Raw genomic sequence first — 72,089 nt, 5'->3', positions numbered from 1 at the left:
AACAGGAGAAAAAATTGAAAAATACATCCAACTGGCTGAGGAAGTCAAAGACATGTGGCATCAGGATAAAGTTGACATCATACCAATTATACTATCAACTACACGAGTCATACCACACAATATCCACCACTACATCAATGCAATACAGCTACATCCAAACATATATATACAACTACAGAAATCCGTAATTATTGATACATGTTCAATTACCCGAAAGTTCCTAAATGCAATATAACACATACCGTACAGTTAAAAGGAAGTGACGCTTGATCAAGGTCCGCGTCACTCCATTTTTAACCGGACTTAACGTCTGAGAAAGTGAAGGAAATAATAATAATAATAATAATAATAATCGTTTCAGAAACAGCACTATTAACAGTGCAGAGATGACCACTGTGGGAACTTCCAAGTAAAATGGTATATCATCCTGATTTCTAATCACCAAAAGTTACTTCCTTGCCAATATAGCGGAAAAATAACTTCCTCACTTGCCACGTGGTTTTGTCAGCATTGTGGGCGACACACAGTTACTTCTGTGAAATTTAAGGGAACCAGGATAGTGGAATATCTTCACAGGTTCACTTCCAGCTTTTATGGAAAATCGCATTCAACTCTGCCAAGCTCTGACGTCGTCCAAGACACCAGGCAAGCAGGCATTTGACTGACATGAACATATTGATATCCTGGTTCAAAGTGTCTCTCCTAACTGCCTCTCAGGCCATATTTATATATGGCCACAGTGGACCACCAAAGGGAACATCTGCTATCAGTCGTCCTAGGGACAGGGTCAGAATCTAAAAGGCCCATTTCTCGGTCACGTATTAATTAATAATAATTGTTTAACAATTTGTAATCTTCTCAATTTGTATATAAATAGAATTAAGTTTGGTTTAGTTATTAAAATGTTTTAGCTGGCTACAATTTTTTAAAGCGGAATCGACAGTAGAACATGACCTCTGAACTGCCTTTTTAAGATTCCTTGTTCTCATAGTTATTTATGAACTGTCCCGAAACTTGCTATAGCTGTATTACTGCACTATTGCAATCGCGTACTGTAAGTACAACTTTCTATTACAAATACAAATGATAATCAATTATGAGTAAGGACTTCATTTCAAATTTGGTTTTTAGTAAATAATTTGAAAACCAAAAGAGGTAACATATTGGTGCTACATATAGAAGAAGTTTACATCTTACTGAGGATGTTTCCAAGTCTAGTATTTAGAGCCTTTAATTTTTCATAAAAACCCAAAGAACTTTTGATTGTGATGTACATGATGTGCATTTGTATATTATGACCAGTTTTTAGCTCTCTAGTTCTATTATTTAGTGCCACTATTTTTTCTTAAGGTCGTATATTTTGCCTGACATATGAAGGGCTTATTTCAATAGTATAATTGAATGTTTCTGGTATCTCAACTGCAGATTTTTCAGCGCTCATTTAATTTTAGGACTCTGCATCTCAGAATGAACAAAAATGTACTTGTACGACTATTGAAATAAGCCCTTCATATTCATTTGATCATTCTGAGACCTTAAAATGTTAAAAATAATATACTTAAGCCTACACTGATCAAGTTTGGAGCATTTATTTTAGATTTAATGTCACAATTATATTATGGTGTAATCCTTTGTATGTTAAGCACAGATGTTATGATGATGTGACATTGGTAGTAGTGAATTGGAGTAAACCCCTGCACACTAGCTTTCCCCTATGCCTCTTATAACGATACAGCACTTGTTTAGCCTCAAGTTAGCAGCAGTAGAATATTAGGTGCAAACTCGTTATGGTTTTACCATATGCCAATATGAGATGGAAGAGCTATTCAAGATTTTTGCAGAATTAAAATCTTACTTTAATAATAAATTGGATACTACTTATGCAAATATTGAAACTGGAGGTATTAAGTTAAACCCAGAGGCAGATGTACATTCTACATGTTTTTAAAGATATTTTATAAGTCCCTGCTTAAGTGTTGTGATGAATCCAAAAAACTGATTTTTCCCTGAGTTATTTGGAAGAGGATGATGCTAAATGAGGAACTGGTCATTCGAAGAATTCCCTTCTTGGAATGATTTTCAGGAAATGTTTAAGAAGTACTGGTTGTCCAGCACACAGGAAAAGTTAATGCTAGAGTTATTTGGCCCAAAATATTATAGTAATAGTTGGCATCCTGGTAGTTATAAGAAATACAGAATGTCCCAAAATAATGTATACATTCTTTGAAACTGAACATCTCTTTAATGAAAGGGGTTAGAAATACAATTTTAGTGGTACTAGGTGCCTCATGGCCCGACTTAAGATGGTAAATGTTCAAAGTGGTGTCTGTCCATCGCAATACACTATCGACAAAGACTTACAACTGAGCGACATGCCAATGTTATTGTTTCCAACGGAATAGCAGCACAGACTTGTTTAATTTGCTCTCTAAGGTCATCCAGTGTGTGTGGTCTCACAGTGTAAACTGTATTCTTGAGAGTACCCCAAAGAAAGAAGTCTAGAGGAGTTAAATCTGGAGATTGAGTGGGATACTCCACACTCCATCTTCGTCCTATCCATCTGGTACGGAATGTATGATTGAGAAATGTCTTCACATCCAGGTGAAAGTGAGGTGGCGCCCCATCCTGTTGAAAGTAATAATCTTCCATTCCAGACACAACGCTAAGACCAGGAGTTATCATTTACAACATTTCCAAGTACGAGTCACCCGTGACAGTGTTGTTGAAGAAGTACAGCCTGATTAACACTCTAGAAGACAGACCACACCAGACTGTTACTCCTAGTAGATTAACATGCCTTTGCTCAGTTACGTATGGATTCTCCCTGGCCCAGTACACGCAATTATGGTTGTTAATTGCTCCATCAATTGCTCCATCTGACCAAATAATTCGATCTTGGAAACATTGCTCTTCTTCACATCTGTTAATGTGCCACTCACAAAATTCGCTTCGCCTATCAGGATCATCCTCGTTAAGAGCATGGAGAAGTCTTGGAATGTAAGGCTTAAAGTTCTGAGATGGCAAAATTGTATGACCCCTGCTTCTGCAGATCCCAGTCCCATGAGAGCATTGCCTCACATATTTCTTCGGGGATCGTGTGTATGCCTGGATTACTGCATCAAAACCCTCGTTGTCTGTTGAACTTCTCTTTCGTCCGCTATTTCTCTTCTTCTCATTCTGCACTGTTTCTTCGATTTCAAACTTATCTCTAATTATTAGAATTGTTACTCTTGTTGGTGGTGGTATTCCAAATTCAGCTCTCCAATGTCTCCAATTTTTCCCGAGGACATGCAGCTTTACTGTATGATTAAATGATGATGGCGTCCTCTTGGGTAAAATATACCGGAGGTAAAATAGTCCCCCATTCAGATCTCCAGGTGGGGACTACTCAAGAGGATGTCGTTATCAGGAGAAAGAAAACTGGCGTTCTACGGATCGGAGCGTGGAATGTCAGATCCCTTAATCGGGCAGGTAGGTTAGAAAATTTAAAAAGGGAAATGGATAGGTTAAAGTTAGATATAGTGGGAATTAGTGAAGTTCGGTGGCAGGAGGAACAAGACTTTTGGTCAGGTGATTACAGGGTTATAAATGCAAAATCAAATAGGGGTAATGCAGGAGTAGGTTTAATAATGAATAAAAAAATAGGAATGCGGATTAGCTACTACAAACAGCATAGTGAACGCATTATTGTCGCCAAGATAGACACAAAGCCCATGCCTACTACAGTAGTACAAGTTTATACGCCAACTAGCTCTGCAGATGATGAAGAAATAGATGAAACGTATGACGAGATAAAAGAAATTATTCAGGTAGTGAAGGGATACGAAAATTTAATAGTCATGGGTGACTGGAACTCGTCAGTAGGAAAAGGGAGAGAAGGAAACATAGTAGGTGAATATGGATTGGGGGGAAGAAATGAAAGAGGAAGCCGCCTTGTAGAATTTTGCACAGAGCATGACTTAATCATAGCCAACACTTGGTTCAAGAACCATATAAGAAGGTTGCATACCTGGAAGAATCGCGGAGATACTAAAAGGTATCAGATAGATTATATAATGGTAAGACAGAGATTTAGGAACCTGGTTTTAAATTGTAAGACATTTCCAGGGGCAGATGTGGATTCTGAGCACAATCTATTGGTTATGAACTGCAGATTGAAACTGAAGAAACTGCAAAAAGGTGGGAATTTAAGGAGATGGGACCTGGATAAACTGAAAGAACCAGAGGTTGTACAGAGTTTCAGAGCATAAGGGAACAATTGACAGGAATGGGGGAAAGAAATACAGTAGAAGAAGAATGGGTAGCTCTGAGGGATGAAGTAGTGAAGGCAGCAGACGATCAAGTAGGTAAAAAGACGAGGGCTAATAGAAATCCTTGGGTAACAGAAGAAATATTGAATTTAATTGATGAAAGGAGAAAATATAAAAATGCAGTAAATCAAGCAGGCAAAAAGGAATACAAACGTCTCAAAAATGAGATCGACAGGAAGTGCAAAATGGCTAAGCAGGGATGGCTAGAGGACAAATGTAAGGATGTAGAGGCTTGTCTCACTAGGGGTAAGATAGATACTGCCTACAGGAAAATTCAAGAGACCTTTGGAGAGAAGAGAACCACTTGTATGAATATCAAGAGCTCAGATGTCAACCCAGTTCTAAGTAAAGAAGGGAAGGCAGAAAAGTGGAAGGAGTATATAGAGGGTTTATACAAGGGCGATGTACTTGAGGACAATACTATGGAAATGGAAGAGGATGTACATGATGATGAAATGGGAGATATGATTTTGCGTGAAGAGTTTGACAGAGCACTGAAAGACCTGAGTCGAAACAAGGACCCCGGTGTAGACAACATTCCATTAGAACTACTGACAACCTTGGGAGAGCCAGTCCTGACAAAACTCTACCATCTGGTGAGCAAGATGTATGAGACAGGCAAAATACCCTCAGACTTCAAGAAGAATATAATAATTCCAATCCCAAAGAAAGCAGGTGTTGACAGATGTGAAAATTACCGAACTATCAGTTTAATAAGTCACAGCTGCAAAATACTAATGCGAATTCTTTACAGACGAATGGAAAAACTGGTAGAAGCAGACCTCGGGGAAGATCAGTTTGGATTCCGTAGAAACGTTGGAACACACGAGGCAATACTAACCTTACGACTTATCTTAGAAGAAAGATTAAGAAAAGGAAAACCTACATTTCTAGCATTTGTAGACTTAGAGAAGGCTTTTGACAATGTTAACGGGAATACTCTCTTTCAAATTCTGAAGGTGGCAGGGGTCAAATACAGGGAGCGAAGGGCTATTTACAATTTGTACAGAAACCAGATGGCAGTTATAAGAGTCGAGGGGCATGAAAGGGAAGCAGTGGTTGGGAAAGGAGTGAGACAGGGTTGTAGCCTCTCCCCAATGTTATTCAATCTGTATATTGAGCAAGCAGTAAAGGAAACAAAAGAAAAATTCGGGGAAGGTATTAAAATTCATGGAGAAGAAGTAAAAACTTTGAGGTTCGCCGATGACATTGTAATTCTGTCAGAGACAGCAAAGGACTTGGAAGAGCAGTTGAACGGAATGGACAGTGTCTTGAAAGGAGGATATAAGATGAACATCAACAAAAGCAAAACGAGGATAATGGAATGTAGTCAAATTAAATCGGGTGATGCTGAGGGAATTAGATTAGGAAATAAGACACTTAAAGTAGTAAAGGAGTTTTGCTATTTGGGGAGTAAAATAACTGATGATGGTCAAAGTAGAGAGGATATAAAATGTAGACTGGCAATGGCAAGGAAATCGTTTCTGAAGAAGAGAAATTTGTTAACGTCGAGTATAGATTTAAGTGTCAGGAAGTCATTTCTGAAAGTATTTGTATGGAGTATAGCCATGTATGGAAGTGAGACATGGACAATATCTAGTTTGGACAAGAAGAGAATAGAAGCTTTCGAAATGTGGTGCTACAGAAGAATGCTAAAGATAAGGTGGGTAGATCACGTAACTAATGAGGAGGTATTGAATAAGATTGGGGAGAAGAGAAGTTTGTGGCACAACTTGACTAGAAGAAGGGATCGGTTGGTAGGACATGTTTTGAGGCATGAAGGGATCACAAATTTAGCATTGGATGGCAGTGTGGAGGGTAAAAATCGTAGAGGGAGACCAAGAGATGAATACGTTAAGCAGATTCAGAAGGATGTAGGTTGCAGTAGGTACTGGGAGATGAAGAAGCTTGCACAGGATAGAGTAGCATGGAGAGCTGCATCAAACCAGTCTCAGGACTGAAGACCACAACAACAACAACAACATGTCAGCATACGACACTCACATTCTCTGTTTTCCAGTAACACTATAGCATCCATTTCCTTTGTTCAAACGATAACGCCATGTTCGCTGACAATCCTGAAACAGAAGAAATCATTGTTATGTTTTTCACCGCCTTCTTAATTATTACCCATAAAAATTGTACTTCTGTCTCCTGTAATTAACGATATTCTCTGTTTCAAAGAGCGTATACATTATTTTGGGACACCCTGTATATTGAGTGGTAGCTAAAAAGCTCAAAATACGTGGACAATCCTATAGAGGACAGCCTGTAACTAAAGTGTTGGTGCAGAGGATACCTTACTATGTCAAGAAAGATATATAATATTTTAGCAGATGACGGCAAACTGTTTATTGACATTTATCAAAGGTATTGATATACTGAACAAAGAATGAGGAGACTACGCACAAGGTGACAACTGCCAACCAGACAATAATGAAGAGAAAGGTATCCACACACATTTTAATGAAAAAGTAATACGAAGTATTGTGAAGTAAGGATGTGGAATAATAATAGGAGAAATAATCAAGGAAGTAACGAGGCATAGACAATTCATTCTAGTAATGTAAACAACATCATCAGGAACTAGGTTGACACTTAGTGTGGTGGCTGATGTGAAGGTATCTCCAGCAGCTGTCGCTCCCATCAGCCACCGTGCCGAGTGTCAAATTGTTGTGTGAACAGTAATGTAAGTACTAATATGCTGATTGACTGGAGAACACCTTGCAGTTTGTTGTTCACTTTATTGATCAGATGAACACGAGCTCAATGCAACTCACTTTGCTTGTGTTGCACAATAGACAGGGCATCACACAGTTGAGTACCATCAGCTTACAGTCATGTGATGCCTTTTGATACCACTGGAAAGTTGGCGTTGTTTTGCAAACTCACATCACCAGTTTTGTAAAGGGCTCGTCGATACTGTTGTGGAGGCCGAGTTGCCACCGTGTTACGGCAGGCCGAGTTTGAGAGTTTGTGGAATGGCTTCTGGTGCAGTACACCGCTAAGACAATTTGTCCCTGCCACTATTACACAACTGTGCCCCAGGGTCAGGTGACAGGATAGGTGAATGAAGGTTCAACAACACTCCAACAAATTAGCAACAAAGTCACACAAATGAGTTAAAAAGGTTTACTTGTCTTTGTGACTTGTTGAATGATTAAGTCTGCAATACTGCATGTAATATAAGACAAAAGAGGCCCTCAATGGCTAAGTGCAAATGATTGAAGGTAAACTTCACAGTACATAGCAAATGAAATTTTTACAAGAACTGTCTGTTCACTTTTAAGAGTACACTAAATGACGTTCCCTGTCCACGTCAGCCCTGGACGATGATCTATAAACAAGTGGGCGAGAGCTGCTCTTCTATCGTCCGAGCGGGCTTCTTTCCGTTGTCGTCTGGTCATTGGCGGACGGTAATCGGTCAGCAATTGGCTGAGGCGAGGTCGATATCTTTACCCTCAGCGCCATGGAGGTAAGAATAAGGGGAGATGGCGCTACGTATCCCAGCCGTACTACGTTTTGAAGCCATGGGGGCGTGGCTCACTGCCATGACACTCTGACCAAAACATTGTCAGTGTGCTATAGCGCTGCGTGTATTACAGTCGCTAATTGCACCATATACGCATGTAACGTCATCAGATTGGTTGTTTCAAAGTTTTTGTTTAAAATAAAATCTCGTAAAGGCGAAATTCCGCATTTCTTCTGATTAAAAATAGTTTTTAATGTAATATTACGAACAGCTAGCCTTCAATGTAAACGATACAATGTTGTTAATTCAGTAATAAACGTGTATCACAAACTAAATAATAGAAACTGAAAACTAAGTTAGCTATACCCTCCCTCCAAAGACCCATAAATACATCTTGTTTGTAATACATGCTGGGACATTTCAGTTACGTTACACTACTGGGAAACACTCTTCATTACCACCAATATTTACTGAAATGAGGTACATAGAATGGCAAATCTACACAGTGTCCTGTTTAGGACAGTTAATGTAGTGTTAGCTTTTAATTTGGTACATCATGAAGACAAAGTGAGTTACTCAACACTTTGATTATCGACGATACGTACGTATTATACTGAAATGTGAACTTGAAAACTAAGAATTTAATTCTTTGAATTAACATACCTTTTGCAAATGTTTTGGGTGTGTAGGGAAAACTGATGGTACAGCATTTTCTCGGAGCCTTACTGTTGAAACGGAAGTTCGGTCTATGTCCTCTTCTCGGAAATGCTGAGAACATATAGTGCTCCATTTCGACGCACACCAATTCTTCCTCCTCACGGCATTCTCCCACAGAGCTTTCCGACTTTCATTTTTAGGAAATCTACAGGAGAAAAACACGCTATAGTACAAGTACCGATGTAGCACACGTTCATTCACAATGAAGTTGTAAAATCACACTTAACGAGACAACTTACACATGAAATGTTATTCCCTTCGATTTCGCATCACAATCAGAAAGATTCGTACATCCGAACACCACACAAGTCACCATAATAGCGCAAAATCCTTCCAAAAGTGAGCGACAAGCCTATGCACACAAGTTTACAGCAGCAATGTTTTGGTCGGATTGAGATGACTACCCTCGGCTTCACATAACTTCACAGCTGTGACATCACGGCGTCTCCCTCTATTCTTACCTCCATGCTCAGCGCCGACAGTGGCGCAGGTGGAACTTGCGCAAGTGGAGAGTCTCTATGGCACTGGCACCAGCTCGCATCTTTGCACCTGTGTCTTGTTCGGATGACACAGTGCGTTGATGTATGTCAAGTTTAGAGACAACGTATCTGTAAAGAACTCTTTGGCAGTTCTGATAGCACTTTATTAATCACTATCAGGCTCAGAAAAGATCGTCTTGTTTTGGTGTAATAGGTACAGTAATACTCAACAACATTAACCCAAGAACCTCATTGTGTAAGTACAAGCTGAGGGGGAAATGGAGGGAAGCTCCCTGTTCTTTAATTTTTGTACTCTTAGTGGAGCTTTCACATAGATTTTCTTGCTAGAGGAGATCGGTTGGCTCACATCAGTGCAATTTAATTTCACCTCTTCTACAGCTCTGTACAATGCGTGTGCAAGGCAAGTGATGTGTGCCACACTGGGATAGAGACTCTGAAGTCTGTAGGCTGCTACAGCCATGTATGAAGCACCATTTATTGGTCTCTATTCACACCAACAGTGACAGTAGCTTCATTGAGTTGTCAAACGCAAAGGCAGTTGTCGAGCTGTTTATTCTGCTGAGAGCTTCACACCCTTAGGAGAAACATTTCTCCAGGTCCGTCAACTTTAAGGACACCAACAAAAGTATTTACAATTTAACCCCTATCCAAATTGGTGATTTCCGATAGACGCCCTAATCTCTTGGTCAACAACTTTAGTTCGTATTTTGTCGAGCACTTCCTCGTAGCACACAGATAAATAGTCGTTTCTCAGCGTAGCTTCATCTGGAACTGGATTTATTTTGTACTTCAAGAACTGTCTGAAGCGGGGATTCTTCAGCTTCTCCAATAGGACATTGCAAGACACCACCATCTTAAACAAGTTCTTGCACCTCTGAAGATGGACATGTCTACTCAAATAACAGCGTTCGTCTGCTGTCCTTCTCAGCACTTATCTTCGTGCAGCTACTGTGTTTGGAGGTGTTGCAGTGTTTTTACACGTTAAAGCCATTTCCCCCATTAACCTTAACTTCATATAGTTTATAAAATAATATTTCCTTGTCATTGCTGAAGAATTTCTCCCCTGGTTTCGTCGAATAGGACTAAGTTTGTATTCAAACTGAATGGGGCGACTACTTGTGCTATGTTTATTGCACCAGAAGCCACCCTTGTTGGCTTCGAGAATGTTTTGTAGACTCTGTGCAACAATCTTTATATCAGTGAACGGACTACATAATGTGTTACACTGCTTGTCTACTATAAACCCGATAAATAAATCTTTGTAGTAATTGTGTTTAATTGTGACAACATTACCTCAAACATTGTCATGTGAGTAAAATTTTCGTGTTTATATTCTTGTGTACTTCAAAAAAAAACGACAAACATTTGGATTTCTGGAAAAAAATTTGGTCGAAATATGATTCATTATGGAAAAAGTTGTCCGAAATTTGACCTATTACTAAGAAAGATATAAACATAATTTTTGCTACATTAAAGCTTTGTGGATGAATTGCTGTAAAATTCACCCTAAAGTTCCGGAAAAAGATTTGACACTAAGATCCATGCCAAACTAATAATAGAATAGTAGGCCCTCATTCAGAGAAGACAGTAATCCTCACATGGTTGAGACCTATTCTTGAGTAGTTGTTTAAAGAAGGAAAAGTAACAGCTAAGGGAGAACATTGTAAACCAATAGTAGTGAGTGACATTTTTGGAAATAAAGTTGATGTTCACCTATATTCTGTGCATAAAATATCATTAATCTTACACCATGGCTAGCGCTAATGAGGAAGAAATATTGTTGCCTCCTAGTACCAGTAATGGGAGTGTGTGTTACCGGAACCCCCTGTAATAAAGGGAAGCAAATTAAAAAAGAAACATGACTACCAGTTACGATTAAAAAGTGGAACTTCCATCAAACATTGTTGCTAGTGCCATAGATCCTGTTAGGATAAGATTGGTTACTTGATAATTATTATCGATTGGATTTCAACCAGAAAATATTTGTGTGGAAAATAGGTAAAAAGGTAGCTAGCATAGCTTTCCAAAGTAATCCATTGAAATCTAAGCAAGGCCCATCATCAGAGGAGCATATTCATTTAGTTGTGTTTACTGATATTATTGCAACAGATGAAAATAAACAAGAAAAAGAAGGGAAGTATTAAATCAAGAGGAGTTGGCATTAAATTGATAGCAAGAGAATCACCTGTAGTGCCAGAAGAACAGAAATCTTAATTAGAAGGTATTCTGTTAACACATAAAGATGTGGTCACAGATAACTTGGGACTAATGAAGGAATACTTCTGTAAGTTTAAAGTAAAAGATGACACAGTTTTTTTCCTTTTGCAAGTCGTATCCACTACCAATAAACCTTCGAATTGCAGTGAGAGATGAAATATGAAAGGAGATAGACAGCAACATAACTCAATGTATTTTTAGGGTCTGTTGTGGGTACTTAAGAGACTTGTGGTAGGTGTTCATTTAGTTTTAGATTCATGATCACTCCATAAACACAAAGAGACAGAAAGGGTTAGAACCCTGAGTACAGAAGTGATGTTATCTAACTTTGATGAAGCAGAATTTCATATTTCCATAGATTTCATGGAAGGATACTGGCAGGTAGCATTACATGACCACTCAAGGCCATACACAGCCTTCTTATTTGAAAGAAAATCTTTTCAGTTTAAAGTAAATGCCATGGAAGTATTACAATTCGCCTTGGGTTGTGAGCTGTACCAAGGAGAATGGAATCCAGGAGAAGGTGATCACAGAACAACAGCTTTCATTAGTTGAAGTCTTGGCAAGCATGATTGAATTACTCCATTACCGAATTGGACATTCCTGTGTCAGCTTTCATTCCTGCTCAATATTTATTAGGGAGGGAATTAGTGCAAGAATTAATAATGTATGTCAATGATTTATTAATAGTCTACAAGACTTGGGAAGACTGTTGACAATTATTGATATATATTTTGAGGTGACTGGAAGAAAAAGGGTTACTAATAAAAGTTTCTAAAACATACTTTTGGTGACAAGAGTTGACTTTTTGGGACACAGTGTGAGAATAATGGGAATACAACTATGTCCAGAAAGAATGCAAGTTATAAGAGACTGTCCAGAGACTAGAAATATTAAGCATCTATGATCACTTAGATTTGGCTGGATTCTATAGGAGCTTTGTAAGAGGCTAGGCTATGAAAGATGCTCATTTATCGAACTTATTGAAATAGAAAACTATCTGGAACTGTGATGAAAGTACAAAAGAAGACTTTAGCAATATTAAGCAAGCTAAAGCAAAAGCATGGAAATAAGACAAGTCACTATTTCGCACTGACTATGAACTTCACTACATAATAGATGAGAATAAATATTTTATGAGTAATATCTAGATAAGTATGCATGAGAAGATAGCATTTACTATTAAGGAATTACTCATTACTCACAGAAGTCACCATAATTTACCACAGCCCACATTTAAAAAGAACAAGAGATCAGAAGAGACATCAGAACTGAATAGATTCTCTCTTACATGCATAGCCATCACCACATAGAGAGATGGTAATAAATGGCAAGAATATCCAGATTACATTCTAAGTCCAAAAAGGCTACTCTGTAAAAGGAACAACATATATTTTGTCAAGGACAACCTTGTTCTGTAAGTTCTAAGCTTTTCGATCTCTGATAGTGGCAGGAGCTGAAGTGGTGTAATAAATGAAGAAAATTTTAATATCGGTCTAGACGACTTTACTCAAAATAATGTTTCTTGCTCATGCTGAGTTGAACAAAGAGTAGTATATTTAAGAGACAGTAGTATATTTAAGAGGAAGCTCAGTAATAAGGTATGGGTTCAAAATACAATAGAATTAAGGTAACTAAAGTTATAAGAGGGAAGACGAGAAAGTAGCAGTTTAGTGGGAGTGATGTAATAATGAACAGGCTATGATACGCGTATATACATGAATTATATTATGAATAGTGCAGGTGGGATAAAGGGAGTATTACTTAAGTTTAAATGGAGGAAAAATGGAGGCATATATATAGGGCCAATATAGCTATAAAATTTGAATGGTCTTTATGAAGGATTTTTCTGTAGGAGGAGGAGTATTTATGGGTTTCTGCAGAAGTAGGATACTATTAGCTTTGAGGATTACTATAAAGTTGCAAAATACAGGAACGAACCTGAGTTTTGTGGTCTAATTCTTATACTCATTTCAGAAATGGATAACTAGGACAGAATTGTCTTAACTTTGTGTGCTGCTCTTAACACAGAAAGTAGGAAGTTAACAAGTTCACTACACTAGTTGTTCTCAACATTTATTACATTTGATTGTTTGAAATTGACAGATTAATATATAAACTCCGAAAAGCTCGAAGTGTCTATGGAAAACTATAATTTGCTGTCAGAACTGAATGGATACATCCAACGACTTGGGATGTTTGCATGTTTCACAACTATTCCTTAGAATTTTTTGTACTTTTCTCATGGTTAGCAGTACCTTTGTTTGCTAGGAGCTTTTTACGAGGGGAATTTTTACTTATTTTCGATGGTTAAATCACATGATTTAGTTTATACACATTTTTAGGGAATGTTAGCTTAACTTAGAATAAGTAGGTTAACTGCCTGCTTACCTTATCCTACTTGAAGGATGTGTAGAGGAAATAAGAAATGAGGCTCCTAAGCCTATGTTTCCTCACAAGTTTAGTTGGTAATCCAGATGAAGATACAACTATGATCAATTCATAATAGGAATTAATAATTACTCCATGTCCAGTCAGCATGATTAGGCTACGAATACTCCCTGTGTCTGAATAGACCATTGATAATTAAAACAGAGGTACAGCTGGTTTACCAGCCACCATTGTGGCTGGTCCACATACATAGAGAAATAGAGACAATGAAAAAATAATATATGGTCATAACATTTTAAGACTATAACTTACTTCAAGAATTCAAATTCCTATTGAAGAATGGTTACTTTGCACCAGTGTTTATCCGACCTCAAGCAAAGTATTTGAGATCAGATACATTGAAATGATAAATTTTTACTGAGTCTTTGTAAGTAATCCACAAGTAATCATTAAGTAACGTTAGGGCTATGTCATGAGTAAAGATGTTTTGAAATGGAATTATATGAAATATTACTTAGTTCAAATACCATAAGTAAAGGGTTTTTATTTTACAAAGTTTTAACAATTTTCGTTTCTGAAGACAAATGTACAATCTGAACTAGCAGTATTATTTATTTCTCTACGTCCTGTGGTTGTGATGACATCATTTACATACACAAAAAGGTGACATACAGTATAACATACCACTTGAGTAAGGCAATGTGTTGCACAATGTCTACCAGGCCGACAAATGATGAGTATCATAGTGAGCATACCGGTTTTTTATAAGTTTGTTGTTCTAGAATAGCATGTTGTTTGGAAGTTTATGACTGTCTGTGCATGTACATGGGTAAGGATGGGCGCCACATGTCTGGAAGGTGGAATGACGGCAGCTGCTTTACTATACTTTTGTGGTACTTGCTGGTTCGGCTGTTTATTCCATCGGAGATGTGACTTGCCATGAAACTGCATACTCTGTGACAATATGAATTATTGCATGCAGAGAAAAAAACAAAACAAACATTTTTTATACGTCAAAATGGATTAAGATAACTTTCATTAAGGTTAAGCAGAATGCATGTAACATTACAGCTCATATTTGAAAACAAACCTTTATGAAGTGTTTTTGCATCATATATGAATGGTCAGTACAATTGTACTTCCAAAGAAATGCTATTTCCTAATTAGCAGAAAGTTACTAATTTGAGAAAAATATACAGCTTACAGCACCAGAAAAGTTACAGTGAAGAGAAATCCATATTAACAAATAATTACACAGACCAACAATGGAAAACTTTTTGGTGAAAATACCTTATTCTTTTTATTGTTAGGGTGGGAAATCTAAATATGATACTTCAAAAACTGTATCACCCACCATTTCTTCACACTTTACAGTTAAATTTATTAAAGTAAGTGATTTTTTAAAGAATTTAACAGTTTTTGTATAGTTAAAATAATTTAAAATGAGGTGTAATAAATGTAGATGAGAAACATTTGCTGGCACAAAAGGTCAATTCTATTTTTGTGTTAACAGATGGTGGTTTGTATACTGTCAATCTAACTTCACTTTCTCGTTTCCTGTACATGTGCTCAATACAGTGTTTAATCATGGTTGTAAAAACTCTGCTGACAGTTTTTGTTATATTTGTGTTGAATTTGTGATTAAAAACACCAAAGAAACATTGTTGACTTTTTGAAAAAGGTTTATTTATCATACTTTCGATCTAAACTTGATCATCAAGATAAATTTTAGGCGCCACACAAGGTATATTGTGTGTGTGTTGGAGACCTGAGAAAATGGTTGAAAAAGGAGAGAAAAGCCTTTAGATTTGCTGTTCCCATGATATGGAGGAAGCCAAGAAATCATTCCGATGATTGCTACTTTTGCAGTGTTGATATTACTGGTCATTATGCGGAAAACAAAAAAGGTAATAAGCTACTCTAACCTTTCATCTGCCATCCGACCAGTAAGGCATGGTGTAGATTTGCTGTTTCCTGACCCACCAGATGATTTAAATTCTGTTCTAACAGAAGTATTTTCTGATGCACAATGTGATTTAGATGAACCAGACGATGATGAATTCCAATGTAATACAGAAAGTCTAGAGCCCAAATTGTTTACTGAGACCGAGATTAACGATTTGGTTAGGGATCTGGGCTTAATGAAAGAAAAAGTTGAATTGCTTGGCTTTAGATTAAAAGAAAAGAACTTATTGGCAGTTGAAACCAGCATATACGTGCATAGAAAGAGTGAGCAGCAATTTTCCAACTTTTTTCAACAAGAAGGTTATTTAGTGCACTGCTCAGACATTCCAGGTCTGATGAATGAGTTTGGTACTGAATACAACAAGGAAGACTGGAGGATGTTTATTGATTCATCCAAAACTAGTTTTAAGGCTGTTTTATTAGACAATTGTAACATGTATGCATCTATACCTGTTGGACATTCTGTACACATGAAAAAAAGCTATGAAAATCTAGAAATAATGTTAAATGAAATAGGCTATTCTGCTCATGGTTGGATGAAATGTGGCGATCTAAAAGTAACATGGATGCTCCTTGGTCAGCAAGGTGGCTTTACCAAATTTCCATGTTTCTTGTGTGAATGGGACAGTAGGGCTAGGGATGAACACTGGTACAGAAAGAACTCGTCTGTGAGGAAGTCTTTAAAACCTGGTGAGAAGAACATTCTACACAAAACCTAGTAGATCCAAATAACGTCCTCCTGCCACCTCTACATATAAAGTTAGGCATAATGAAATAGTTTGTAAAGGCTTTGCCTAAAGATGGACTACTTCTTTTTCTCGATCAGCCGATAAAAGCTGACGTCGAGAGATTGTGAGTAAGATATTGGCCACGCCTTCTTTGCCAGCCTCCTCCACTTTCGTCTCGCACGCCACTGCTACGTAAGACCACCATGCAGCAGCGAATACTCGATCGCTGCTGTCCTTCGTTTTACAACTTATTGTTAAACCTAAATCGCACTACACTGACTTGTGTCCGCTTTGAGTTTCCCGTCGTTTCGCCTCAGACGAAACTCACACACAGGAGTGGGTATGATGACAGTTTTTCATACCGGAAATTATCAGATTTCTAAATTACCACGATTAGTCGTAATTTTTTCTTCATACTTTGTGTTTCTTCACTCATGCCGTAACCACGGCTATAATGGTTCTGCAAACAAATATGCTGCATGAGTGTGGAAAACCACAGGATGGTTGTTATTTGTCATGATTAACATTTTTTTAAAAAACTTTCGAGAAATCGTGTTTTCACTAATAGAAGCAATAGATTTCTTTTATGTTGCCTCATTTGGTAAGAGGGTTTGAGTTGATTTGGGGTGAGGGGACCAAATAGCGAGATCATCGGTGGTCGCATCGGATTAGGGAAGGACGGGGAAGGTAGTCGGCCGTGCCCTTTCAAAGCTGTCACCCCGGCATTTGCCTGAAGCGATTTAGGGAGATCACAGAAACTTCAATCAGGAAGGCCGAACGTGGGTTTAAACCGTCGTCCTCCCAAATGCGAGTACAGTGAGCTAACCAATGTGTCAGCTTGCCCAGTTGTATGGCAAGAGTATTGCGCAAAAGAAACAGGAAGGACAAAGTCCCGTAGGCTGCCGTCATTCCGTCGGTCACGTGGCGACGTGCTGACACGGGATTGGCTGCCTTGAAGTGGCGTGATACTCTCATAGCAGTACAGAGCAGGGTGTGGTCGCATCCACATCATCTCAGCACACAGATTGTTGGAAAGAGTGATATTGTATTTCTCTAAACACAATTTTAATAACATTCTCCGATTAACACATCAATTCAAAAATGCAAAATTAGCCTCTCAGACAGTGCAATCTTTATGGTTAAAGCCTAACACAACTGTGAAGCTAGTAGCAGTATCCATTCCCTTTGTTTCCAGCGTCTCAAGCATAGTAATAAGGAAAATATAATAATAATAATGCTACCAATAAAACGTGATGTAGTTGTTGATGTGGTCTTGAATGAAAGACTGGTTTGTGCAGCTCTCCACTTTACTGTATCCTGTGCAAGCCTCCTCATGTTCGCTAAATACAGCAACCTCTATTTGAATCTGCTTAACTGTATTCATCGCTTGGCCTCCCTCTACAATTTTTACTCCACACACTTCCCTCTACTATCAAACTACCGCTACCTTCATGCCTTAGGACATGTAGTACCAAATGGTCCCTTCTTCTAGTCAAATTCTTCTATAAATTTCTTTTCTCCCCAATTAGATTCAGTACCACCTCATTAGATACTCGATCTACCTATCTAATGTTCAGCATTATTCTGTAGTACCACATTTGGAAAACTTCTATTCTCTTCTTATTTGAACTGCTTGTAATCCACATTTCATTTCTGTAGAAGGCTACACTCCACACAAATAGCTTCAGAGAACACATCCTGACACTGAAATTTGTATTAGATGTTAACAAATTCTGCTTCTTGAGAAATGTGTTTCTAGCTACAACCAGTCTGCATTTTATATCCTCTCTGCTCCCGCCATCCTCAGTTACTTTGCTGTCAAAACAGCAAAAATCAACTAAAACTTTTAAGTGCCTCATCAGTAAACCCATCACCCAATTCTTTAAAGATTCAAACTCATATGTATGAAACACCTTCAAACGTCTGATAAATACGAGAATGAGGTAAGGTGTTAAATATTTGACACTAACCATGTAAGGGAGAAAAAATATAACGAAGATTTAAAATTACGTTTAAATTTATGTTTCATGCTCTTCGATTTGGGAGCTTAGAATGCTGACTGTGGGTTGCACATTATCCAAACAAACCAAAAAAGAAGCTTCATTTTACTTTAATTATGCAGGTCAGCCCTAAACACTGGATGGTGTGAAAATAATCTAATAAATCCATTCACATGATCAGACTTTACATTTTGTAAGCCAGATGACTTCAAAGTTACTATTTTAATCAGTCACTTTTTATTGTTAGTTTTGTGATATTCAACAAGGTTTATGTAGCCTGTCTGACTTTTTCGTTCTATTGCAGTATTCAGTGACAATCTAAACATTATAACTATATGAATGAAAATATCTTTAGTGAATATTGTCTGCCATAATTTCCCGATTTGTTGAATCATATGCAGATGTCATTTTTGATCGTTTAATTGAAAAGAATGTATCCATATTCATTATTACTAGTACAAAAAGATTTACTTTGCATTTATTTATGAAATATGCTTGCCTTTTGGGTTATGAAAGTAGTGTGTTCTTCAAAATATACTGAGTCAACTACCAATGCTTTGAGATACAATAAAACTGATAATACCATGTTACAATTTATTCTTAGGGTATAATTGTCTGCTGAGGACCATATCAAATACAAAAATTTTAAAACCTTGACCACTCCTGAATAAATTTCTGCAAACATCCACGTTTGCTGCATTTAAATATGGCTGCCATCAATGTTTGCACCATATCATAGCTCAGAAAAGAAAATACACACTGTCATCTGAAGCTGTCAATCCAAACAAATGTGTCCCTTATTAGTTGGTTAGTAGATAACTGCCTATAACAGCTAATTTTACAATGGTGATGTGTAATGTCGTTCTTATGGCGTCAGGTTAGAATTACACAATGACTTTTCAATCGAATTATCGTTTAAACAATTTCAAAGACAACCAAAATGATGTTCAGGTATCCTTACACTCTGTCTCTGTTGTTTCGAGGCAAATCGTGTTTGTAATATATTGACTAAACTGGTTTGGTGTGGGGACAGAAGGGCTAAAAGTTACAAAAACAATAATTACTACAAAATCAAAATTGTACATAATTTAATTGGTATATTAAAAGACTGTATCTGATTAGCACATTACGTATTAGGCGTCGGATTTTGTAAGGTTGAGTTATCTCGAAATTTGCTGCTACATCCTTATTTCTGCTTTAGTTAATTAATAATGACTAAAACATCTTCTTTTAGATTAATCAGATCACTTCCATCACGGCATTTTGACCTCACAGTTTGATCAATCTATCTCATATGCTTAAAAACTATATTTAACGAAAGTACCAAAAAGCAAAGTGAAACACACTTTCGTATCAGAGTTAGTGGGATTAGTCCATAGAAGCCATCCTCCACACACATAATGTTACTGTGGGTGGTTCTGATATCCACTAAGTGTTAGTAATGCTGATGATAGTTTCTAAATAAGAAAACTTAAATTACAAAGTGAAAGCTGATAAAGTAGATATAAGTGAAAAGATTTATATGAAAAGACACAATAACTGATAGCATTTTTATGTTGTATTAGGGACTGTTTCTTATGCTATGAGTGACTGAAATCAGGAAGTACCACAGTGTGTGACTGGCATTTGCATGAAATCAGACTGTGACATGATGTCTTTCTCCCAGTGTAATGTGCTCTTTGTCTTGACTACCACATTTATGAAAGCGCTGCTAAAGATTCGATCATAACTAAATATTTATGACAAAACATTCAAATATATGTGAAATCTTATGGGACTTAACTGCTAAGGTCATCAGTCCCTAAGCTTACACACTACTTAACTTAAATTATCCTAAGGACAAACACACACACACCCATGCCCGAGGGAGGACTCGAACCTCCGCCAGGATCAGCCGCACAGTCCTTGACTGCAGTGCCTTAGACCGCTCGGCTAATCCCACGCAGCATTTATGACAAGCAAAACTACAAATATGATTGCTGCTCATTTCATTTGCACCAATTTAAGCTGTGCTCTTAGGTTTGTGTATAACCACACTCTCAAAAATCGTGGCTTATTTCAAAGAAATCACAAAGCATTGGTAACAAGCAAGACTATACATATGATTGCTGCTCGTTTCACTCGCAGTAACTTAAGCTTTACTTGTAGGTTCCCACCTAACCACACCCTCAGGAATCATGACATATTAAAAAAAAGTCAATTATTTGTGATAAGAAAAAATGTAAATTTCATATGATGTAAATGTCTTTACTGCTTGTTTCACTAGCAGCAGTTTCATCGTTCATTTTTTAAGCTTGAAGCCATGAAAGAGAAGAAACTCATTTCATGTAAATAACATCGAATATTGTGGGACATGCTTCTATTACATAAATAAGAAGACCCAGAATGTGTTACAAAAGCAAAGCTGGAGAGAAAAGGTATTAGTGTGTTCTAGGATATTATCCTACTTCTTTCAGTTCTGTAACACTACGTCTCTAACCACAGTGAATGCATTTCATCTTGAAATCTCTTAAGGACTGATGTGTCTAAGAGATATTTAATTATAACAAATTGTATATAGAGTGATGTGTTTGTGATAAATCTTCTATTTGACATTGCCTTCAAATTGCATACTGTCAAAAAATCAAAGTTATAACACGGAAACAACGAAATATGATGGATACAATACTGTGTCTCAAAATTAGTGAGTGAGGAATGTCACATGACCGATTTCTGATTTCAACCAAACACTAGCCACTAATTTCTGATTTCAGCCAAATGCCAGCCACATAACATAATACTTCCTAATTTTAGTGACTCACAATACGTTATGTCATAACCAGTGATTAGTATGTGAAAATTTATGTTATGATGGTACCACTTTTGTTCCAGCTGGTAAAAATTGAGGAGCATTAAAGCAGTAAAGTAGGGATCATTTCAGAGCAGCCAGCAAGTGGTTCCATCTCACTGAATTTTGTATTAATACTGACAAACTGTAAATATTCTCTTTACCTTATCAATTAAAGAGGATGGCAATAACTGCTTCAGCTAAACTTCTTGACTTCTGTCTTCACACGAAATTAACATGGAAGAATTATACCAAATATATCTCTACTAACTTAGTATGTGCTACATATTTGTTAGGTAAACTAAGGTCATGTGTTAGTGATAAGCTATTGCTAAATGCATACTATACCTTTTTCCAAGCACAATTGACATGCCATTGTGTTATTGAGGAATTTCCCTGGAGCAAAAAAAGATCACATTTGGCAAAAATAAGGAGTTCAGATGCATCTGTGGGGCTATAAATAATGTCTTGGGAACCCTATTTAAAAAAATATATATATATATAAATAAATAAAAATACCCACAGCTACATTCCTCTTCATATTAAGTTGTCTAATACATACAAAAGAAAACTAGCATTATTACAAACTAAAACACTCTATCCATTGATGTTATTTTGGAAATTTGTGGTACGTTCCTATTGGGACAAACTGCTGAGGTCATGAGGTCATTGGTTTACACACTACTTAATCTAAAACTATCTCACGCTAAGGATAACACACCCATCCACGCCCGAGGGAGGATCCGAACCTCTGATGGCGGGGGGGGGGGGGGGGGGGGGGGGGGGGCGTGGGGGGGGCGGAGCTCTGCAGGAACTGTGACAAGGTGCCTCGACCCCGCGGTGGTGTAGCCTCGTGGCCCGTCAATATAATACACACCTAAAACAGAAGACAGACATCACAGTCGCTAGACTTAAGGAAACTCTAGACAGTTACAAATACATGAGGGTAAAACAGTTTAATATGTTGTCACTACAGGTACACAATGTGTCACCAATATGTTTAAAGACGTCGCACAGTTGTGGCTTTGAGAGAAAAAGCATTTTATACAATAGAAGAGTTCGAAATAGGCTTTAAAAATTATCTCAGACAGTAATATAGTTTCATTACATTAAACTTATGTATGTGATTCTACATAATACATCATGCGCAGTATGATAGACAATTTAATGTCGAACAGTAATTACGTAAAATATTTTTTAGTCTGTGCGTGTTATTTATGTAATTGTATTGCTACATCTGTGTACACAAAAGATTATGTTGGTTGCATTTTTAAAGGTGTATAATAAATAAATAAATGAAACATCCTTCATCTGAAGCACTTGATTAGATAGAAAGTGTGTATTTGTAATTGACCTTGATCTTTTTTCCTTTCAGATAATTTTGCAGTTACAGTCATCTCGAATACAGGCTGCTGTGGCAGACTTATATCCATTTATGGTATTTACCAAACTATTCTATTCGTTATGTTCGGCTGACGTAGAGACCCATAAATCTTCCTGTCTATTCCAGAAATTGGGAATCTAGCACTTTCTGCAGTGTTTGGTTATTTTTACATGACATCCATTTTCTCACTGTCGTTTCTTGGGGTGGTAGATTTTATATTGCCACAATATTATTTTCCAACTAATGAGAACTAATCAAGTAGATATATATGCAAAACAGAACTAACAGCCCCTTGGTTTCCAGAGCTCTTACTTCCATAACATAAGGTGTGCAAAGTTAATGTATCTATAGAAATACCAGTAACTTGATGTTTTTAATTTCTGGATCTGTGTCGTTTACCAGTCATGATTGGACAGACTGTGTGAAGATTAAATATGCAAGAGTTATTTATCATTTTTCATATATATAAGGAAATATATATGATACACACACTGAAGAGCCAAAGAAACTGGTACACCTGCCTAATATCGGGTAGGGCCCCCGCGAGTATGCAGAAGTTTTGCAGCATGACGTGGCATGGACTCAACTAATGTCTAAAGTAGTCATGGAAGGAATCCTGCAGTGCTGCCCATCAATCTGCTAGAGTAGAAGGGGGTCGAATCTGTACTGAACAGCTTGTTGCAAGGCATCCCAGGTATGCCCAAACATGTTCATGTCTGGAGAGATGGAGGCCAGCGGAAGTGCTGGACGTGTGGGGTGTTGGATTGACCTGCTGGATTTTTCCAAGTCTGTCGGAATGCACAATGGACATGAATGGAGGCAGGTAGACATGATGTTTACATGTGTGTCACCTGTCAGAATCGTATCTAGAAGTATAAGGGGTCCCATTTAATTCCAACTGCACACGTCCCAAACCATTACAGAGCCTCCACCAGGTCGAATTGCGTGAACATAGGCTTGCAGTGCTGCAGTCTTTAGCTTGATGCAAAGATTCTGACTGCTTTTTTTATGTAGCACTGCCACATACTTGCAGCCTTCAGAATATCCCCATAACAGTAGGCCATGATTGATGTGGCTATTAAATATTGCATAATGCACTGTTATAAGGTATGGGTCAGCTAATACACCTTCTGTTCTCCTCAGAAGGTATATTACTGTACACACAAACTAAGTTGACACTCGGCGCGGTGGCTGAAGCGAGTGACAGTGGAGGCATCTCCCATTTACAGTCATTCCCATAAGCCACGGCGCCGAGTGTCAACTTACTTTCTGCAGACAGTACATCGGAGAGCTGGGAGCACACATACACTGTTTGTTCATTCATTATTAATTTGCTGTCAATCAGGAATCCCAGCAGTTTGATAGCCTCCATATTATTGGGGTATGCCACATTTGTAAGGCTGCATGTAAGATTTTGTTGTGTTATTTCTTCATTCGTTTTCATTTTATTGTCGAAGAACCATTGTTTGATGTTTTGTAAGATCACATTTGTTGTTTGCAGAGCTTGTGCAGCAGTTTTTGTTTTCGCACATACTAACAGTGCACTGGCAAAAAATAAGTTAAAATCTATGTGAATGATCATTGCTCCGGTATGTCTGTACAAACAAAACACAGAAGGAAACATATACTGGAGACTGCCCAACCGAATGAACTGCTGGACAAGGAAATATGCATGTGTGGTTGGACATTTAAAAAAGTCAAATTCGTAATGTCCTGTTGGTGCCGAATTCACTGAAGACATGATACATGCACGGATTGGAGAAGGATAGAACTGTCTCTGTTATTTTCCTTGAGTTATTTAGTGAGATTACAGAATGCATAAATCTGGCAAATGAGTCAAGGATTATACACTTCAGAAAAGTTGCAGTAACATTTTCAGGGATCAGACCACCGCTATTGTCGCAGGTTCGAATCCTGCCTCGAGCACGGGTGTGTGTGATGTCCTTAGGTTAAATAGGTTTAAGTAGTTCTAGGGAACTGATGACCTCAGAAGTTAAGTCCCATAGTGCTCAGAGCCTTTTGAACCATTTTTTTAAACTAGTAAAGAGTATAGGAAGGTGTTTTGTACTGAGTGACTAAATCAGTCAAACAACACTTCGAAAATGTGCCTCTGTTTAATGGTTTCGTTCAAATTTAAATAAGAAACTCTCGTATTACAACGAGCCAATAATAGCAACCAAAGCATTAAGCCGTAAAAATCATATGCAAAACTTACGATAAAGATAGTGACATTTATAATAAGTATCCTTTACTTCCAAAGCAATTCGTATTTTCTCCTTGAGTTTCATTCTTCTACACATTTTTCTAACGCACACTGTGGACATTTTTATAAGCGGAGGTAAGTTTCTGGAAATTTCTTGTTTAGTTATTAGTGTAAGATCTACGGTCTCTATTGGATTGGATTGGCTTTGTCAATAATGATTTTTAATTCTGTCATCAAATGCCCCCACTTTCGAAGTCAGTACTTTAATCTAAAAAGCCATGGATTCATGTCAGCAAATAACAAAACATTTTAAATTAATCAAATAAACTGGCTTGTTCTAGTGCGTAGTTCAGTTGCTTTGTTGTCTTTGGTTGTCGGTATTATTAAAATCCACTGCTCCGGTATGTCTTCATTTATTAAAATACAATCTCTGAAAAGCAGTTTGTTTGGAGGCGTACGAAAACCGGTGCTGTGTTCATCTAGGTTTGTTATTTTGAGTATGCGTATGGTGTCCATTGTCATGTAATCGTATCGTGTTAAGAAGTTATTTGTGTGTTCGAAGTTTGGTTGCGCGTTGCGCAATTACTTGCTAGTTGCAAGCAGTTATTTTTATCGGTGTACTGCTACAAATTATTCGATTGTTGTAAAAGACGTCTCCAGGGCTATTACGAGTCATAACGTCTCAAAATTGATGAAAATACATCCTCAAATAATCTCCCTTCATTGTCTCATACTATTATTATATATACTGTCTGATGTTTTGGATTCCGGGGGAGAAAAACCGGTAAATTAAGTTTGTAATCATTTATTTGATGGTTTCAGGTCCATTAGTAACATCCAGTACCGGTATGTAATTTCACTGATAAAATAAAACCATTACCGTCACACCCCTCCAGTTCTGTAGGACTACGGTTTTGTTGAATACACATTTTTAATATTGAACTGTATTAATCATCCCTTTTATGTGTAATCATGCTTATTTCTAGACCTCGGTATATTTATTTTATTACGCATTTTATCGCAGTCATGTTTTACGTGAAGTTTCATTGCTCACATCGAAATAATTGTGACGCATTGGCATTATTTCACCTAAACCAAGTACGTAAAGATCTGTATTTACGAAAACCGGTACATGAAATGTGTAGCTATTGTAATTGGAATTGTGAATAAGTTTTGTTTTAATTGTAGCGTAAATCATTGGTAAGGTTGAAATATGGCATCCCGGCTAAGACACAAGTTGAAAATATGATCACTATTTTTTATTTACTTAAATTTGCCATATTTCGTGACAGTGCCTTTTCCGTTAGACATTTGCAAGGCGAAATTAGTCTTGGCTTCAGTTGTCTAAGTATGATTCTACAATGCATCATTGTCGGCTGCAGAAAAGACGTGGTTCAACGTGTTTCTCTCATTTTGGTGTTTCAAATACAGTTTCTTCAAATGTAGTTTCTTCTTTTTAGTTAATACAAAAATAATAGTAACATAATTCAAAATTATTTATGACGGCGACCTTCACATTGTTCTTCCGTCAACATACACCAAGAGTTAGCTGCCGACTAACTATAGTCAAAGACGACTCCAATGTCAAAGATATTTTACACAATTCACAAGTTTCCACTTGTAATCAGTCTCTTTGCTATTCTTCGATACATTTTCTAATAGTAAACAATATGCTTTTACTCTCAAAAATAGAAGTAAATTAACATATAATAAGACAAATTATAATAAATTCTGACAAAAATATAAGAAAACATTTACAATTCGGTATCGACAAATACGGTAAAAAAATAACATCTCCCAGATCCATTAAACTGCTCCCCAGGGCTTTTGTTGTTATGGACATATACAACAAAATCCCGACAACACTCAGTGATGGATCTGTATTACACAATTAGTACATTAATGATGCAGTCTGATAGCCTCTTCCAAATTTGGACTCTTTGAATCTGTGGACTTATTACTGGCTGTTGTTGCAATGATACTTCCCCATCAATACCATACACAAAATTTTCAAGTAAAGAAATTATTTAACATGACAAATATACATGGTATAAAACATACATGAGAAATATTCTAACATACAGCATGCAGATTGAAAATAATAGAAAGGTAAAACTCATTTCCTAGAATAGGTTTTAATTTTTTTTTAAATATTAATGTTAATTTCATTATGCTTACATATTGTACAGTAAAAATGATATTGGACATATATAGTGTAATGTGTTTTTCTCTATATTTGCCTTTTATATATATATATTTTTTAACATCTGATTTTTTTTTAATTTTTATATTTTTTTATTAGTCATGGATTTTTTGTTTTTTGTATATTTTTTTGCTTATGATTTTCTTTTTAAATTTTTTTACTTAGGTTTTTTTTATTTTGTATTTTTTTATGATTTTCTTCTTTTAGTACAGCTAAAGATACATCAGTATTATCTAAATTTTTTGCAATTATTTATGTACACTTTCCTCTCTACTACAATATTACTACAAGTCACATTCTTGTGAAGAGTACTTTTGCTCCCCACAACATCAGTATAAACAACAATAAACTGCTCATATATCATGAGGCTTTATCTAAAATTGGTTTTGAAACTTATACCTTTGCATGCATGTCCTCACATGCATGCCTTCACCCACAGGGAAGACTTAGCTTCCAAAAATTAGAAAAATTCAGAAATGCTCACTATGGAGACTTTTTTTTGTAAAAAAGTAAAAATAAATCTTTCTCTCATTCTTTGTTAGAACAGTGTTTTTCATCAGTTTCAATTAATATGTGACTTCAAATTATTAATTTATACATGCAAATATACACACTTCGTTGTACAGGCAGTTTTGTTCTAACAAGCGTATTGCAGTGGAGAACTTTTGTTTTAGATGATAATAGGTTATTTAAATTTTGAAATTATGATTTCTGTTTATACAGTTTTTAAGAGACAACATTCCTGAGACCAAATAATTTCTTTGACTTAGGATACACCAAAAGATAAGCATTAGGGTGTGGATTTTCTATGACTTCAACAGGCCCAGTATAGATATCAACGAATTTTTTAATTTCTGAAGTTAACATTTTTGATTTTTCATGAGATTTGACCAGAACAAGATCCCCAATTTTAAAAGTGGTTAATCTTACCCTATTGTTATATCTTTTATTCCTCTTTTCCCCTTGTTTCCTCATAGTTTCCCTGACAATATCTTCTCTCTCTTGCATAGTTAAAGGTGTACATTTAGGAAATTCAATAAGTTCTGACATAAGATTTGGAGGTCTAATATTAAACATAATCTCATATGGTGAAAATCCTGTGGAACTATGTTGTAGGCTATTCATAATATCTTCAAAATTTCGAATGTGCTCAAACCAGGTTGGATGCTTATGGCTACAATAGTTTCTACAAAGTCTCCCAATTTCCCTCATATATCTTTCTGCAGGATTGGTGGACGGAGAATAAACAGATATAAGTATATGCTTCAATTTTTATCTTTCAATAAACTTTTTCCAAATTTTAGAGGTGAACTGTGAACCATTATCTGATAATATAGCTTTTGGTTTACCCACCTGTTCGAAATAATCTCTTTCAATTTTTATTATAATTTCATGGCTAGTAGCTTTTTTCACTGGATATAGTTTAATTAATTTTGAAAATACATCTACCATAACAAATATGTAACAGTAACCACCTTTACTCTTTGGTAACATTCCATATACGTCCACTGCGATAAGATCTAAAGGTTTTTCCGGAATAATGTTTTGCATCTCTCCACCACATCTTTGATTGCTCACTTTAACTCTCTGCCATTTGTCACAGGTTGCCAATTCTTTTCTTACCTTCTTTCCAATATTGTAAAAATAAACATTTTCTTGTATCTTTTGAATAGACTTCTGTATCCCACAATGACCGAAACTTTCATGTATGTAAATGATCAGCTTATCAGCATCTGCCTCTGACCAACACAGTTTCCAATTATCAGAATCTACATCTGTTCTCCGAAACAAAATCCCCTTATGCAATTTGTAAAATTTATCAAGTTTCTCATACCCCTTCTTGCCTAAACATTCTTTGATTAATTTCCAACTCTGATCTAAATTTTGATTTTTTCTAATTTTGTTACACATAGCTCTAATTGTTTTTTCATTTTCCACCCCTTTCAAGTATCTAATTTTAAATTGCTTTTCCTCCTCTTGTTCAAAAATCTCCTTTTCTCCCCCAATTGGTAAACTTGAAAGTGAATCAGCTACTACATTCTCAGAACCTTTTATGTGTTTGATTTCAAAGTCAAACTGTTGCAGTAAAATTGCCCATCTGGTCAATCTACTGTGGTATAATTTGCACTCTTTAAGTAACTCAAAGCTTTGTGATCCGAAAATACTATGGTTTTATGTCCAACAAGGTAAATTCTAAATTTTGTAAAAGCCCAATGAATTGCCAAAAGTTCCTTCTCTGTGACTGTATAATTTTTCTCATGCTTGAGCAACATTCTGCTTGAAAATGCTATGGTACAATGTATCTTAACTCCATTCTCTACTCTTTCTTGAAATAACTCTGCTCCAAGCCCATAATTACTGCTATCCGTGTTCAAACAAAATGGAAAACTAAAATCAGGTCTGTGTAATAAGTGTTGCTTTCTCAACTCTTGGTTAATTTTATCAAACTCTTCCTGACAACTTTTATCCCAAACCCAAACAGTGTTTTTCTTAAGTAATTGGCTTAAACATGGTGCATTCAGACTCTGATCACTTATATGTTTTCGGTAATAACCGCATAACCCAAAGAACGACTTTAATTGTTTTTTAGTCTTACGAATAGGAATTTCTGAAATTGCTTTAATTTTTTCTGGATCTGCCAAAATTCCCTTGTCTGTGACAACATGACCCAAAAATTTCAATTCAGAAACTGCAAATTTACATTTCTCTAATTTCAATGTCATCCCCCCTTTTCTAAGTTTTTCACAAACTGACTTCAAAATCAAAAAATGTTCCTCCCAATTTTGCCCTGTAACCAAAATGTCATCTACATAAATTATCAGTTTAGACGCAAGTTCTTGCCCCAGTACATGATCCAAAGCTCTTATAAATTCAGAAACAGAAGAATTTAACCCAAATGGCACAACACAATATTGGTAACGGTAACTCTTACCATTGTACAAGAAAGCAGTATATTTTCTAGGATTAACCGAAAGTGATACCTGATGAAAACCCGAAGTTAGATCCAAACTTGACATATATTTTAAATCCGTAAATTTATAGAGTAACTCATCAATATTTTCAGGATGGTCTATCTGTCTGAACAAAATTTTGTTTAAGTGTGTAGAGTCCAAAACCAATGTTACTCCACCATCTTTTTTCGAAACTACTACTAGAGGATTATTATATGCACTGATACTCCTTTCTATTATATTACATCCTTCCATCTTTTTCAGCTCTTTCTCAACACCAGGTCTTTTTGATATTGCAATACTGTATGGTTTTATGAAAAATGGTTCATGAGGTTTTACCTGAAGCTCACACTGACAACCCTTTACCCTTCCAGGTATGTCACTGAAAACATCACTGTATTCCCACAGCAGATTTTCTAACTGTTGTTTTCGCTCCCCAGATAAATTTTGTGTTTCTGAAATTTTCAAATTTACTAAATTCCCAAATTCAACTTCATCGGTATCAAATCTATGAGTTTCAATATTCTCCAATCTTTTTTCTTTTAGTAAATTGATACTGTCAAAATTTCCATTACTCTGATCACCAAGTGTGTTCGCAAAATTTGTCTGAATGTACTCCCTTTCACTAGTTTCTACAAAAGTTTTTTTCCAACCCAATCAAATGCTGTATTTGCTTCTACTATCCAATTCATACCCAAAAGAAAATCCTCATTAAATTCCTGAATTACGAAACATCCATGTGTGAACAACTTGCCTCCAATTAAAAATGTCACTAAAGCCTGGCTTTTTACCAATTTACTGCTCTTCCCAGTAGCACCTTTTATCTTTACCCCAACAACTGGCATTTCAACATAATCTTTCCCCACTTTCAATTTCTTGCTTAACCTTTCAGATATTCCCGAGATCTCACTTCCTGTATCAATTAAACATTTACCAATCCATGACCCAATTTGAACTTTTATATAGGGACTGCAAAATTGATCACTTTTCTCAGAACCTGTATCCTCATGTAATAAATCACTTTCAATTTCCCCAAACCTATACTTATCAGAATCATATGGCATATCATTACATGTATTATTTGTCACAGTTATAAAATTTGCACAAGACACAAAATTGTCATGAGTACTCTCTATTATCTCAAATAGCCAAGAATTTTCATCCAAATCACATTGTATACTATTGAAGTACTTATCCTTCAGCTTTTCAAAAATAAAATATCGCATCTTTTTCCACCACTCAGGACATACAGTTTCACATACATTAATAAGCATCTTTCTAAAGTTCTTGTCAAAAGAAATAGTTTCACTGTTGAGCCATATATTCATAAGAAATGTGTGTGTATCATTAGTATCTGTAAAAGTTTCACTTAGGTTACAAGTTATACATGTGTCATTGTCATTTGTGTAGTCAAATTCTTTATCAACAACATCAAAATTCACACTTTCACATACATCCAGCTTGTGAGCTTTATTTATCCTGGTAACATCCCTGGGAATTTCTATAATATTCTCACTATTTAATCCATTTTCAACCATGTATATACCCAATTCCCTATTTAAACTAATGAAATACCTTTCCTCAACATCATCATCAATACCATTACCATCATTATCAACTTTATCAACAACATCATTATCATTACACATATTCAGGTCATACACATTCAAATTATTCCCCAAAATATTATTTCCCCTTTCTAAAGTTACCAGATCCCTTTCACCAACATTTTCATTCTCACAGCATGCATTCTCTCTTTCATTCACACACATCTCTGAACTACTACAAATTACATCATCTGACAAAGTGTTGTTCTTTTCTGCCCGAGTGTAAAACTCTGTTAAATTAAATGAATCACAATTACTTTTATCTACTGTATGTTCTTGTGTACTGAAAATTTTATCTTTATCAATATTATTTTCCTCTTGAAATTTTTTTCAATAAGTAACAACTAATAACCTCATGTGATAGCTTAGGTTTGGAACTGTCATGTTTGGGTTTATGATAGTCACATCCATTGGTCCTTTCATCATGCTCACCTTCTGCCTCAACCTTGCGGACCTTCAAGGGGGCGTCTACTCGTTTTTTATTTCCGGTTCCTGTATGAACTGGTGATTGTGATTCTGCCAATGTCTCTGATCAACATTTCTGGTTGGTTGGTTTCGGGGAAGGGGACCAGCCAGCGAGGTCAACGGTCTCATCGGATTAGGGAAGGATGGGGAAGGAATTCGGCCGTGCCCTTTCAGAGGAACCATTCCGGCATTTGCCTGGAGTGATTTAGGGAAATCACGGAAAACCTAAATCAGGATGGCCGGACGCGGGATTGAACCGTCGTCCACCCGAATGCGAGTCCAGTGTCTAACCACTGCGCCACCTCGCTCGGTTCAACATTTCTGATCCCATTCCTATGCCAAACATTACCTGATTGTTGGTAGTTCCTATTGTACGGACCTCTATCAAAATTTCTGTGATTTTGATCCCTAAAGTGTTCTCTATTTTGTTGATTATTAATGTGAAAATGTTTTTCTTGTTTTGGATAAAATTTATGGTCCTTCTTTTCAAAACTGTTATATCCCCCTGAATTTTGACTGACGCCATGATAATTGTTTTGTTCCCTTTTTTGAAAGTTGTCATTTCCCCAATTTTGACCATTACCTTTCTGAGTAAACCCATCAGGACAATGAACTAAACTCAACTGCATTGCTGATGGCAATCTTCTCTTTAAGGTATCAATTTTGATCAAGTCATCCAAAGGTTTTGTTAAATGAATAAGTTTTTGAAGTTCACTTTTGCAAAATTGTTTCATGCTCCCATCTGATTCTCTATAGTTTCGCCCATTCAAAAATTCACTTTTGATTCTAGTTTGTTTAAGATCATCCCAAAATTTTTCCAGAGTTACAATCTGGTTTGCCCAAGTCAAAGCTTCCCCTTCTAAGAATTTTTTCACAAATTTAATTTTTATTTCACCTGGTGAGTGAGGTAAAAAACAATCCTTACAATACAGCATAAAATCAACAGGATGTAAGGGTCCATCTACCGAAAAGTGCTTCAGTGGAATATTAGATACAAGATTACATGTGTTGACATTGTAATTTTTGCTTTGAAATTCAATGTTAAAACTTTCAATTTTTTCGCTAAGTTCTTGTTTTATAAATCATTGCATTCTACTTTTTCTTCTAGAGTAACCAAACGATTGTCAAACTTTTTGTATTCTCATCCAAATTTTTTATATCCCCTTTTATCTCATTAAAATACATTAAATTTCGTTCCCTATCTACCAGTAACTCATTTTTTACAGTATTAATTTCACCGCTCAATTTAGCATCAATTTCATTTACTTTTGCTTCCACAGATTCAATTTTTTCCTCAACACTGCCAACTCTGTTCGAAAGCTCACCCACTTGGGTATTGACTGCTTGGACTTGCAACAAAATGTTATCAATTTTTTCATCCCAGTAAGTCTTATTGTCGTCAACTGATTGTTTAATTTCTTTCGTGAAATTTACAAGAAAACTTTTTAAATCAAATTGATCTGTTCTTTCTCTTTGATTTGACCTGTCCTGATGTTCGAAGTCTATTAAATTACTACTTTCTACTTTAGGCACAATACTCTCGAAAAACTCATAAGTCATTGTGAAGAACAAAAATCTATACACAACAATATAAAACAAGATAAAAATATTGTATTAACAAAATACGAGGTTTTCGTGACTTATCTGGAACACTCTTCTACTGTTGCAAAACCACGTTTTCCATCCATGTGATTGTTGACCAAAATTCTTGAAGTATTTTCTTCTGTCGAAAATTATATTTTTTGCCGAAACATTTCTTCTCCAAAACTTTTACTTCCCGATGAACACAAACACTGTAACACACATTCTGAAGAAACAGGTATTAACACACAAAACTGTTCTTCCTCGTAGCACTGTTGAAAATCTCGTGAACACAATATCCCGGCTACAGTCCCCAGTTGAAATATGGCATCCCGGCTAAGACACAAGTTGAAAATATGATCACTATTTTTTATTTACTTAAATTTGCCATATTTCGTGACAGTACCTTTTCCGTTAGACGTTTGCAAGGCGATATTAGTCTTAGCTTCAGTTGTCTAAGTATGTTTCCACAATGCATCGTTGTCGGCTGCAGAAAAGACGTGGTTCAACGTGTTTCTCTCATTTTGGTGTTTCAAATACAGTTTCTTCAAATGTAGTTTCTTCTTTTTAGTTGATACAAAAATAATAGTAACATAATTCAAAATTATTTATGACGGCGACCTTCCCATTGTTCTTCCGTCAACACACACCAAAACAATAGTCAAAGACGACTCCAACGTCAAAGATATTTTACACAATTCACAAGTTTCCACTCGTAATCAGTCTCTTTGCTATTCTTCGATACATCATAACAGTAGCGACACTTCGCCTCGATTTTGTTGCTTACAGCGCCAGCAGCGCCCTAAGAGGCTGCTGCGTTACACTGTGAATTCGCCGCGATCATGAAAAGAGTATAGTGGTTGTTTATTTCGATTTATACAATGGCTTTTACTGGCGGGAGCGTTTGTAGCGCAATAAATTGAACTAACAACAGGAAGAAGACACCACAGCTGTCTTTTTTTAGGTTTCCTAAGGATCCTGAGAGGTATATACCATCATGTTACTAAACTGTATCGTCAGGATTCACTTGCAAACTATATGTGTATAAATGATGAATGTTTCGTTTTAGGAGCAGAAAATGGCTTGTTAATAGCAGGCGAGAAGGCCTCATTAAGAAAGAACCAGTGTACCTGTATAATAATATTAGGTTTTGTTCGCCACATTTCGAACAAAACCAGTTCATGAACGCAGACAACAACAGACTCGTGTGGAATGCAGTACCCACACTGTTTGACATTCCAAATAAGCCACCTCAGCTGACGATGAAGAGGAAACTGCCACAAAGATTCGACAGTCAATCTAAAGCAATAAAACAGTCCTATGACACAGAAGCAGCCGGTTCAACTCTGCATGTATCAGTGCCAGATTCGTGTGAATCGTCAACACAGACTTGCTTTGACGATGAAGTGGTTAGATTATGTGCAGCTGTTCGTGTCTTACAAAAGCGTGTGAAGTGTCAGAATGTGCAAATCGCTAGACTTTGAGCGAAACTATTACGGGACAAGGAAAGTGCCTACAGACAGCGACAGAAACTGTATCAGAAGGAGCAAGTGAACAAGGACAAACGAATGTTAAAGACTGTAGGACCCCGATATTTAAAAAAAGTGCCCTTGACTTGTTGGTAAGCCAGATTACCATGCCATTGAGAGAAAAACGTGCTGCAAGATGGAAAGACGAAAATAATCTGTTTCCTCTAAATTTATTATATTACAGCACTCAGGCATACAGGTTTTTGTCAGAATGTTTTATGCTTCCATCAGTGCGTACATTACAAAGGTATGTGGAAGGCATACAAATAAAATGTGGGATAAGTGACTATATATTCCATCTTTTAAAGCAAAAGGTGCAACATTTTTCTTATATTGATAAACTTGTGAATATGTCATTGGATGAAATGTCTCTAATGGCAAATTTGACATATGAGGCACAGCTAAAATTGCGAACAGTGTGTTGGTGATAATGATTAGTGGCATTTTTTCATGTTTCAAACAACCATTGCTGTACTGTTTTTGTAAAGGAACAGTGGGAGCTATGCATTTGACTGCTATATTTTATGAAGTACTCAAGAGACTTAAGGAAATTGGCTTGGTTGTAAAGACCTGTGTGACTGATCACGGTTCAAATTTTGTGGGCTGTAGAAAGAGACTGGGAATTACACAAGACAATCCAAGTTTGGTATATGAGGAGCAGAAGATCTATTTCTTCTATGATACCCCACGTTTGTTTAAGAGCATCAGAAACAACCTATTTAGGTATGGCATAATTCATACATCAAATGATGGTTTGGTTGGTACTGCTTCTTGGAAGGACATTTCTCAGCTCTATTCAAATGACTTGCACAGGAAATACAAGTTAGCTCCGAAGCTGACTAAAAAAGCTGTCAAACTGCCAGCTTTTTCAAAAATGAAAGTGGGTACTGCAGTTCGTGTGTTAAGCCACACTGTGGCAGCTGGTATTGACACACTTGTATTTTGTGGTAGTATGCCATTATCTGCAACTGGCACTTCAGACTTTTGTCAGAAAGTTAATGACATTTTTGATTTCTTTAATACATACAGTGTGAAAGGGCCTGTGCATCTAAGAAACTGTATTAAGAGTGATTCAGAGCATCTGGATGTTCTACATGTGATGAAGCCATGGATTCACTCTTGGAAATTTGTAGGCTCTGATGGAAAAGATTACTCCCTGAGGATAAAATGTGTAAAGGGGCTTCTAAGCAATATATGTGCTTTGGAAATGCTTGCTGCCGAGGTACTGACTGGAACAAAATTGTACTTATTCTCACGTAAAATTAACCAAGACACATTGGAAAACTTTTTTTCAACTATGAGGCAGAGAGGTGGTTTTTGCAGCAACCCATTTCCAAGGCAGTTTTGTGCTGCATTTAACAACTGTACACTAAGCAAACTGATAAATTCCTCTAATGTGGCAAGCAGTAATTGTGAAGGAATTGACTGGGGTCAGGCAATACTGGACATGAAATCTGCTCAAACATTAAAGGTCTCTCAGTTGTTATGCAGTAGTGATAAAAGTTCTGCAACAAAGCTACCAAATGTGGAAGTTCCAGCAGACCTTGAAGAACAAAACAGTATGAGATATGTGTTTGGTTACATGTTGAAGAAACTTTTTTCTTTACATAATTGTGTCAAGTGCAGGAATCTACTTGTAGACAACAGCCAGGACTTAGATGCAAATGACAAATTTTATTGCCATTTCAAAAGTTACGAAGACAATTTTGAAGCTTGGTTATTTGCAGTGAAAATATTTGTTTATTTTTGAGGGATTGTGAAAATCAGATGGCATCAGTTTTTGATGAACATTCTCACAAGAAAAACTGTGGTGAATTATATGTAAACTTGTTGCTGGCTGTCCCAAGTTTTCCCCCTGGATGTTGTGAAGAAACTAAGCTGCTGTTAATCAAGATATTTGTTAAAGTGAGACTTGTTTACCGGCTCAAATATTGGAATCAAGACTTAGTTTCTAACAACAAGAAAGCAAATAAGAAACTGAAGTAGTTGGCTCATTTGGGCTGCTGATTTCTTTGGTATGTATTTCGTTCACTTCTGTTGTTAGTCACCTAATTTTCCTTGCTTCTTTCGTGTGATGACATTATTTTGTCAGCACCTTGTGCACTGACTGATTGATTGAAAATTATTCAAATATTTGGTTTTTCTTGAAATGTAGTGTAATCAGCTCATTATAATGTTTTTAGCATATTTCTCCCACTATTTTGCAGTTGCTTGTGTCACTTAGAATAATATAAAGATGAAGGTCGTACTTGTGGCAACGGGCGAAAATGACAAACGCAGTAGGCCTACAGTACGATAAACGAGCTGTCGGTCGTTTTTGCATGTAGAGGTACATGTATGTGCTTCCTACATGTGAATCTGTGTGTTTATAATCTTTTGATATCAACGTGGTAAGCTGCAATTCTGTCCAATGTCAAAAGTGTTTCTTCACGAATGTGTTGTAGCTTGCCACTCTATTCATGATTTTTGTCCTTACTTGCGCTTTTTTTAGAATCATTTTTAGTAACATATATGCCTTCTGGTACCACACAAACCCTTGGAGCCAAGAAAATAACTCAAATAATTCGGAAATGAAGAAGGAAATGGATGCAAACAAACATTATGCTTACGACGCGTCTGACGTTCACCTTACCTGCCACTTGGAGTGCTAGTGTCGCTCCATCTGTCAAACGGCAACAATTTTTACAGCAGTGAGTGTCGCGACTGTTATATTAGACTGTGGATACATTTTCTAATAGTAATCAATATGCTTTTACTCTCAAAAACAGAAGTAAATTAACATATAATAAGACAAATTATAATAAATTCTGACAAAAATATAAGAAAACATTTACAATTCGGTATCGACAAATACGGTAAAAAAATAACATCTCCCAGATCCATTACAAGGTCTTGGTAGCATAACTATGACTGTGTAGCTAATATCTAAACCCCAGAAAGCACCAAGCTGGTATTCCGAAGGGGGTGTGGAATCTGAGAAACAACCAGTATTCAAGAATATTGCTATCAAAAAGATGTTTTTGGGAGTTAATTTGACAAACTTAACCACGATAGCCTCATGATACTTATTCAAGAAACTGGACTAAGCAATAAATGCTTGTGTGTGAAAAAATAAACGTGTTTGGAGTCCAGTGAACAACATGAGCCATAGGTAGCCTATATGAAATGTGATGTGATATGGCATCTAGGATATTTCGTTTGTTTCAGTGAAATATTTTGAGTGTGTGTTTTGATCATAATATGAAGTTTATTTTTTGTGGCTGGTAGCTTAGACTGTATTGTTTGCTAGGTGTACTTTAAGTCTAGGCCTACTGGAGATTGTGTTCGACTGGGGGAATGCTTGTGACATACAAGATGTATATATGTGTTCATTTACATTGACAGGCTGATCTGTAGACTGGTGTAAACATATATCTAGGATAGGTTGGGTTGGTAGGTCATTCCATAGATACATTTAAGTACCTATGTGAGGCTCCATTTTCGAATTGGGGTCTGGTATTTTCAAGTTTTTAATATATTTGAAGGACTAATAGAAAGAACATCCTGGGCCCAAAACTACCTTTTCTCACAGAGATCCTGTTAGTCCCTAGCATTTTATTTCGCTAACATTTACGTGTTATTAGTTAGGTGAGCAGTTGATCAGTTCTGTGTCTTATATCTCCACCACGTTAAGGGTGTTGTCGTTCATAAGCTTGGTATCACATTTTTAACTAATCCTGTTTTTGGCATTTCAAAGATTGATTTGGACACAACAGTTCATAACCAGTTCTTTGTCTTGCCTTTCTCCAACCAGTCAGTTATAGAGAGGTCTGTGGTTTAACATGAACCCTAAAAACAGTGCAGTTTTTATATTAACAGATTGTTGCCAGAGGTTAAAGAGTGATAAATGACAGAAGAAAGGGGTTGTGACATTTTGAAAACTTAAAGTAAGTGCAATTTTAGGGTAAGCCTTCTTGGTCACTGTCCACGTTCTCAGACTAACATGTAAAAATCATTTTATGTACTGTGATATCATGTCTTAGAGTTCAAGTTTGTTGTCTAGATAACAATAGGGGGAACAATCTTACACGTGAGGTGACATCAGTGCAAGAATCCAAATATTAAACAATGAAGTTATTAAGGAATTGTTTTATAAAGAAACAGTATGGCTGGTCACTACTGATAGTCAAGTAAGCAAGATCCCAGGAGGCCCTACTGCTGATTAACACTTTTAAAAGTGAAACACTAATCTTATTTTTCAGAACTATTCATTCTTGTCCTCACATCCTGTCTGTCTGCGTGAGGTAGGAACTGAGTTAAGGGGCCATTGGAAGTGTTCTATTCCACCTGTCTCCTTTGACCCATGACATAATGGTGTTGTGTGTGTGTTTTTGAATTGGTTTGTGTTTGTTGAGTTTAACATGTGATATTGGGTTCATTGTCACTATGGTAACATGGGTTTATTTGAGTCTGGGTAGCCAGTGCTGCAATGTGGGTTTGGAAATCTTCATTTTTCAGTGATGGTTTTTTATGTGTGTGGCATTTTGTTAGGTTTGATTAGTTTTGTGTGTGTGTGTGTGTGTGTGTGTGTGTGTGTGTGTGTGTGTGTACTGGTAGCGGCGGTCAACCTAGGTGATTTTGTTGCATGCTTTTGTTGGTAATAAACTTTTATTTTGGTTTTAATCTGTAGTAATTCTGATGTTCTGTCTGTTTTACATTTATCGTACTTTGGTTGGTTTTAATTGATCTGGTGTATATACAGGTTTTTGCGTTTTCGAGTTGTTGAAGGTTTTGGTTTTTGTGGTGTTTTTTGAGTTATGTTGGTGTGTGAAGTTTACATTGTTTTCATTATTATTATTATTATTATTATTGCTGGTAGGTATTGAGAGCTGCATTTGAGCTACATAGGTCAAGGGAAATGTCTGATTCCACTCTTCAGGTTGTAGCTATTGGTTCCTTGGTATCTGGGCTTCCTTTCAGCTGTATTGGTTCCTTGCTATCTGGGCTTCCTTTCAGCTGTAGAGGTCGAGGGAAACATCTGATTCTGCTTTTCGTGGCACTTAGGCAGTCTAGGGAGTACATGCGCTGATCATGAGAAAAGTACCTATTTTTGAAGGAAACACGTATTTCTGAAGATATAAGCATATATATGCGCTGAATGCCAAAAATTTTTTTATTTCAAAACTTGAGTGTTACAGTCATATCTGACGCGCTCTTCACCAAAAAAGTACTTATTTTTCATTTGGATGCAAAGAAAAAAATCAGTTAACTGTCTCAAAAAATTTTTTTGTATCAAAAATGACATATTGCATATGTATGCACGGAATTTAATTTTTTTTTTTTTTCTCCTCTCTCTCTCTCTCTCTCTCTCTCTCTCTCTCTCTCTCTCTCTCGCTCTTCTAGAAAGGTGGAATTAATAACAAAATTGTGGAATGGGTTTTCCCCAAAACGTTGACACCAGAAAAATTCCGCCAGGTAGTTATTCAGCATAGCACAGTGAGTTCTGAAAGGCCTTATAGGATTTTTTTCTTTAGCTTTTTGCCAGACTGACTCCATGTGATTTGTGGTTGCGTTTGTAAAGGGATCGAGAAAATAGAAACAGTGAAAGTAATCTTACTTCAATGATAAAATGAAACTACAGAACAACCGCGGGAAATAGGGGGTCTAGCGCAAGGACAACCTAATTTTAACAATACAATACAAAACATCACATCACATCACCCCTAAAAAAAGTCTCACCCTACGACATAATGCTACAGCCACAAAGCCAGCAGGAATCGTACAGTTCACTCGACCTATATAGCTCAAACCAAGCCCACAATACCAAAAAACGAACATCTGCAATAACGAAAATGGCACTTACGCAGTTTAGGGGGTACATGCACTGATCATGAGAAAAATACCTATTTTTGAAGCAAACACATATTCTTAAGATATAAGCATATATATGCACAGAATACCAAAAAAGTACTTATTTTCATATGGTGGTGGTGGGGGGGGGGGGGGGGGGGGGAAGATTAATTAACTGTCTGCTTTCCCCAGCTTATTCATGTTGCTATGCCAATATGCTGCAGACATTTTAATATATTTCTTCACAGAGTTCTTTAGCCATAGGTAATGCTGACAGTTTCATACATCCTTACCATGATAGCTATTGTTGGCTTTGCATATTGTTGCATATGGTATTTGTCCCTGTTGCTCACAGTTATGCATCTTGATCAGTGCGCCCAACAACCTATATTTTTCTGTTGAGGCTGTCCGTTTTGAAGTATCGTATATTACTGCGTGTGCCAAAATGGCGAGAAATTTTCCAGATTTGAGCAATTTGGTAATGGAAGATTTATACCATGTTATGGAGAACACCCGAAGCTCAATACAATGGGCTAGGCAACAAGGTCTTATGAAGAACGATATGGTGTGTGAAAATAGGTATTGTGTTGGATACAACGAGATGAAGCTGGAGAAAACTACAGGGAAAGATGGCGAAATTTGGAGCTGCTCCATTGGCAGGGACTGTAGAAAGAAATGTTCAGTCAGGAAAATGTCATTTTTTGCTGGCAGTCATTTATACATTTCTAAAATTGTGCAACTGTCTTACATGTGGGTTTTCGAATTCAGTAGGCAAAAGTTTTTAATAAGGGAGCTCAAAATTGGCAGTGAGCACACTGTGTTCGATTGGTGCCAATTTTGTAGAGATATCTGCCATGAATATTTCTTAATTGAGCCAATAGTTTTGGGCGGCCCTGGCCATACTGTTGAAATAGACGAGAGCTGCTTCGTCAGCACCATCGAAGTCATAGGTGCGAGAGCAATGGGTCTTTGGTGGTTATGACGTTGAGACAAAGCAAAGCTTTATGGTTGCTGTGCCACAACGTGATGCTACCCATTTGCTGCCAATTTTGCAACAGTATGTTTTGCTACTGGAAACACAGCAGTTTCTGATTTGTGGCAACTTACAACACCATAGGTAACTTGGGCTACTTGTCGTTGCAGTGTGTGGCTGATTTCGATGAGTGATTTATGTCCAGCATTTTGATGATATGATAGGTGAAAGCAGACAGTTGGTATTGATAAAAATCAAAATTTCTGTTATGTAAGCTAGGACTAGTGGGCCAGGGAAAAAAGTAACCAGTCGCTCGGTCATTTCAGAAAAAAATTGATATTTGCTGGATGAATTCCCGAATGTTTAATGGGTTTAAAGACATTTTTAAAAAAAATTTATTCTCAACATTTAGAAACAGTGGCTATTTTTTGCTTTTACAGGCATCTGTTTTTATATAAATTATTCAGTACTGAGTTGCCCCAAAAATTTCAAATAAGAATCATTAACTGGACTATAAATTAAAAACCATGATAACCATGCTGAATGTATTCCTTAATATAGGCCCTACTTTTAATGGCTCAAACTTGTTGATTGCAAGCTAAAAAAGCTCATTCTTTAAACTATTTAATTGAATGGATAAAAATTCTACTCGTCAAGCAGCGGCAGAACACATACATAAAAGACAGCTGTAATTAGCAATCTTTTGGAGCCAGTGGCTCCTTCTTCAGGCAGAAGGGTGGAAGGGGAAGTAATCGAGTGAAGGAGAAAGACTGGAGAGGTCTAGGAAAAGGGGTAGATATTGGTTAAGTCACCCAGAACCGCGGGTCAGAGGAGACTTACCGTACGGGATGAGAAGGAAAGACATTACTTATGGCAAGTCTCCTCTGACCCGCTGTTCTGGGTGACTTTCCCGATATCTACCAATTTTCCTAGACGTCTCCAGTTCTCTTCCTTCACCCCTCTTCCGTCTTTTATGTGCGAGTTCTGCTGCCACTTGGTGAGTAGATTTTTTATCTACCCTAATTGTATTTTTCCAAAGTAAGAGTAATTTCTCAGCCTTAATATTTATTGTGCTATTTCACTATACAGTATAACTACTTCTTATAGTGAGAAGCTTACACAAAATGTACACTATTTTAAAAAATTGATTTTTTGAATTTTTTCATTCTTTGACCTACAATATCTTTGTAAGGAGAGCAGATAAAAGTCTGAAAATTACACACTTAATGGATCTTCATGATATCAAACTTAAATTGGAAGTAACAAACAGAAAATATTGTGGGGAAGTGTAATCAAAGACTGCAATTTATTGGCAGTACGAAGGAGATTGCCTACACTACGCTTGTCCGTCCTCTTTTAGAATTCTGCTGCGCGGTGTGGGATCCTTGCCACATAGGACTGACAGAGTACATTGAAAAAGTTCAAAGAAGGGCAGCACATTTTGTATTATTGTGAAATATGAGAGAGAGTGTCACAGAAATGATAATGGATTTGGGCTGGACATAATTAAAAGAAAGGCATTTTTTGTTGCAACAGAATCTTCTCATAAAATTCCAATCACCAACTTTCTCCTCTGAATGTGAAAATATTTTGTTGACACTGACCTACATAGGAAGAAACGATCACCACGATAGAATAAGGGAAATCAGAGCTCGAACGGAAAGATATAGGTGTTCCTTCTTTCTGCGCTCTATACGAGATTGGAATAATAGAGAACTGCGAAGGTGGTTCGATGAACCCTCTGCTAGGCACTTAAATGTGATTTGCAGAGTATCCATGTAGATGTAGACAAGCCTGTACAAATCTGTGTGTTGTCATCCCCCTTCCACCAACATCTGTTCACTCACACTTAGTTAATAATGAGCCCTTGAAGTGTGCAGTTGAACAATCGAGTCTCAAAATAATGAGAATAGTTTTTCTAAGTGTTGGTTACTAACCTTGAAAACTCAATAGTGTGTCATTTAATTGCCAAAGTCAGGATAAATTTCTGAAGGACAAAAGCAAACCTTGGCAGTTGATGAATGTATAGTTCTTGCTGACTTTTCTGAAAACTATTCCTTTGTTGTTCAAGTGAAATACAAGGGCACCACTGGGTAAACAAACAGGCCACAGTTTGTCCATTTATGTTCTGTTATAAAGATCCAGATAAACTAGAGTCATAGTTTTTGTGTTGCAAATGATTACTTTGAGCACAAAGCTACAGCAGTGCATGCTTTTCACCTGCAGTTAACAAACTACGTAAAACAGCACGACAGTTCCATAAACAAACTGATGAACTTCTCTGATGGTGCTGCAAGCCAATATAAAAGCAAACAAATATTAATATCTCCTTTCTCCAAGAAAAAAAGACCGTTGGCTTGGTGCAGAATAGCACTTTTTTGCATCATGCCCTGGGAAGAGTGAGTGTGATGGCATAAAGGGTACAACAAAGTGAGCTGTCACAAAAGCTAGTCTGCAACGGACCTATGAGAACCAAATCTGGACACGTCAAGAAATGTTCACATTCTGTATAAAGAATAGGTAAAAGGGATTACGTATGTTTCATTAAATGTGAGGAAATACGAGAACTCTATGCCAATGTCTTGGAGGAAAGATTCAAAACTTGTCAGAAGGTTAAAGGCACCTGATCTTTTCATTGTTTTATACCTTAGTCATACAACTTGCTCAACTGTAAGTTCACATCAACATCCTCTGATAGTGAACGTCATCACTGTGGAAAACTTGTACCACTGACACTTCAAAGTAAGGACATAGTGGCTTGTGTCTATGACGAACAGTGGTGGATTGCCAAAGTTGGTAACATTGCTCGTCAAAACCAAGATGTGGATGTTACATTTTACCAGCACCAAGAACCCCGTTTAAAAAATTTGAAAAGGATCAATTCGAGAGGCCCGTTAAAAATCATTAAAGGAGTTGTCTTCTCCCCTGGAATTTATGACTGTGACTAGGCGAACATTTAACCCTGTGCCCAACATGAGTGAAGAAATATCTCTGTTATTCAATAAACAACATAGTAAAAACAAATAAGTTGAGAACGGGATAATGTAATGAATTGTCTCATTTTTTAAAGAGTTATCCTAGATATTTTTAAATTATGTAATTTATACACTGTTTCCATCAGCCCAGATATTGCAAACAGTAAGAAACATATTTTTGACTCGTATTTGAAATTTTTTTGTCCATGGAATCTCAAGGTTGAAATTTATACAGAAGTTTGATATCATAAAGGTCTATTAAATGTGTAATTTTCAGATTTATATCTGGTCCATTAACAAAGATTTGCAGACCAAAGAATGAAAAAATTCAAAACATTTGTTTTTAAAGTGTTTTTAAGTATAAGCTTGTCATAATTGTTTCTCTAAAAAAAAAAAAAAAAAAGGTATCTATACTGAGTAGTGTAATACCACAAAATGTATTAAGGCTAAGAAACTACTCTTTGGAAAGATAGTATTAAAAATGGGTTTTTTAAATTTACAACCAACAACTTTGAGACATTAAAAGTGTATTCCCTAATACATTCAGCAGGGTGATCATGGTTTTAATTTATGGTCCAGTGTCTGCTGAAATAAATACCTCTTATATGAAAGGTCTGGCGCAATCCATTACCGAATCATTTAAAAAACCACAGACGCTTATAAAAGTGTAAGAATGTTTGCAGCCTGAAACAAAAATGGCTGCTCTTTCTAAACGATAACCAATAAATGTTTTTAAAAAATATTTTTGAGTCCACCAAACATGAAGGAATTCACCCAGCGAATTCTTTCTACGCGAATGCAGTTGTCTCTCTTTGTAATTTTATTGCTTTCTCAAGTATGTTTCCCTTTGGATACAATTAATTGATAGTTTTATGGTTTGGATGGTGTACGATCTTCCACAGAATGCTTGTATTTACTTAATAGGCACACGTTTCAAAATCCAAATATTAGATCATTATTTCTCTGAAGGAAACATTTTTTCCAGTATAAATCCTAGAGGCAGAATTGTATTGTTTACATTGTGACTGCAGCACTACTCTTCTCTCACCTGTTGTATATAAATATTTCTGGAATAATTTTATCACCTGTTTAACAGGACACTAATGACAGCAGCGGAGAAGCTTGCCGCTGTTCCTGATGTGGATATCGACCCAGAAGGAACATTTAAGTATGTTCTAATAGGTGTCTTTGGTTCAGAGGGTCCTGATGGCAAAGAACCGAGCAAATTAGTGGTCAGTAACTGGTAAACTAATATTTGGTCAACTTTGTGATACATTATTATTTGAGAGACAGTCGTTAGCATCATTTTTCAATTTTCTCAGTTGAATTTTTCTTTTGATGTCGGTGACTTCCAATGGGGAATTGTAGCCTAAGGTTGGTTGTTATCTGCATAACATAGTGTTTCAGTGTTTACTGTTAAATTGGAAGGGAGATGGTGGATGGTGATACAACTGAAAACACACAAAAAATTTTCACTGAAACACTGTTGATCTACAGTTATGGCCCTGTGTGCTACGGTATCTTTGTCAGATAGTGTTGACAGAGGACATGGAAAAGCATTCAAAGAAGAGCAACTTATGTTGTTTTATTGCTAAGAAGGGGGAGTGCGCCATGGACATGCAGGGTGTGTACGACCCGGAAGAGCCGGGGAAAAACCCGGGAAATTTTTCATTGTTTTTGTTTTCAGTTAAATTTGTGTAATTTTGATTGGTAAGAACCAATACTCTAACAAAGGATATTTCTGTGTCTCAATACTGCAGCAATAAAACATGAACAAGAGAAAAAACGAAAATAAAACTTAAATTTCAAGGGAAATGCACCATATACAGCAACAAAACGGTGCTCATACAAGTGTCCGCCAACAGTAAAATGCGTCAAAGGCCTTAGGAAGACTGTGCAATGCTTTGTAACAGCAAATTGCCTCTGCTGAGCGTGACGTCACAACTGTTTACATTAAATTCATTTTAACAGTTACGAGCTCGATCATGCACATGCACAGTTGAGTAGTACCTTCTCCCGCTTCTGGCTACAGAAATTGTTGGCTGTGTAAGCAGTCGCAGCAAGCAGCTAGATGCTACTGGGAAAAATTTTACTGGAGCGCCCAAGCTGCCAGATTTATACATGCGCAGGAGGTCCAAATCTAGGGAGGGGGGGCAAATTCATATTCTTGAGGGGGGGGGAGGAAACCTTGTTTCACAAAGCGACTCGCATCCAGCGCACGTTAGTTTGTTAGTTTATCGATTATTCATATTACGTTGAAACTCATCCCTGTCGGTTTTTGAACATTTTTAACACATTCTAAGTTGATTTTGAATGAATCGTAAGTTGATTTGTGAATGCGTGCGTAGTGTACATGTTTCCTCTGTCAGTGGAATCTGACAGAGCTGAGCGAAGTAAGGCTGAACGGATGAATGCCAACCGCTGTCTGATTGTGTGGTTGATTGTGTTTGCGAATGATGAGCGTTGTTGTAATTACTAGCGGAATCCATAGATTCAGATTACAGGAGTGGAAATAAACGAATAACAGGTAAGAATGATTACGTATTACGTTCTCGGTGTATACAAGAAAATGAAATTTTGACAAAAAATTTTTGGGCAGATCGCTATACTAGTAAGGGCGAGTTGTACAGTCCACAGCTAGCAGCTACTTTAAGTTTCTAGTTCACCTTTATCTCTCCCCATATTTTTTTATCTTTCATTTTCATTTCAACCTCATGTTACACTTTCCACCTTCTAATACCATGTCACCCTCACAACACCCCCACAAAAAAATGGTCTTTAAATATGTCTGCTTGTGTCTGTATATGTGGTCTTTAAATATGTCTGCTTGTGTCTGTATATGTGTGGATGGATATGTGTGTGTGCGCGAGTGTATACCCGTCCTTTTTTCCCCCTGAGGTAAGTCTTTCCGCTCCCGGGATATATATATAATTTTTTTTAACGTCCTATCTCAAACGCTCGAGGGGATGGCGGGGTATTGCCCCGGTTCGGAAATATTAGAGATCCGGGACCGATGCGCAGAACAGTCTGAATTACAGTTGGGAAGTGTGTAGTCTCCACGTGACCCATTTTTACATTTAGTGTTTTTGCTGTTTCCTCTTCATTTACTGCTCCCACGTCAAATGAAGACAAAACAGATTTCTGTGGCCGGGAGCTATCAAGTGAATTAAAATACATTCACATAATTATGGAAGGCTAAACTGTGTTATTAGTAGCAGATTTTATTTTATTTCCATCTTTCTGACAGTCAAGCGTTAATTGCCTTTTAGAACAATGAAGTTATTTTTGTTGGTTTGCCAAAGTTATTTTCTTTCATTGATCTTTTCCACTAAGGCAGACAATATAATTGAGACAAAGTGTTTAATTCCACACACTGTGTTTGCTGCATTTCAAGTGCACATTTTCAACTTCTAGCTTATTTGGCGTTACGCCATAATAAAGAACCAAATATGAGACAGGACAGTACTGGTACTCCAAGAAAATTTACATCCCAAAAACCACATAGAAAAGCTTAATAACAGGTCGTGGGATTCTGGACATACAAATTTGCACTTTAAATGTGAACATTTTAGTGTGGGTCATGAAATTCTGATTCTCTTGGAGTATCCTCTGATGTCTTGTTTCTTACATAATGTAATATCTTTTATTGTTTCGCACGTACGAACATGCGGGCTCCCTACGACATCGTAGCTGCGCTTGCGCAGTGATGCCTGTCATCTGGCGCTCTCTGGCAACTGCAGAAACAAACCTATTTCTAACAGGTCGTGGGAAAATATTTCGAATGGTGGGTTGAAAATCGTTACCATCAAAGTACCATTCTAGCAGTTACACCAGAACTATGTGAGATAATATACGATGAATTTCTTAAATCACAAAGTGTTTGACTCTCATTTAAAAATCAACTCTTTGATGATGAGCCATTTAGATGAATTTTGAGCCTGGAAGATCAGACATTTATGTCGTTATTAAAAATTTTACTGGCACCTTTGTGTGATACATCTTAAACTGTAATACGCGCATAAAAGACCAACATTTTATGTGAAAGCTTAGCTTCTCTTGCAGCGTATTAATCTGATAGACCAATATTATATGTGAAGGCTTTGCGTTTCGTTTAGCAACACTATTTACATTAATTTGAACCATTAACTTTTTCTGCTTGTGTGTTCGCGCTACTTAACAGTGATGTTGCTGTTGGTTGACTACATCACGTGTCCTAAGCTCTGAATACCTGCTGTGATCGGCTGGCGAAATCGCATGAAATGAGCTATGACTAACTTACAAAAGCGCATCCCAATCTCAATTTCAATGCTTTGGAAAGTAACATGCGGTGTTTGGTGGAATTCGAGTTCATACTTTCCTAATACAAAAATATGCAGCATACATGTTGCTGCACATCAAAGATCTTTCCAAAATGCGTGTTTTTTTTATTTTTTTCCCTAAAGCGCCAGGACATTCTACGCCCGTGTATAAAACCATAATCAAAGGACTTATAAGTTATACAGTTCCAAGAGAAAATATACCGTCAGTTAACAGGGAAAAAGTATGTTTTCACTTGGGAGAAAGTGTATTTTTGACTGAGAAAACTGGGAATTTTTTTTCCTTGTCCGCGTATACCCTGACATGATATACAAGTTGGGGTGACAGTCATTAAAACAAAGGTGTTTTTTGTTATGATGAGATGTTTTCAGGAAATTTCCTCTGAATGGCAAAATATTTTGTTGGCACCCACCTACATAGGGAGAAATTATTATCGTGATAAAGTAAGAGAAATCAGAGCTCCCACAGAAAGATTTAAATGATATTTTTCCCCAGTGCTGTTGAAGAGTGGAATGTTACAGAAATAGTCTGAAGGCTTTTCGATGAATCCTCTGCCGAACACTTAAGGATACAGGATACTTATAAATGGTGGAAAAATCAAAATTTTTTAAATGACTTTATTAAATTCTATAGTCTTTCCTGATTACATTGATATATACACTGTAGGGTTTGAAATGAAAAAAGACCTATACATACCAAATTTTAAAGTTACGGTCATGTACGAGGTGCGACAATAAAGTAATGAGACTGATTTTCTTGGCAAGGTGTGGCACCCCTGCAGGCTTGCGTAGGCACAATATCTGTGACCTTGGTCTATAAGCCGCTTCTAGTCCAAGCGGCATGTTGAAGCAACTGCTCAGTCACGAGTTGTGCTGTAATAAGTTAACACGTGTTAGTGTCTCTCATCACAGAAATGGAACTGCATAATATTGCGCAACAGTATGCCATTTCTTTTTGCGTTAAATTGAGTGAAAACGCGACGACAACTTACGGTAAGCTTAAGAAGGCTTTTGGAGAGGAGGTTATGTCAAAAGCTCAAGTTTCTGATTGGCATAAAATGTTTAGTGAAGGCAGAACAAATGTTGAAGATGAAGACTGCAGTGGACGACTGTCAACCTCACGGATGGGTGCATGAACTCGTTAAATCTGATAGAAGTTTATCCATGAAAATGATTGCAGGAGAACTGCACATCAATCGAGGAACGGTTCGTCTAATAATAACATTGCTGATAATTGGATTCTGCATCACGATAATGCACTATTCCATACTGCTCTGTCAGTACAGTAATTTCTAACCTCAACACAAATTTCAGTACTACCAGGGCCACCTTATTCACCAAATATTGCTCCGTGCAACTTTTTTCTCTGTGAAAGAGTCAAAATGGCGGTCAAGGACACCATTTTCAAATAACACAAGATGTCCCAAGAGCTGTGACGAAGGTCTTGGAGGATATTACAGAAGATTAGTTCCAGAAATGTTACCATCAATGGCAGAAGTGCTAAAGAAAGTGTGTGCAATCAGAAGGGAACTTTGAAGGAGACAACACGAAAATTGACTAAAACTGTAAGCAACATTTTTTTTCACATCAGTGTCATTACTTTACATTCGCACCTTGTATACTGCCATGCCCCCTTTATTTCTGTTACAGAAACCAGTATTATTTTGAAAAGAACTGTGCACTTTCTTTCTGTTTCCAGCGATTATATGTATGATACATTGTATATGTTGGTAACAGTGCAGGTTTCTAGCGTCTGTAAATGATTATCTTTGCAAGTATTTACTTTTGTGTTCTGAAGCAGTTTGTTCACATGTTAATAAACGTTTGTTTCCCAAGTGCTACATATATTTGTGGAAATACATATTTTTTAGTGTGCCACACATCAAGAAATTCAATAAAAGGAAATTCTGTGGTAACCAGTTGACAAACAAAACAAGCCACACTGTTGAAAGTAACCTACGTGTCAGTTCTTCAGTGAAGAAATTCACATGTGGCACGCCTCCTGGTGATTCAAATTTTTGTGTTAAAAATGACGCTGTTTGTAGTGGATTTGTTGTTGTTGGTGTGGGTATCTTATCTTCTTTGATAAAGGAAGTGGAAAAATGTAAACAATGTGATGGTGTAGGCTGTCTGGAACTAACTGAACAACAAAGTAGCAGGAAGGGTTTAGCGCCAAAATTAGTTGGTCTGTGTAGATCCTGTAATAAATCTACCTCGAAAATGACTTCGAACATTGTGCATAATTCATATGATGTGAATTTGAAGTTAGTGTACGCAATGCGTGCAATAGGAAAAGGAAAAAAAGGCTGCACAAACGTTCTGTCATTTGATTGATCTTCCTCCTCCCGGTAGGTTCAGCAAGTACATAAGAATACTTTTAGGTGCCTTGACGGTTGTGTCTAAAGCATCTATGAAATGTGCAGTAGAAAAAACTGTTAATATTAGTGAAACAAGGGACATTGCTGTTGCACTTGATGGGACATGGCAACATCGAGGACATCGTTCCTTGAATGGTGTTTTAAGTGCTACTTCTGTGGAGAATGGAAAAGTTTTTGATGTTGAGTGCTTATCTAATTATTGCCACACCTGCCATAGTAACACTGAAGGACATATTGAACATCAGTGTTATAATAATTATGATGGTTACAGTAGAGGTATGGAGAGTGATGGAGCTCTAAAATTATTTCAGAGGTCAGTGCCCGTTCATAACCTTAGATATACAAAGTACCTAGGTGATGGGGAATCTAAAGCTTTCAATAAAATTAATGAGTTCAATGTTTATGGTGATAGCTTCGTAACAAAACTGGAGTGTTGTGGACATGTGCAAAAGAGGATGGGTGCTAGATTGAGGAAGCTAAGAAGAGAAATGAAAGGAAAATTGCTATCTGATGGAAAATCTCTGTCTGGCTGAGACAGATTGACAAAAACTGAAATAGACCTCCTTCAGAGGTATTAAGGACTGGCCATTAGACAAACTGCACCTCTGAATGATGATACAGCAATGAGGAAAGCTGTATGGGCCACCTACTTTCATAAGTTGTCCACAGATGACCACACTGTCCATGGACTTTGCCCTAAAGGAGTAGATTCTTAGGTGTGCTTACCAAAAAGCAAAAGAAAGTGGTCAAATATACTATCAAAATATCATAAGCATTATCTTCTTGAGCCTGTTATGAATGAAATAAAACCAATTTTTAGAGACCTGAGTGGACCCTGTTTTGCTTAGTACCACATTTACTAGAATCTAAGACGCACCTGAAAAATGAGACTCGAAATCCAGGAAAAAAAATTTTCCCGAATCTAAGCCGCACCTGAAATTTGAGACTTGAAATTCAAGGGGAGAGAAAAGTTTTAGGCCGCACCTCCAAATCGAAACAAAGTTGGTCCATTGTAATATGAGACACAATTTAGGTCAAATGAATGACGATACAGCTACAGTAGTTTGGTTCGAGTCGTAAGCTCAGTAGTTAAGCTTTACCAGGTAGCCATTACTATGCGTCAGGCGCTCCGTCCGTATTATACGGGTACCCTTCCTGTTTCGCGTACTTCGTTAGCGAAACAATGGCAAGAGACTGCTATTTACTGTTACCTACACTCCTGCTTTCTTGGAGAATGATCAACAAGAACCAAATAATAGACAGCGTACGATAGAAGATATTCTGAACGGGAGTTTAGCGAAAATTTTTCTCCGTTTGAAAATCTTTGCAGGCACCTCGTTAGTACATTACATTCTGCACTGAAATTAGTCATCTTCGATTTAAAAATCTAGTCAATTGCCGTGCTTCATTTCTGACTGTATCACTATTAGGCATAAGAATAATACAAATATAAATATGGGATGATATCTATATTTTTCCGTGTTTGCTGTTGTCTCACTCTAGTTTCGTAGTTTATTAGGCAGACAGGATTTAAATGAGTTAGCAGCAAACACGAAAGAATACATGGCAAAATGTTTATATTCTAATTATTCTTATGTGAAGAGAATACTGCATGCTATTCACAATTCATAAAAGTTCCTATAAGGAACCATCTCTTCTCACAGTTAGGAAAAAATTCAGAACGTAGAGTTGGCCATATTGACAAACATCCCAAACAGTCTTGCCAGTCGGATTTTCGTAGTGCATTGAAATGCTGCTACATTCAAAGGTGCACAATACGGAATTTGTATTTACTTCGTTGGATAATGTATGAAAATGCAGTGGTCGAAACTCGAGGCGGAGGAAAAACTTGTCTGCCACCCCCTTTTCTTTTTCTTTTTTTTTTTTTTAATACACTCATGCAGAGGGTTTGGCGCCAGTATTTATCTTTGTGCCTGCAAAGCATGCCTGTGTAGCGCTACATATATTCGACAGCAGAAGTTAGTTGTGGCGGCACCTACCAACATTTTCCAGAACTTCCGCTTACTTTGCACTCAATTCTAAGCTGCAGGCGGTTTTTTGGATTACAAAAACTGGAAAAGAAGTGCGGCTCAGATTCGAGTAAATACGGTAAATGTCTTCATGGGGGCACTCAGAATACAAATGAAAGTTTCAACCATTCCATACGGGAAAGATTACTCAAGAATGTTTTTGTAGGAATAAATACATTAATAGTTGGTGTACTAGATGGTGTGCTATGTTTCAATGATGGAGTGATAGGAAGGTAGGAAGTCCTGAGAAATTTAGGCATAAAATGTGGCTCTAATATGAAAGATCAATTTCTTCTGTGTGACAGACAACGGGTGCATGAAGCTGAGAGATTCGCTCTTCAAGTTACCAAAGAAGCAAGAAGTGCTAAAAGGAATGCCAAGAGGAAGCTTGAAGATGAAGAAAGGCTGCACGATGTAGACTATGCTTCAGGAATGTTCTGAGGCACAGTTTAATTGGACTCACATGTTCATTCGCAATTTCCCGCTAGTTGTTTTCTTCAGAATTCAGGTACAAATATTTCCTAAAGTTTATAAAGCATTGCTCTCATTTTTTCTGTAACTTTCGGTAGTCCATACTTATGTAGTAGACCTAAGCTTTATTGCAGAATCAGCTAAATCATAGAAAAAATAACATTTTTATTAGGAAAAAATTATAAATATTAAATGTAAGATGTGATACTTTTTTATCCTTCTAATATACGTAATAGGTGGAATTAAATAGGTCTAGTACCTCAGCCATGTCATGCATGTCTGGTAAAAATTTGGTCTCCTTCAAATGTATAACATTGGATCAAATGGTACCTCAGTTTGAGGAAGAATTTCCTTGTTACTTTTTTTAAATAACTCTAAGCAGGTTCAAAAATATTCAAAATACTTCTAATTTGTTTAGAAAGTGTGATCTATTACCTGATATCAACAAAAAAATCTTAAAACATATACATTATAAACAGTGCCTGAAAGAAATAGGTGTTGATTTTTACATAATATTGAGCCGGAAAAATGCCGTGTATCCTTAAGTGTGAACTGCCAGATAGCTGTGTAGATTTACACGAGAAATATCGTCTGGTTTCCACTGATGATGTAATGATGTGAGGGGGCTGAATGCATTTTTTTTTTTTCCAAATTTAATGTGCCATTATCAACAGAATGATTGCATGCAGATCATTATATTGGCGTGTGAGGTTTTGGGATTGACATTTATTTTTTTATCGCGTATCTTGAGACTTTGAGCCAAAGCTCATGGGATGAGATGGTACCTAGTTTACAGAAAGCTGAATATATAATTTATAAACAAAAAATTACAGAATTAATAAAATATGAAATTAAGAGAAATTAGGATAAATTACATGTTGCATAGAGAAGTTCTCATGTATTGTGAGGGTCTCCTGTGTGGAATTCTAGCATACCACAAGGTAACCTTTGTGTGTGGATTTGAATACTTAGGTGTATCACTCTTTTTTTCTGCCCTGCTGGGAAATTTGGAAAACAAACCCTGGAGAAATCTTGTTTTTTGTCTCAGTAGATGAAACAGTTTGTTTACTGGGATTTCCTGCATCGTCGCTGGCTGGGTGCAGCTTAATACATGCACCGCTTCCCTACTCCCTCATTCTTACTGCTTCTCCACTTCCTACCACTCCCCTCAGCTTGCAGTCAGTGCTGCCACCACTTCTTGCCACTAGCCTAGTAGCTGCCGATGGGTGGCGTGAGGGGTGGTTTGTTTTGATATGATTCTTGGAGATTGTTGACCCAGTGGCTGGAGACAACGGTCATATGTGCACGAGTTGTGTCTGAGTGATTGTGTGAATATGTGTGTGTGTGTGTTATTTTCCAAGAAAGGTTATGGCCAAAAATTTAGTTGTGAGAGTGTGATTGTCTTTTCTACGTGTCTGTCCATGGTTCAGCGATCATCTTTACGTTGAGTTGCTACCTATCTTCATTAGCATTAATTCTCAGAGTATTTGCACAAATTGATGGATTTATCACCACCATCTCATTTCGTCAACATAATGTCAGTGACTTGTGTAAAGCTGGCCACATGAATGGACTTCCATGATGGGCCAACACCACAGGCCATTTCTGTGGGTCTCTCTAACGGATTGGGTCTGCCGATTTGAAGCCCATCGTTTCCCAATAATGTGCAAGCCCTGCCCATCGGATCTAGTCTCGCCGATCTGCTCCCAGGCCGGCTCTGTTTGTGTGTGGTATAATGCAGTGGGTTTTCGTGATTTATATGAGGACTCAGGACTGTGGTGCTCCTCGGCAGGCCAGAGGCCACGGGCGATGGAGTTCAGGAATTGTGACTTTCTCACTGCAAGTACAGTGTGCGGTACATTGTTTTATAAACATTTTATTTATTCTAGTACATTTTGGGGCTTAGAAAATAATTTATACAGGATGTACATATCTTTTTTTTTTTTTTTTTTTACAAACATTCAGTACGCGAATCATGAGTGACCCGGCAGACATCAATACAATAATCGAATTCGTGCCATACCTGTCCCAGCATGGCATCATCGATTGTGATATTTGTTTCTCGTATTCTCTCCCGGAGCTCCGCTACATCACGTGGTAGAGACCATACATACACCGGATCTTAAATGTGTCCCCACAGAAAAAAAGTCACACGGAGTGAGGTCTGGTGATCAGGGAGGCCATTTCATGAAACAGCTGTTCCCTTCTGTAGCACGGCCAGTTCATCGATGCGGCAGCTCCGTATTCAGGTACCCGCAAACTTCACGATGAAAATGGGGGGGAGCCCCATCCTGCTGAAAGATGAACGGAGAGCCCAATTGCATCTGAAGCATCAGCCATTGCTGCAACAAATCCGAGTAGGAATATCCAGTGACAGTTCTCTTGGCGAAGAAGAATGGCCCGTACAGTTTTCGACACAACAAAGCACAAAAAACATTTACATTTAGCGAATCACACCCAAATTCAATACATTCGTGTGGATGCTTTGCACCCCAGATTCGACAATTATGCCTGTACACTTTCCCATTAGTGTGAAAAGTGGCTTCATTGCTAAAACTTAAGCGATCAAAAATTCCATCCCCGTCCTTATTCAATTGTTGCAACTGTGAACAAAACTCAAAACACTTGTCTTTGTCGTTGTTATTGACCTTCTACCCTAGCTCCAATCTGAATGGTTTCATAGACAACTTCTGTCGCATGACTTGCCACAGTCAGTGGAGCCATTTCGAGTTCATGGGATGCACGACGCACCAATTTCTTTGGACTCCTTATGAATGTCTCTCATATGCAATCCAAATTCACTTCACTCACACTGGGATGTCTGCTTCTCTGTGCTGGGCACAAGCAACCCGTCATAATAAATTTGTTGTGCCTTCCTTATTGGTGGTTTCTTACCGTACTTTGTTCTAAACATCCATTGAACAGCTGTAGCAAACACTTTGTTTGTCGAACTCCAACACGCAGAAAGCTCGCTCCGCACCTGAACTTGCAATGTTTATGACTGGTGTTATCGGCAAATCACCAAAGTATGCTGCGGTGGTATACATGAAAAAGAACTTTCAGGGTTTCCTTCAAAAAGACATATGTGTGATATCTGTGCTATGTTTGGTTCTTGTGCAATAAATAATTGAAAGTGTTCCCAGATGTAATGTACACCCTGTATATTAGAAAGTATGAGCGATAGGAAGAACAACTTGTGGCAGTCACAGGCGGTTTGTATGCTATGTACCTGTATATTTTGGCCTGCCTTATATACTACTTTCAATAGGCCTACTTTTTTCTGAGGTTATTTCTGAAATCAGTGTAGGTATTTTAAATCTGTCTTGCGACTCCAAGGAAATGCGTATTTGTGTCACCAAATATGTTTAGTTTTATTGAAATAAAATAACATCAGTGCTCTTCATGGAATATTATATACCATTGTCTTTCTTTCTCCATCTAAAAACTGTTCATTACAAAAGATGCTGACATTAGTACTTAAGATTTTTGCTCATGAGGGGAAGAAAGACAGAAGTCCTTACATTTTTTTTGTGAACTTATGTCTTTACTTGCCCTTGAGACCTCGAAATTTGTCAGGGAAAAATGCTAAAACTTGCTGGAAATCAGGGAACGTCACTTGGGGAAACTTGCGGCAACCCTGAATGTTCACAAGCTGGCACTGCAGACCTTGCTGACTGCATTTTTCAGGGATGAGAATATTCTTGCCAAGTGCACAGAATTGCCCCAAACTATAACACCATATGAGATAACAGAGCAAAAGTAAACAAGCTTTTGTGTTTGTGTCCAAGACGTAGTATAGTGAAGACAGAAGTGTTCATTTTCTGCTTAAGGTGTTGAACATGATACTTCTGAGAGAGCTTTTCATCTATCTTCAGTCTTAAGAATTTAAAATGTCTGTTCGACCAGCTCAGGACAAGACTATTTCTATTTTACAAGAGTTCAGTTGTTGGCAGTGAAGTATTAATCCGTTCTCCAAAAGCCATGTGCTGATGTTGCCAACTACCTTGTCAACTAGATTATTTACGTTATGTTCAGTGTTTTCCGAGAGAACACATGTCCGAATATACAAAAGCTTTCGTTTGCATTTGCAGTAGGTATGGAATAAAAATAAAAAAAAAAAAAAAAAAAAAAAAACAGAAGCCCCTGTTTGTGTTTCCTATAGATAGTGGATATAACAACAGCTCCTTTAAGTTATGTTTTCAGATTATTTTTGATGCCACAATTTCCACTCACGTTGCTACTTTTGTGTTTTCTTCTTGCTTAGTACTCTTGATACATTTTGTTGAAAGTTTGACTATGGTTCCTGCTACTAGGTGCGAGGATACAAGTGAGTTGGCTTCCATTCGGACGTCTACGATGAGACGATGGACAGGGTGAAAGGCCTCGGCGTTGATACCGAGTGCACTGGTGGTGGTAGAATACAGCACGACCCCAGTGCCAACGTCATCAAAGCGTACAGCTACTCACAGGTGATACCAAAAGCAGTGAGTTGTAGAAATGACAGTATGTGTCACCTTGAGCTGTTATTCAACTTCATTTTTTACTGTGTGACTGGTTTCAGTTGAAGACCATTTTCAGGCACCTGTTGTATATACATCGTGGATACGGGAAAATTTGGGATGAAAAGAATGTTTGAAAATTATAGTAACAATACAAGCAACACTTACAGAATTTGATTACCAGCAAAAACTATATATATCAAAAGAATACAATGTCAGAAATATAAATTAAATATCCACAAGCATTGTATGTATTGTTACTACAATTTTGAAGTATCCATTTTGCCTGAATTTTTCCTGTTTCCATGCTGTGGGTACAACAGGTCCTCAAAAATGGTCTTTGACCAAAACTGGTTGCATCATAAAAAAAAATATCAACAGCTTAAGATTAAAAGAATCGATTTCTGTGATTTTATCCTTGCTCAAATGGAAACATATGAATCTTTCATTTCAAAGATTGTGTTTAGTGATGAAGCAACTTTCCACACTAACGGGAAAGTCAACTGTCACAATGTCTGTGTATGGGGCACTGAGAATCCGCGGGAAACAACTCAGTATGAACATGACTCGCCTAAGGTGAACGTTTTCTGTGCCATTTCAGCCAATAAAGATTTTGGTCCCTTTTTGTTCGAAGGTGCTACTGTAACTGGACTACAGTATCTGGAGATCTTAGAGAATTGGCTGTTCCCTCAGCTTGAACAAGAAGCACAATAATTCGTATTTCAGCAGGATGGAGCGCCACCACATTGGCACTTATCTGTCTGTAACTACCTGAACGTCAACTACCCCAGGCGATGGATCGGCCGCCAGGCAGCCCGTGACAGAGCATTTCGTCACTGGCCTCCAAGAAGCCCTGATCTTACCCCCTGCGATTTTTTCTTATGGGGGTATGTTAAGGATATGGTGTTTCGGCCACCTCTCCCAGCCACCATTGATGATTTGAAATGAGAAATAACAGCAGCTATCCAAACTGTTACGCCTGATATGCTACAGAGAGTGTGGAACGAGTTGGAGTATCGGGTTGATATTGCTCGAGTGTCTGGAGGGGGCCATATTGAACATCTCTGAACTTGTTTTTGAGTGAAAAAAACCTTTTTAAATACTCTTTGTAATGATGTATAACAGAAGGTTATATTATGTTTCTTTCATTAAATACACATTTTTAAAGTTGTGGTATTCTTTTTGAATCACCCTGTACAGTTAGTTCTGGCCCAAAAATCCATTTTAAATGTTTTTAAAGTACAACAAACAGTAACATTTCTACTGTAATTTGTAAGCCATGATGAACAGTAGCACATAGTGTGAGTTTGCTGCCTTTTTATTTCTGTGGGACCTCGCTATGTGTGTAAACCGAAAAATGGCTTTTCGAGCTGAAACTAGTTGCTTAATTAAAAATATTTTTAGTAACTCTATTATCTTAAGCTGAAAAATATCATTTTCATCCAGTGACATTAATAATTTTTGTGTCCTCTTTTTCACTTTTGCCATATGGGTGTGTTCTGAGAAGGTCTATCACATGTTTGTTTCTAAGATTGGTACAGTTGTTTTCTGTCATTAGTTATTGTATGCTGCTTTTGACCACTGAGAATCAAATTTTTCAACTGTTTAATATCAGGATTTAGCAGCAAGTTTTTTTACTCAAGTGTTAAAAGGTGTTGTATCTAACAACTATTTTTCTGATCTTCACAACTATTTTTCTGATCTGAAGATTGCCATGCAGGAACTCAACAAACTAGTTCTGATCTGATTCAAAGACTGCATTCATTTTGTTGGTAGAGACAGTGGGGAGCTGTACTCTTCAGTCATCATTATCCAGAGGTGAAGCTAGTTTCTTTCAGTAGTGGCTGTCATTATTGACTTCAGTCTTCAAGAGTGTGTCTCAGAAATCATTAAATCAGCAGCAGACTGTTGGTTTATTGCATGAAGAGATTCCAAATACTGCTTTAAATTCACTTCTATCTTAAATTCAGTGCCATGTATGAATGTCTGCTTTTAAACTCCATTGCTACCTCAGTCTAACTGATGTGTGTACAAAAGGAGTGAACAAGTGGCCCGTGTAATATGCCTAGTGTGTTAACAGTGTACACCACTACACATTGTCTATTTTAAAAAATGAATCACTCTGCAGCAACCCAGAATGTCTCAGAATTCCCACACTATGCAGTACAGTATCCAAAGATTGTTATTCTGTGAACAGAAATCCATTGGTGTTAATTAGATGTGTACTGTACTCTCCATTTAATGTACAAAAGCAGTTGTCCAGTAGCAATTCATTGCAAGAGGAGGGACAATTTCCAGTTTTGTTATTTATTTTATTTGCCCATTTAAATAAAGCTGACTTAGGAATTTTCCCTTATGTGGGGACTGTTTGTACTAGATAATGTGTCTGTTTGAGTTCTATATTTGTATATTTTGCTGTTCATGTCACTTCTGCGTAATTTTTCATTGATTGTATCGATACTTGTTTGAATTCTGATATGTTGTGAAATTTCAAACATTTGGGAATCCCGTGATAAACCAGTACTATTACCGTCAATTGTAGGCTTAAACTAAACTGTGTTCTTTCAAAAATTTTTAGAACAGTATGCCTATCATCCTCATTCAAAATATTCTGTCTCTTATTTTGTTGTCCAATTATGTGAGAAATAGTTTAGTTTCAGAATTTTGAGATGCCTGCAAAACTATACTTTGTAAGTTAGTGCTACCAGTGTTTTGTATACGTAATTTACGTAGCAAATCAATGCTTTGTGGTTCACAGCTCAGCCAAAGTATACATCACCCCTGAATTTCATTGTATATCAATGCAAATAAATGTGTATTTTTGAGAATTTTCGGAAGTTACCATTGTCCTTTGCATAATCTGTGAGCAGTCGGGGTTTGTGATGTAGTTCCTGTAGCAGATTTTCTGCCAGACATTTTGTGTTACATCTGGTTTTCCCTTAACCCTTTACTGGCCAAAACTCTATTGGATCTTTTTTTTTGCAAACTTTTATACATAAATATGTTACATTGAGTGATAAATTGAATAAAAAGTTGTTTTGAAAAGTTTCAGTTTATTAGAACAAAAACTACAGAAGTCCTCATTTTTGGGACATTGGCCAAATGCGCTATCCAAATTCACAATCTTATTCTCCATGCATAATATTGTAAGAAGCAACACAAACATTAAATAAAGAATATTGTAATGTTATGGAATGTATATTGTACTGGTTGTTACCTATCTCGTTTCTTGATAACTGAATGATGTGGAATCTTACGCGGTATATTGTGGTAGGACCACTTTCGCACAACGTGTTTGTAATTGATAATAATACGAGTAGTTCCAGCACAATTTCAGCAAGGCTTATTTATTAGTAGCTGCCGATAGATTACACACTGCAGATCTCGTTTGTCTAGGGGTTTTGTCTGCAAAACATTACTCTAACAAGCCTGGCCTGGGTTTTCTTCTTGTTTGAAATAAACACTACCGGGTTCGAATTACTTTCGGCTAAAAATAATATTTATTCGTACTCTTTGTTTAGTAACTACAATATATTCTCTTCGAACATTGATACCCTAAAAATGCATTATACTGTACTGGTCACTTAAACACGTCCATCTCCCTCCAATACCGACAAAGAATTGGCGTGCAAGCCAACATGTGCCCGGAAGTTGCAGACATTCCTGCATTCCAGATTCTTTGGTCTTCTGACCTTAATACACTCCAAAGACACATATAAATAAATACCTATAAATATACCACATTTATCATCTCAAACAAATCCATTATTTATCATAAAAGAAAATATTCATAAATAAATAAATTAAACACATTGTATGGCAACATAATGAAGTTACCTTAACTCTCTACTGTGGGCATCGTACTTTTCGCATGAGATAAACTTTATCTCTGACAGTTAATTACATTACAATATTCAGTATGAAATGAAGCAAAACACTTGTCATGTCCACCAACATTGCACCTATCACAAATTTTTGTTGTTTTTTTCTTGCAGTAAGCACATTTCTTCTGTGTTTTACTTGGCACAAAGAAATGATTTCCTGGATCTAGTCGTACATCTGTGCTCACCCATCCTCCCATCAATTTGCTTCCTTGTGCTCCTCTTTGTTTTGGTACTGATCCTTTTTCCTTTGATAGAAAAAACATCACTATTCTCTGTCGGACATCCAAAAGTAAGAGCTTCTCATTAGAGTTAGCAATTTGGTATGCACGCCATGTGTTTACTATGCAGATATATATCATCTGTGTGAATAATGGCCACCACCATTTCTTTGACCTTATCCTCGTCCTATAAAGTGATATCTGCTTGTCCAGTAGATATATGGCACCCATGTGGGCATTGTATTCTTCAATGATATGTGGCAGTGTAACAGATATTTCCTTTTTTTTGCCCGTGAATATATTTTAGTAGAACTCAAGGAATAATAGTACTGTTATTTGTCACTACACATACTGGTTTGTTGTCACTCCATTTCACAACCAGAACTTCATTCTCTTTGTCAAATATGTAGTCATAGAATCCTCGTTCCTTCCTTTTGCCATTCTTTTCGAGTCAATCAAAGGACATGCATTAGTTCGGATCTCTGTTATTGTTCCTGCAGCTTTCATTTTACTCTTTCCGAGTGTGATCAGTGTGTCAACACTGGTGAAAAAGTTGTCAAAGAAAAGCTTATAATTCGGATACTCTGATTCTGGAATAATGGTTTTTAGTTCATTTATTACCCTTGCACCTAAAGGCTCCTGTTTGTTGTCAGTCTTGCTACAGTATGGTGAAAAATTATAAAGAAAGCCATTGGAACTTGTAAGACACCAAATTTTATATCCAAATTTGATAGGCTTTTCCCTCAGAAACATTTTAGCTGAATGTTTGCCATAATAATGTACCATTATTTCATCAGTTGAGAGTTCTGAATGAAATACGCCAAATTTACCAAATTCCTATTTCAGCATTTCAAATTATAACCTCAGTTTGTACATCTTGTCGTTTCTGTCTATTTTGGAGTTGTCATTGAGATGAATGAATCTCTTTATTTCCCAAAACCTATTTCTTGACACGGAGTTGAAGACTAAAGGAACACCGACGTCAGGAGCCTGTTCCCAGTACTTATTCTTGTGGGGAAGCTTATGATAACCACTCAGAAGTAGTACGCCAATAAATAATTTTAGTTCTTCTTTGGTTAGCAGAAAATTTATTCTGTTATGTTGGCAAGCATAAATTTCGCTTTGTTCAATAATAGTATCCATTAGTTTCTTAGAAAAAGAAATCCTCAAACACCTGGGGCACTGTGTTATTTGCTAGACATTCCGCATCATAATGTTTGTTGCTCTTCCCTGGTTCACTATTGTTTGTGTACGTTGGTTGACATTTATACCACTTACATATATATTTTTTTGTAGATAACATACCACTTTCTCCTCCACCTCCCAACGCTTTCCTTCTTTTGGCTTCTGGATGTACAACTGTAGCATTAACTTCATCTCAGCTGGTTGTGAGCTCTAAAGTACCGGCGTCATCTTGTACAACAGTACATTTTCGTCAGTGTCTTCTTCATCTGTTATTACATCTGCATTGGGTGGAATAATTGCCAATTCTGTATATCATCTTCATCGTCACTCTCTTGATGGTTCTCTAGTTCTGCTGGAATTTCTTCAAATGTAAGTTCACGTGGCATGTTTTTGTCCTGTTGGAATCGTAAAATTCGAATAGAATATGAAAAAAGCAGATATAAAGAACATAAAATGCAATTCTTCTCTGTATATTATGTGTATACAAGAATAGGGCACATCAACAATAAATAAACGATTTTATATATATATATATATATATATATATATATATATATATATATATATATATATATATATATATATATATATACAGACACACACACACACACACGAAAGGATGTGCGTTTTAAGGGAGAGGGTAAGGAGTCATTCCAATCCCCGGAGCGGAAAGACTTACCTTAGGGGGAAAAAAGAACAGGTATACACTTGCACACACACCCATATCCAACCACACATACACAGACACAAGCAGACATTTGTAAAGGCAAAGAGATTCGGCAGAGATGTCAGTCAAGGCAGAAGTACAGAGGCAAAAATGATGTTGAAAGACAGGTGAGGTACGAGTGGCGGCAACTTGAAATTAGCGGAGGTTGAGGCCTGGCAGATAACGAGAAGAGAGGATATACTGAAGGGCAAGTTCCCATCTCCGGAGTTCTGACAGGTTGGTGTTAGTGGGAAGTATCCAGATAACCCGGACGGTGTAACACTGTGCCAAGATGTGCTGGCCGTGCACCAAGGCAAGTTTAGCCACAGGGTGATCCTCATTACCAACAAACACTGTCTGCCTGTGTCCATTTCCCCCCTGCGGGTTCGGGGGTTAGAATAGGCCCGCGGTATTCCTGCCTGTCGTAAGAGGCGACTAATAGGAGTCTCAACTGTTTCGGCCTTTAATGTGATGGTCCCCATTAGGGTTTGACCTCCATTTTTCCAAATTCAACAGAAGTAAGAGCCTTTTGGGGAAGGACCCCTTACGTGGTGCACCATCAGTCCTCTGTGCCCTAAGACCTTGGCACTCTTTATCGTCTGGGTGTCGTAACTGCACCCTCCATCCCTCATTTTGGGCATACACACCTGATGGATTGTGTAAGTTACGCCCTTAGTGCATCATCATCTGCACCCACGATCACTATGGACTACCCATGGCACCCAAAATCCAGCACGGTAGCCAGCCCGTTGTGGTGGGGTCGTCATGTACCCTCTAGGTTGTAGCCCCCTGACAACACAGGGATCGTACTGCCGATGCCTGAACTGCCGCCTCCCCACGTAAGCCTAGGAGTAGATGCCCGTCTCTCCGGGGCATCAGGACTCCCGGCAACGGCCATCCTGCTAGGTGGCCTTTGCTGTGGCTGGGTGCCACCCGTGGGGAGAGCCCCTGGTCGGAGTGGGTGGCATCGGGGCGGATACCCCGCAATGAAATGGGTACAATCTCAATCCGGCGGTCGCACGACCACCAACGTCTCTAAGCGCAATAAAGTAGACTTTAACGCTGTGGCATATAACCCCAAATCGTCCCCTTCCCTAGCCACGCCCTGGGAGGGACGCAGGGCTGCGGACAGACAGGAGCCATATTCACCGCGATATCTTGTGTGCAGCAGAACTGATGGGGATTCATTTTTGGGGACTAAGCCTCTGTTCTTTGTGACCCATCTTGAATATAAGTTCGGGGAAGTGGCCCCTCTTTCCAAAATGCGGAGCGGGGCCGTTTTGATACAAGCACCTTCCTCTGCACAGTCAAGGGCGTTGCTCGCCTGTGAGAAGCTTGGTGACATACCTGTTAACGTCACTCCCCATAAGTCACTAAATTTGGTCCAGGGGATTATCTTTCATAAAGATCTTCTGCTACCGTCTGATGACGAGCTACGGGAGAACCTGGCACGACGAGGTGCACACTTCGTTCGTCGTGTCTTTAGGGGACCCAAGGACAATAGGATCGCTTCCGGTGCTTTCATCCTGGCCTTTGAGGGCAACTGCTTGCCTGAGAAGGTCAAGGTCATGATCTACCGGTGCGATTTCAAGCCCTATGTCCCACCCCCTATGCGATGCTTCCAGTGCTGGAAATTCGGGCACGTGTCCTCCAGATGCACTGCCAGCCCCACATGTCGCGATTGTGGACGACCTTCGCATCCAAATGCTCCGTGTGCTCCACCTCCCACCTGCGTTAACTGTGGGGAGCATCATTCTCCCTGCTCGCCAGATTGTGCAGTCTACCAACGAGAGCGGAAGATACAAGTAATTAAGACCCTGGACCGTTTAACTTACCAAGAGGCGAGGAAGAAATTAGAATGGCTCAACCCCACACCTATGTTGAGGAGTTATGCTGCTGTAACACTGCAGCCACCAGTTCCTGCAAAGACTCCTTTGACAGTTGGCCCACCGAACAGTCATGTTTCGCCTGCCCCACCACCGGTGGGGGCCACTCTCTCTTCCACTGCTCCCAAAACACACAGTTCGGGAGCAGTGCGCCCCAAGCAACCGAGGACGTCGGTCCCCACCTCTCAGCCGGAGCGGCGACAGCCCTCTCTGGCTCCTCAGCCGGGGAAGCGACAGCTCTCTCCGGCTGCTCAGCCGGAGACGCAACAGCCTCCTCTGGCCTCACTTGTTCGGAAGGGATCCCTTGGGGGAGTCCCTTCCAAGGACTTCCCCAGTGTCTCACAAGACACTAGCCAGTGGCTGAAGAAGCCACCAGCTGCTGGTCGAAGGGCTTCACGCTCTTCCTCTGTTCCTGATAATGCGTCAGGAAAGCCCTCCCAGCATGCCAACCCTCCTCCGAAAGACAAGAGAGAGAAGAGGAAGCTCTCCAAGAAGGATAAGGACCCAGTGGTTCCCGCACCAACGCTTCCTGTCAGCTCAGCCTCTGAGGATGAGGTCGAGCTCTTTGCGTCCCCTGATGACCTGGATCTTGCCGTCTCCTCAGAAACGATGGCCGTAGCGATGTCCGTCACTCAGTCGGTGGCAGCATGTGACCCTGCCCAGTAATTTGCCTTTTCAGTGCCTGAATGCCTCTACAGGACACGCTTTGTACAATCCTCCAGTGGAATTGTGGCGGTTATTTTAGCCATCTACCTGAGCTGCGTCAGCTTGTAAGCTTGACACCTGCTTTATGCATTGCTCTCCAGGAAACCTGGTTCCCGGCAATGCGGACCCCTGTCCTCCGTGGATACAGGGGTTATTACTGCAACCGAAGCACTTACAATAGTGTGTCAGGTGGAGCCTGCGTGTATGTCCTTACCTCTGTATATAGTGCTCCTGTGACCCTTCAAACATCTTTGGAAGCTGTGGCTGTCCGCGTAAGGACTACCCAGGACATAAACGTCTGCAGTGTCTATCTCCCTCCAGGTGGTACAGTCTCCCTGACCGAATTGGCTGCACTTGTCGCCCAACTTGCCACGCCTTTTCTTCTCCTTGGGGATTTTAACGCCCACAATCCCCTGTGGGGTGGATCGAAGATTACTGACCAAGACAGAGATGGCGAGAATCTCATCTCCCAACTTGATCTCTGCCTCTTAAACACTGGCGCTGCCACGCATTTCAGTGTGGCGCATGGCACGTTCTCGGCCATAGATCTGTTGTTGTGCAGCCCAGGGCTTTTACCATCGGTCCACTGGAGAGTCCATGATGACTTGTGTGGTAGTGACCATTTTCCCATCTTCCTTTCACTACCCCAGCGTCGCATGATGACTTGTGTGGTAGTGACCATTTTCCCATCTTCCTTTCACTACCCCAGCGTCGATCCCATGAACGCCTGCCTAGGTGGGCATTTAGCAAGGCAAACTGGGAAACATTCTCCTCTGCTGCCACTGTTGCATCTCTCCCCCACAGTACCATCGATGTGGTGGTTGAGACACTGACTGCAGCGATTGTTTCCGCTGCAGAACGTACCATTCCTCGTTCGTTAGGGTGCCCCCGGCGAAAGGCAGTGCCTTGGTGGTCTCCGGAGGTCGCTGAATCCATTAAAGAACGTCGGCGGGCTCTTCAGCGACATAAGTGGCACCCGTCTTTGGAGAACCTCATTTTCTTCAAATGTCTCCGTGCTCAGGCACGGCGGCTCATCAAGAGTTGGAAACAGGAGCGCTGGGAGAGGTACGTTTCCACCATTGGTTCCCGTACTTCACCCTCCCAGGTGTGGATGAAGATTCGGCGCATCTTTGGAGTGCAGCACTCTACAGGTGTCCCAGGGCTTACCATCAACGGGGCGGTATCCACCGATGCTGATGCAATCGCCAAGCATTTCGCACAGCAGTATGTTCGGGCCTCTGCGTCGGGGAATTACCCGCCTGCGATTCGCGCGCTTAAACGCCAGGAGGAAGGCAAACGGCTTTCTTTTGCTTCTCGCCACCCTGAGACGTATAACGCCCCATTTAGTTTGTGGGAACTCCAAAGCGCCCTGGCACAGTGCCCCGATACGGCCTCTGGGCCAGATGGCATCAACAATCAGATGCTCAAACACCTGTCCCCGGTCTGTCAGCGATGTGTTCTTGCCGTCTTCAACCGCATATGGGGTGATGGTGTCTTTCCGTCGCAGTGGCGAGAAAGTACCATCATTCCGGTGCTGAAGCCTGGTAAGGACCCGCTTACTGTGGATAGCTATCGACCCATCAGCTTGATAAATACTCTGTGCAAGCTACTGGAACGTATGGTGAGTCGACGGCTGTGTTGGCTGCTCGAGTCTCGGGGTCTTCTGGCTCAGTGCCAGAGCGGCTTCCGTCAGGGCCGTTCCACCGCCTATACTTTGGTCTTTCTTGAGTCTGCAATCCGCACTGCTTTTTCCAGGCGCCAACACCTTGTCTCCCTCTTTTTCGACCTCTCCAGAGCATATGACACGACGTGGCGGCACCATATACTCGCCACGTTGCAGGGATGGGGTCTCCGGGGCTCTCTCCCCATTTTTATTCAGAATTTTTTATCTGTTCGGACATTCCGCGTTTTAATTGGGACATCCCATAGTTCACTTCATATCCAGGAGAATGGCGTTCCACAGGGCTCAGTATTGAGTGTGCCCCTTTTCCTTGTGGCCATAAATGGCCTTGCAGCAGCAGTTGGGTCGTCTGTCTCACCCACGTTATATGCTGACGATTTCTGCATCTTGTTCAGCTCCTCCACCATTAGTGTTGCAGAACGTGGGTTGCAGGGAGCCATACGCAAGGCGCAGGCATGGGCCCTATCTCATGGGTTTCAATTTTATCCTGCAAAGACTTTTTTTATGCACTTTTGTCGGTGCCGAACTGTCCATCCCCACCCTGAGCTCTATCTTCAGGATGCCATTCTCAAGGTTGTTGACACTTACCGTTTTCTGGGATTGCTGTTCGATGCCCGGCTTACTTGGCTTCGACATATTCATCAGCTCAAGCGTCAGTGCTGGCAGCATCTGAATGCCCTTCGCTGCCTCAGCAACACAACTTGGGGTGCCAATCGTAATACGCTGCTGCAGCTCTACAAAGCCCTTGTGCTGTCCCGACTTGATTATGGGAGTGTGGCGTATGGCTCAGCGTCGCCCTCAGCATTGCAACTGCTGCACCCCGTTCACCACTGTGGGGTTCGACAGGTGACAGGAGCATTCCGCACCAGCCCTGTGGACAGCATACTTGTGGAGGCAGGTGTACCTCCACTGCGATTGAGGCTCCAACATTTACTGGCCGCTTATGCTGCCCATGTTTTTAGCTTGCCTGGTCATCCAAACTATCGTTTCCTGTTCCCACAATCGGTCGTCCATCTTCCTGAACGTCGGCCCCGGTCAGGTTGTACGATCGCGGTCCGCGTCAAAGAGCTTCTCTCTGGGCTTACGGTTTTTACAGTTCCACCTCCTTTCCGGGCCACTTTGCGGACACCCCCATTGTGTGTTCCTCACCCTTGCCTTCGGCTCGACATGGCACAGGGCCCGAAGGACTCCGTCCCTCCAGAGGCCTTCCGCTGCCGTTTTTATTCCATCTTGACCACGTATCAGGGCTCTGGCATTGTATACACTGACGGTTCAATGGTTGCTGGTCGTGTCGGATATGCGCTTACTCTAGGGGACCATTCTGAACAACGTTCCTTGCTGGATGGCTGCAGCGTTTACACAGCTGAGCTGGTCGCCATCTTTTGTGCCCTAGAGTATATCCGCTTCTGCTCAGGTGAGTCCTTTGTTATCTGTAGCAATTCCCTGAGCAGTTTACGAGCTCTCGACCAGTATTTCCCTCGTTCTCGTCTGGTGATGGCTGTCCATGAGTCCCTGCATACTCTTGCACGTAACGGCCGCTCTGTGGTCTTTGTGTGGACCCCAGGCCATGTTGGGATCCCCGGCAATGAGAATGTTGACCGCCTGGTGAAAGAGGCCATCAGTAAACCACCTCTGGAGATTGGCCTCCCGGCGACTGATTCGCGGGCACTATTACGCCGCAAAGTTTTCGAATTCTGGGACACTGAATGGCGCAACCTGCCCGTGCCAAACAAACTCCGTCGTATCAAGGAGATGACGACTGTTTGGCGGTCATCCCTGCGAGCCACCCGCAGGGACTCAGTCGTCGTTTGTCGGCTCCACATTGGCCACACCCGACTGACGCACAGTTATTTACTGTGTCGTGAGGATCCTCTTATTATGCGTTCAGTTAACTAAGTAGAAATTAGTAATATCTTATCTCAGTGAGGAACTTGAAACTTTCAGGACAGGTCAGGAGCATGTAGAGGTGCTCTTCCTCTACTTGAAAAGAACAGTTGACCACACACTGAGTAGATAGGTTCCTAGTAGAACAGTTCATAATGGGATGGAACCTCCATGGTATACAGTCACTGTAAAGAAAACGTCTAAAGGAACAGAGATTACTGCATAATAGGTGTAAAACAAAGTGTAGGATTATAGATTGAGAGACGCTGGATGAAACATGTTTGGCTGTCAAGAGAGCAATGCATGAAGCCTTCAATGGCTACTGTAGCAGAATATTGTCAAATGACATTTCACAAAATCCAAATAAATTCTGGTCGTATGTAAGGGCTGTTAGTGGCACAAAAGTTAGTGTCCAGTCCCTAGCAAGTGAGACAGGAACTGAAATTGAGGGTAGCAAAGTAAAAGCTGAAATTCTGAACTCGATTTTCAAATGTTCCTTTGCAAATAAAAACCCAGGAGAACTGCTCCAATTCAATCCTCGTACACTGAAAAAATGAACGAAATAGGTATTAGTGTCAGTTGTGTTGAGAAACAGTTGAAATCATTAAACAAAGCTCCAGACCCCGATGGAATCACAGTCAGATTCTATATTGAATTTGTGGCTGAGCTATCCTCTCTTCTCACTGTAATCTATCCAAAAAACCTTACCCAGTTTTTGGAAAAAGTTACAGATCACACCCGTCTACAAGAAGGGTTGTAGGAGTGACAAAACTACCATCCAGTAGCCTTGACATCGATTTGTTGTAGATTCTTAGAAAATATTTTGAGCTCAAACATAATGAGGTATCTCGAACGGAACTACCTTCTCAATATCAACCAGCATGGTTTTCAAAAACATAGATGATATGAAATCCAACTCTCACTTTTCTCACATAACTTGCTGAAAGCATTGGATCAAGGCAACAGGTAGATAGTGTTTTTTGATTTCCTAACAGTATTTGACTCTGTTCCACACCTACACTGACTGTGAAAAGTACGATCATATGGGGTATCAAGTGAAATTCATAACTGGATTGAGGACTTTTTGATAGGAAGGACACAGCATGTTACCTTGGATGGAGAGTCATCATCAGATGTAGAAGTAACTTCAGGTGTGCCCCAGGGAAGTGTGTTGGGGCCCTTGCAGTTCTTGTCCATTAATGACCTTGCTGTAAATCAGGATTTTTGCAGATGATGCAGTTATCTGTAATGAAGTGCTATTTCAGAGAAGCTGCATAAATATTCAGTCAGATCTTGATGAGATTTCAACATAGTGCAGTGATTGGCAACTTGCTCTGAATGTTTAGAAATGTATAAACTTAGTATCCTGTGACCATAATATTGGTGAGTCACTGTCGGAATCTGCCAACTCGTACAAAT

The sequence above is a fragment of the Schistocerca americana genome, unplaced genomic scaffold (genome assembly GCF_021461395.2).
Source record: "Schistocerca americana isolate TAMUIC-IGC-003095 unplaced genomic scaffold, iqSchAmer2.1 HiC_scaffold_17, whole genome shotgun sequence".
In the NCBI taxonomy this organism is placed as follows: Eukaryota; Metazoa; Arthropoda; class Insecta; order Orthoptera; family Acrididae; genus Schistocerca; species Schistocerca americana.
This window is presented reverse-complemented; position numbering follows the sequence as displayed.